The following is a 72,089-nucleotide window of genomic DNA, read 5'->3' on the forward strand; positions in this document are numbered from 1 at the left end:
AAATCTTGGAGTTTAGTCAATCAATAGAAGTAACTAGGGTTTAACTGTTCCCCATAGGTTCCTAACCTTATAATTCTAACCATAACAATTTTTTCCTTGTATCTTGCATGCAAAGTGATTAGTTATGTATTTCTAAATCCTTGGTCCGGCATCTAGAAAATTTCACTCTGTACCTTGGTCCTTCGAAGTGTGAAACCCGTACCTTTACCTCATATTAAGCATTGTATTCGATATTTGACTAAGTTTTTACCCCGTACCAATGAATACTAGCCTATTAGTTACTATACACTAAATCTATGTTTATAATTCTTTTCCTATTATCTACCTCCTTGGTCCGGCAAGTAGCATTAAGGCAAGTTCTAACGTTGGCTATCCGTTAAAAAGACTTCTAAGCGAAAGAAATATCAATTCATGCAACACACTATTCTAGAATTGTTATTTTAGTTAGATTTTACCTCATTATTCACTTATGGTTCCCACAACTCTAATTATACAGTTTAGCTACCCATAGTCATAATCAAAATATTCATATATGTAATCTACGAATTCATGCACTTACTTCAATGAGAAAGAATAAAATCCAGAGGTTCACTTGATTAATCAACGAAAGCACCAACAATTAATTCCAGAAAAAGTGTCTAAATTACTGAAATTAACCGAGGACTAAAGATTCTTTAAAAGTCTAACAATCAAAAAGTCTACTAACAAAAACTCTAACCCCCAAAACGAGGTTTTTACAACTATTTATAAAAAAACCTAATAAAAGAAGGACTCTAATTGCTCAAAATCTGTCAAAACACGTCCGAGTCGACGGACCTTGTGATGGGCCGTCATGGTCACGACAGGCCATCATGACCTCCGTCATCCTTCACTTTACAAATCCTTCTACTTTTTTCTTCATTAACCTCGACGAACAGGCATGACGGACCATTCCAAGAACGATGGTATGTCGAGGGTCTCCGTTCCATGACACTTAAAATTCTTTGAATTTAGGTATTGGGACTATCTCTGATCATCACGACGAACCAGAAGAACTGACCTTTGTGTCTATGATGGACCGTCATTATCTTCGTAATCCCACACATAGGCTAGACATTCTCAAATTCCTTCAACAGCTTTACTACGATGCCACCTATGTACCGTCACAAGCTCAATAGACCGTCACAAGCTCTGTAGGTGGTAACTTGTCTACATTTCTTGCTCAAAAAAACTTTCATGTTCATCTTTAGACAGATTTCCTACAAATAAAGAGAAACTTACATAAAATCAATATAAAAAGGATTTTGGACAAACACTAAACATAAGGAAAGCGCATTAAAAATACCGTGAAACCATGATACATCAAATGCAGAAAAAAAAGTATAAATAATGAATCAAGAGTATAATTTATAATGTGAAATACTTTATGATTAAATGATAAATGTATGTAATTGAAATATTCAAGCATAAATATTAGTCTATACACAACCACATAGTAATCACCTTCCTGCCCTTCACCTTATTTACTCAGATAATTCATAAGAAAATAAATAAAGAATGAAACAAAATATGATTACAATTCAACGAATACCTGAATACTAAAAGCCTAAATACCTTATTTTTATTAACTTGTTAAAGATAAGGGATGATAATGATATGAAACAGTTTGCACAACATGGTTTAATCAGTGTGGTCAATTACTAACTGACTTTATAGTTTGAGTTTCACTATAATTGGGCTAATAAAAGTCAATTGTATATCTATGTCATTTACTAAGTGAATTCGACCAGGATAGGTTATATTTATTGTGGTAGTAGGCAACCACTACTCTTGTAAATTGTATGTGTGTATTCTAGCAGAATTTTAAGTGTATCAAGCCTAGTATTGTACAATTCACTCCTATCTAAAGAGCATGTACTCGAATGTTTTTCATCATCAATATATCCTTAGTTTATCTTATTTTTAATGTAAGGCATGGTCTCAACGCATATCAGTTCTTTCTCTCTCTATGTATTGAATCGAAAATAAAAAATGACCATATGTTTCAAACTGTAGTGAGCTCCTCTACCAATAATTTGTAAACCTTCTTACTTGCTACTTCATTGTATCTTGTTCCATTAAACTTAAGCCTATAAACTATCTCATATGGTGTAAACAAATAATGCAATTGATTAAGGTTATGATACTAACCTATCTCTTCATAAAGAAAGAACCAACTAAAGTAGTTTTTCCACTCGAAAGACTGTTGAGAAAGTTGTGGATGTTAAGAAGGATGTCGAAGATAGTCGCCACATTGATGGCTGGGATGAGAAAGATCTGTTGCTAAGAAGTTTGATCTCATGCAATTTGAATAAAGAAAGAATGTACATGATTGTGGGATGCTCAACTGCTTGAAAGAAACTCATCTTCAAGCAATAAAAAATAAGAAGTCTAATCTTAACATCAACCACAAAGTGTTAGTCGAGGAACATAAAATATTGATGAATGCATTAAAGAATTCAAGAAATATATGATGGCCTTGTATCTATTCACAAACAAGTGAATGAATATGGTTAAATAATAATTTTTTCTAGACGTTTAGTACTCAGTACTTAAGATTGTCTTGATAGGTAAGGCACTGTATCTCACTCTTAATCAATTTGTTAATTCTCTTAGATGTTTTGATATAAGGGAGGATGAAGAAGTGGTACCACAACAGAATCATACCATGAAATTTTCTACATAAAGGGATAAGAGAAAAGAAACCTATTCATAAAAGAGGAACAACAACTTTAAATCCAGAGGAAGAAGCATCAAGCCTGCTCAAGAAGGAGTGGGTTTTTAGAACAACCAATATGGAATAGGTTCTCAGAACAATCAAGGTTTCTCAAAGTGAAACAAGTAAAGGAACATAATAAGTCATGTAAATTTGTGGTAGGAATAATCATATTTCTCCTAATTGTTTTCACATGTGGGACTACTAATATCAATCTGAAGATGAACTAGTATAAGATTGGTTGCTTTAAATCTACGCTACAGATGACACTTTGTATGTAGAATCAAGAGCAAGTAGTTATATGGCCCATAAATCATGTATTTTATATGAACTTAAACACTACAATAGACTAGATAAAGTCATTGTTGGGAATATATTACATTAAGACATACCACATGTTTGTAATACAAGTAGATTATGCATGAAATTACAAGAAGTCCTTGTAGTTCCTAAGATAACGAAGAATCTACTAGCAGTTAGTAAAATTTTCTTTAGCGTTTGAAGGTTATTGTCATGACTAGAATCTATACCTCAGACGAGACCGTCGTGGTTAACCTATTAGAGGTCATAGAAAAGCCTACATGCGTTATTCATACCTCACATAGATTAAGTTTAGCATCAAATTGAAACTTTTTGATCCTTAAAATACTTACTAAATACTCTAAACATTTCATAATTGTTCATACTTAATCCATCTAACATTAAAGAGATAAGCAGCTGAAAGAAATAGTTCATTAAGTATTAATTAATAATGGCCAAAATAACACCAATACAAAGTCCTGAGTAAAACAGGAAGAAACGCTAGTGGAACATTCTCCACTAGCTCAAGTATAAAACTACGCTAGAATGTAATACTGTAGCATGCTCGAAAAAATAAGGACCTACCAAACTCTGGATAAATGTTGATGTCCGGATAGCTGCATTAATGAACCTTTAGATCTATCGCCCACCTGTGCCTGCACCTAAAATAGTATAGATGTATTGGGTTAGTACAAACTTGTACTAAGTATGTGTATATGCAAGCACACACCAAGGACATACATGAAAAAGAACAACACTTTCGTAATGACATGATTTTTGGAAGTCATGTCAATAGACTTGCCAAATTGAGATTAGGAAAGTTAGTGACCTTTCCAAATTGAGTTAGGAAGGTTATCCCATGAGAGTAACATACATCATTATAAATATCGTACTGCACAGAACACATAACATCTTCATATAGAACATATCATAGCACAAAACATGTAACACATATCTCCTTTCATATCATTCATTCATATTCCATGAGACCTTAGAATCATGGACTTGACATTAATACTTTTCGACATGAGGGCTCAACACATAGGACCTCAACTAGGGAGTCTTCATTAGGAAACACATAGTATCCTTCATTCATTCGTACAACACCAGCTATACCTAGGGTATAATTTAAGACATTAATCGTGTTTGCTGTTAAATGATAAGTAATAAGCTAATTAAATTACCAGGGTCTAGCTCACCTCTTTATTATCCTAGCCTAACACCTTTGGTACAATTCATTTCATTATGTGTTTCATTTGATGCTGACCATATTCAATCATTGGGAACTTTAACTATAACCAACATAGATCATGTGAGATCATGAAATCAACTGTCTTCCCTACAAAAAAAAGAGATTGTATCACCTGCAAAAGTGACCAAAAAATATGCTAGCGTACATGGAAATTTATCCACGCCAGATCCCTATATTGGGAGTATAGGTTCAAAGACTAGGAAATGTATATAGACCCATACCCGGCAAGCCTGACAGTCTCATCTCATGAGAGTTACGTTAAACTTCGCCCTTCCAGAAAGAAGGCATCACAACTTATAGCTAGCCTATTGATTCTCAGTATAAAGTTTCATTACATTCAACTCGTATGTCATGGAAGATAGCTTCTTGTATGAGGACAACATACCTCATTATATGATTTCTCTTCTCATCATTAGTATTATGTGTGTTAAGCTCAATACTTTCATTAGAGTGTTCATACAGATTGGTCTCTTCATTATGTGATATACTAATTAATGAATACGTATTTGTAACATTTACTTAGGCTCATTTGAGATTGCTCTCATCATATACATTAGCCTCATATCATGTTGTCATAACATTCTTCATTATTAGCACCTTTGATTTTCATGGTTACTCACCTCTTAATACGTGAATGTTCATTTCATAATTTCGTAGTTTGTCTCATCATATGCCAATACACTTGGCCACATAGTGTTTCTTTCACTCATACATACCCTCCTAGCATTTATCATTTTATTACATACATCTTAAGTTAATTTATCTTGGAACATATGTTAGATTTATGTGTCTATACATACAATCCATGTGGCTTCATTCATAGTTCGCTAAGTGATACATACTTTCCTAAGATTATGTAGTAAAAGACCTATGTATCTTGTATATATGCCAAGATCTTGACTTTTGATCTAAGTAGACGGAATTATTCTTGGATATTTTACTCACGTATGACTTATGTATCAATAAGGAAGTTTGAGCAAGGGAATCCAAATCTTGAATCACTAGGATATAATTTATATTTTTCATTGATTTTATTTTTAATATTCCTAACATGAGAACTCTAAATTAAATCTCAAAATTTGAATTGAATGAGTAATTTCTATTTTAATTTTTCTCTTAGTTTACTGAAGGGTTGGGGTTTCGAATCCCACAACCCCTTTTTAATTTTTGTTAGTCTCTTGTTGCCCATTGTTACCTAAACAAAGAGGTTGTGGGTTCAAACCCCCACATCCTCTTTGATTTTTCCTTTAATTCTCGGTGGGATAGGGAGGTTGTGGGTTCGAACCCCCACAACCTCCCTATTTTTTTAATTTAATTTCGCAGATGCTTGAGAGGTTGTGGGTTAGAATCCCACGCCTCCCATTTATTTGATTAATTAATTTTCTCTTCATTCACCTCAAGTTCGCGAGTTCGAATCCTCTTAGCACCATTTGCCTTTCCTTATTTAGTGAAATCAGTAGCTTGGATCAAATCCCCTTAATCTCATTTCCCGTTTCTTTTTTGCGAAAGCCGTAGCTAGGATTGAATCCTCTTAGCGCCATTTCCCTTTTTTTTTCTTCGTAAAAGCAGTCTTTAACATGTGAGTTGTTGGGTTCAATTCCCATTGAGATCAGTTCTTTTTCTTTTACTCTAAAAACCCAGAATTTGACTTTCTTTGAAGCCTACACAAATCTTGAAAAAATTTAGTCATTCTTCAACTTATTATTAGACACATTTTTCATAAGTTTAGTTGGCTAAAAGATGGTCATTTAAATCAATGATATTTCATTGAAATGAACATCACATGATATACACATTTCACACATAAAATACACAAGAATTTCATGTCTTATACGACTTCAAACAGTTGCTAAGATACTTCCAACGTGCTCACACACACCAACTTTTTTGATCATACTTTGAATATAATTTTCGTAATTTCCCTCACATAACATGTTTACATTTAATATAAACACGTCATTCTTGCCTAAATCTAGCAGCACAACATACCCATCCTACGAATTCATTTGAGAGCTAGGGAAAAGGATATAAAAAAACAAGCTTAGTTTAGGAATGAATCTTTTGAATCGTAAGGGACCTCTTGGGAATGGGACTAAGAGAGATGAAACCCATACCTTTTGATGTTGTTCAACTGTGCAGCTGCTGCCTAGAGACTCCTCAAAACCACGCCCAAATTCTCCTTAACGTACACACCACTCGACGAACAACCTCCCTTTTCCTTGACGTTTTTGATTACCTTGATTTTCTTAAAATTTTTGTGTGTTTTTCAAGTGTGAAGAACAATTGTTATTAAATTGTTGTGGAACATTCAAGTTACTCAGAGCGTGAGAGAATGAGAGTTGAGAGCCGTGGAAAAGAGTTGGGAAACATGAGAGAGAGGGTTATGAGGATTACGAGACTAAATTCAAGACATAGTAAATATCGGTTTTAATTTAAATTAACAAAAAATCTGATTTATTTTAATTAATACGAGAAAGAATCATTTTACCCTTAATGAACAGATTTTAATTGATGATTAAATCATAAATGCATTGCTCCTAGGGGGCTCGAACCCGAGTGGCACCCCATTTGCGAAATAGGTCACTCTGGGTCGCCCCAATCCGAATTTCTCTTTTAATTAAATTAATTAATTAATTTATTATTCCTCAGGGTAATAAAAACATTACCCATGGCATTGAAAAGACCATTTTAATGCTGGATCCTTAAAATTTGAAATTTCCTCTTTTAATTTTGGTAAAGGCTCCTTCGATTAAATCTTCGTTTTCACGAGCCTTACATTATTTCTAAGCACAACTAACTCCCCAAGTTTGTTGACTTGTTTGTGGTAAGGGGGTTCTATGCGTATAAATCTGTGTTAAGCTTAGTTTAATCGCAATCATTCTTGACACCCTACGTGTTGATCCTATTCATATTTAGGGTTGTGACATTATCTCCCTCTAGGAACATTAGTCCCCGAATGACACTACCACTTCACATCGTAATGCCAGTCAGATCATAATAAAATCATTATGCACAGTCAACCAATATAAACAAAATACGGAGATATAAGGAAACATACGATTAAGAATAGGAAGTTTAACCTCAAGAGTTGAAAAGATGAGGGTAGTGGAATCTTATGTTGGCCTCAGCCTCCCACGTACCACCCTCAACAAGATGATTTCTCCACAATACCTTCAATGTGGAAATATCCCTGTTCCTGAACCGCATGAACTTTCTGTCTAAGATCTCAATAGGTACCTCATCATAAGACAAGTTTTAACCAACCCCCAAACCTTCAACTTGTAGGATTGATGATGGATCACCTAGGCACTTCTTCAACATAGAGACATGAAATACTGGATGAACTGAAGCTAGTTCAGCATGCAATGCTAACTCATAGGCAACCTCACCCACACAATGTAGGATCCCATATGGCCCAACATATCTCAGACTCAACTTCTCTTTTCTACTAAATCTCATCATCCCTTTCATAGGTGATATCTTCAAGTAAACCTGGTCACTTACATTAAACTCTAATGGTCATTTTCTGTTATCAGCATATGACTTCTACCGACTATAAGCAGTAGCCAACCTGTCCCTAATAACTCTGACCTTCTCTAAGGCCTCATGAATGATCTGTAGATCCAAAATAGATGAGTCTCCAACCTGAAACCACACAACTGGAGATCTACAACTCCTACCATAAAGTGCCTCAAACGGTGCCATCCCAATGCTGGAATGATAGCTATTATTATACGAGAATTCTATCAAAGGAATATGGTCATCACAGTTACCTCTGAAGTCAATCACACACGCTCTCAACATGTACTTTAATGTCTGAATGGTGCGCTCTTCCTTCCCATATGTTTGAGGAAGAAAGGCAGTGCTAAGCGTCACCTGCATGCCCATGCTCTTGTGGAAAGATCTCCTGAAATGTGAAGTAAACTGAGCTTCTCTATCTTAAATAATATACAAGGGAATCCCATGCCATCTCACAATATCATCAATATAGAGTCTCACATAATCCTCTTCTCGGTAAGTAGACTTTACAAGGATAAAGTGGACAGACTTAGTCAATCTGTCCACAATAACCCATATTGAGTCATGCTGCCTCCTACTCCTCGAAAGACCAACCACAAAGTTCATATTAATGGCCTCTCACTTTATAGTCGTAACCTCAATTACCTGAGTCAAACCACCAGGATTAAGATGCTCTGCCTTAACATGTTGACAATTAGAACAGTTGGCTACGTATTTTGCAATATCCTTCTTTATACCATACCACAAATAAATCTACTTAAGATCTTGATACATCTTAGTAGAAGTGGAGGTATGGAATATCTGGAGCCATGGGCGTCTGCAATAATCTTGGTCCGCAAATCATCCACATCTTGTACACAAAATCTGTCCTGATATCCAAGTATGCCATAATCTCCCACAAGAGAAAGACTCATTCATCTTCATCAGTACTTAATCTTTCAGCTCTATCAACATAGGATCTAGATGTTGAACTTTCTTGACTTCAATTACCAAGGATGATTAAGAACTAGGATTAACTGAAACATCCCCAGTAGTAGAGTCAACCAACCGCACACCCAGTCTGGACAGTCTGTGTACATCATTCACCAACTCCTTCTTCTCATCCTCAACGTGGGCTGTACTTCCCATTCTCATCCTGCTGAAAGCATCAGCTACAACATTAGCCTTACTTGTATGGTAGTGCAGATTCATGTCCTAATACTTCAATAGCTCCAACCATCTCCGCTGACGTAGATTCAACTCCCCCTAGGTGAACACGTATAGGAGACTTTCATGGTCTCTGAACACATCCACATGAAATCCATACAGATAGTGCCTCCACAACTTAAGCGCAAACACCACAGCTGCCAACTCCAGGTCATTAGTGGGCTAATTCTTTTCATGAACCTTGAGTTTTCTGGAAGCGTAGGTTGTTACCTTACAAGCCTGCATGAGAACACAACCCAAACAAACCCTAGATGCATCACAATAAACCATTTCATTTTCACCACACTTAGGCAACGTAAGCACCGGGGCTCAAGTGAGTCTACCCTTGAGCTTCTAAAAATTCTTCTCACAAGTCTCCGTCTATTCAAACTTGGCTTTCTTCTTCGTCAAAGCTGTCAGTGGGGTAGTAATGTAAGAAAATCACTCTACAAACCTGCGGTAGTAAACAACCAATCCCAGAAAGCTACGGATTTATGTGGGAGTAGGGGGCTTTGTCCAGCTCTTAACAACTTTAGTCTTCCTGGGGTTTTCCTCTACACCTTGATCGGACACAACAAGACCCAGGAAGGTTCCTGATCTCACCCTGAATTCACACTTGCTGAATTTGACATACAATTGACGTTGTCTAAGTAACTGCAAGGTTAGTCTCAAATGTTATTTCTGTTCTCCCTTGGTCTTAGATTAGATGAAAATGTCATCAATGAATACTATGAAGAAAGAGTCAAGTATTCGCGGAAGATCCTATTCATGAGATCCATAAATTCGGCAGGTGTATTCGTGAGAAAAAATAACATGACAAGAAACGCATACTGACCGTAGCGGGTACGAAAGGTTGTCTTTGTGATATCTCGATCCCTAACCCTAAGCTGATGATACCCCGAACGAAGATCAATCATAGAGAAGAAACTACACCGTGGAAGTTGATCGAAGAAGTCACCTATTCTTGGGAGTAAATACTTATTTTTGATACTGATTTTGTTGAGCTGCCGATAGTTATTACACATTTTAAGGGTCCCGTCTTTCTTTTTTACAATTAACTCTGGAGCGCCCGAAGGGGACATGCTCGGCTGAATGAAACCCTTATCAGTGAGATCTTTTAACTGCAACTTCAACTCTTTTAGTTATACTAGAGCCATTTGATAAGGAAGAGTAAAGAATTGTTTTGTATCGGGTTCTAAGTCGATGCCAAAGTCGATCTCTCTAAGGGGAGTAACTCTAGAAACCTATCAGGAAACACATCCTGGAACTCATTCACTACAGGCACTGAGTCTATGGAAGGAATGTCATGATCTAAATCATTAACACTCATAAGGTGACATAGTAACCCCTTGGACATAATTTCATTGGCCATAAGATTTCAAATCAAGGGTTGGGACGACTAGAATTGTACCCCTCCCAGACTAAATCTTCTTCATTAGGGAAGTGAAATTTAAAAACTCTACTACGACAATCGAATCAAGCATAACAACTGTGAAGCAAGTTCATGTTTATAATAATATCAAAATCATTCATGGGTAATTTAATAAAGTTTGCACACATAGGCTTACAAATTACAACTATTGGGTAATCCTTGTATACCTTATCAGTTCTTTCATGTTCTCCTAAAGGCCTACTAACCACTATAGGATCATGCAGAACTTCATGTAATACTTCAAAAGGAAGGGCAAGCAGAAGAGTTACATAGGAAAGCGTAGACCCTGGAACAAGTAAAGCATAAACAGAAACTGAAAATACTCGCAGCATACCTGTAACCACATTAGTGGACTTCTCTTGCTCTTCCCTGCCCTTCAGGGCATAGAATATGTTCCTCTTGGGAGGCTCGATCGTTTCCGCACCCTGTGGGTTAGGCCTAGGGTGAGCATTACCTCCAGCCTGACCTCTGTTCTATGGAAAGTCTATGACCATGTGTCATATCTTACCAGAATCGAAGCAGGTATTTGTGCTCTGTCTGCACTCTCCACTGTGAGCTTGTCCACACTTAGCACAATTCTTCTTAGGACGCTGCCTCTCACATCAATTGCCCTTGTTGAGTTCAGCACTGCCTCCTCTAGGTGTAACACCCGTCTAAGGATTAGAATTCCCAGAACTCTGCTGCCCCTTTTTGAACCTCGGCTGCTAACAGACGCCAAAGTTGTTTTTGTGGCCTCCATGGCTGGGACCTTCCTGATCTTGAGGCCTAGGACTCTTAACATCACGAACACATCTCTTTCTGTGGCTATCCTCTACTTGCTATTATATACTAGGGAAAGTAACATAACTTGATAGATTAACAACCTTCAGGAAATACTCCCTGACTATCATAAAGCCTTGTTTAAGGTTGATGAGCTCTTCAACCTTGGCCTCCCTCATCTCTCTAGGGAATAATCTCTCTAGAAATGCTCTATTGAACAACTCCTATGTGACTAACACTCCACCTAGACACGACTATCTTGCCACATCTTGCACCAAGCCCGTGCAACATACTTGTGCTGATAGCTATCTTAGCCTTATGAATATCAGTAGTCCCCATAGCCACTAGAATATTATGCACCTCATCTACCAATTCTTGAGGATCCTTAGATGTGTTAGCATCTGTGAATTTGGGAGGATTCATCCTCGTGAAATCTCTCAGACTGTCAGCCATGCTGGGAACATGTGGGTTCTCTCTCTGAACATCCTGACGATTGACTTTGGAAGTCATTGCATGAGGCTGCATCGTGATGGCTAGTGCCATCTGGGCTAGAGACGCCCTGACCTCAGCATCAATCAACCTAACTGGCTTAACTGGCATGACCCCTTCTTCAGCTGGAGCTTGGGCTGGATTCATATTACCCCGAGCAGATGCTCCCCTCTCCGCCGACCATTAGCTCTACTAGTGGTCATTCTATGAAAAACAACAAGGGTTGATGTTACACACGCTCATAAAACCCAAAAATTCATACATTACGAAAAGCACGATAAGATCAGAAGAAGGGAAATTTTCCTATGCATCATGTAGTCTCTAATCTAGGATAGTGGTGCACTTCACTAACATGACTTAGAAACTAATCAATGTGGTTGATGTGAACATATATTACTCGGAATTCAACCTAGCTCTCTGATACAGACTTTTTCACGACTGGAATATAGACCCCAGATGATACCCGCGTTGTTAACCTCTTAGATGTCGCAGACAAGCCTACATGCGTTATTCATACCTCCCCTAGATTAATTTTAGTGGAAAATTTGAAAATTTATGATCGTTAACATACTTGCTAAATATTCTTAATATTTCATAATCGTTCAGCATCAATCATCTAACATTGAAGAGATAAGCAATTGAAAGAAATAGTTCATTAAGTATTAGTTGTATAATGGCCAAAATGGCACCAATAAAAAGTCTGCACCAAAACAGGAAAGAAATACTACTGGAACATGGTCCACTAGCTAAACTCTAAAACTATGTTAGAATGTAAAACAGTAGCACCCTCGAAAGAATGAGAACCTACAAAACTCCAGATGAAAGTTGACGTCCGGATAGCTGCAACAATGAACCTGTAGCTCTATCCTCCACTTTTGCCTGCACCTAAAATATAATGGATGTATAGGGTTTGTACACACTTGTAATAAGTATGGGTATATGCAAGCCCACACCAAGTACATGCATGAGGAAGAACAACTCTTTCCTAACGACATGATTTTTGGAAGTCAAGTCACTAAACTTTGCAGATAGAGATTGGGAAAGTTAGTGAACTTTCCAAATTGAGTTAGGAAGGTCATACCATGAGAGTAACATGCATCATTATAAATATTGTATTGCACACAACACATAACATATTAATATATCACATATCATAGAACATAACATACAACACATAGATCCTTTCATATCATTATTCATTCATATGCCATGAGATCTTGGAATCATGGACTTGACATTAAGACTTTCCAAAATGAGGGATCAACATATGGGACCTCAACGAGGGAGTCTTCATTAGCAAAAACAGAGTCTCCTTCATTCATTCATACATATTTCATTTCATTTATAGGCCAGTGTGAACACCAGCTACACCTAGAGTATAGTTTAAGACATTAATCGGTTTTCTTGTGTAATGATCAGGAATAACCTAATGTCATTACCTGTGTCTAGCTCACATCCTTATTATCCTATCCTAACACATTTGGTATCATTCATTTGATTATGTGCTTCATTTGAGGCTGGGCTTATTCATTCATTGGGAACTTAAATTTAACCAACATAGATCATGTGAGCATCATGAAATTCAGTGTCTCCCCCACACTGAACAGTGGTGTTATCACCGGCTAAAGCGACCCAATACATGCTAGTATACATGGGAATTTAACCCCACTAGATCCCTATATTGGCAGTATAGGTTCAAAGAGTAGGAGATGTATGGAGACTCATACCCAGCAAGATGGACAGTCTTATATCATGATAGTTATGTGAAACTTCGCCCCTTCTCGAAAGAAGGCATCACTACTCATATCTAGCCTATCAGTGCTCAATGTAAAGTTCCATTACATTCAACTCATACATCATGGAAGTTGTCTTCTAGTATGAGGACAACATAGCTCATTAGATGATTTCTTATATCATCATTACTATTGAGTATGTTAAGCTTAATACATTCATTAGAGTGTTCATAGAGATTGCTTTCTTCATTATCTTACACTCTCATTGTGTGAGTACGTATTGGTAACATTTACTTAGGCTCATTAAAGATTGCTCTCATCATATAAATTAGCGTCTTATCATGATGTCACCACATTCTTCATTATTAGCACCTTTTCTTTTCATAGTTACTAACCTCTTATTACGTGAATGTTCATTTCATCATTTCATAGTTCATGTCATCATATGCCAATGCACTGGGATACTTAGTGTATCTTACACTCATACTTACACTCCTAGAGTTCATCATTTAATTACATACATCTTAGGTTAACTTAGTTTTTAACGTATGTTAGACTTATGTGTCTAAAAATACAAGCCATGGGGTTTCATTCATAGTTTGCTATGTCATTCTTACTTTCAAAGATTATGTAGTAGAAGACCTATGTATCTTGTGTATATGCCACGATCTTGACTTTTGATCTAAGTAGATGGAATTATTCCTGGATAATCTAATCACGTATTACTTGTGTATCAATACGGAAGTTTGAGCATGGAACCCAAATTTTGAATCACTTGGATATCATTTATATTTTACAATGATTTTATTTTTAATATTCCTAATATTACAAGTATAAATTAAATCTCATCATTTAAATTGAAGGAGTAATTTTCTATTTTAATTTTAGTCTTATTTAACCGAAGGGTTGGGGGTTTGAACCCCTACGGTCCCTTTTTAATTTTTGTTAGTCTCTTGTTGCCCATTTTTTCCTAAACCAAGAGGTTGTGGATTCAAACCCTCACAGCCTCTTTGATTTATTCTTTCATTCTCGCTAGGATAGGGACATTATGGGTTCGAACCCCCACAACCTCTTTTTTTTCCATTTAATTTCACTTATGTTTGGGAGGTTGTGGGTTTGAATCCCACAGCTCCCATTTATTTTATTAATTACATTTCTCTTGATTCACCTCCTGTTCGCAAGTTCGAATTCCCTTAGCACCATTTCCCTTTTCTTATTTCGTGAAATAAGTTGCTAGGATCGAATCCCCTTAGCCCCATTTCCCTTTTCTTTTTCGCGAAAGCAATAGCTAGGATCGAACATCTTTGGACCCATATCCCTTTTCTTTTTTCGCGAAAGTAGTAACTAGGATAGAATCCCCTTAGCTCCTTCACATATGTTTTTCTTTCTTTTTCAGCTTCTTTAATATGTGAGGTCTTGTTTTCAATATCTCTTTTTTTTATTTTACTTTAAAAACCCACAATTTGTCATTCTTGAAGAGTACACAAATTTGGAAAAATGTAGTCATTCTTCAACTCATTTTTAGACACATTTTTCATAAATTTTGTTTGCTAAAAGATGGTCATTACAATCCACTACATTTCATTGCAATGCACATCACATGGTATACACATTTCAAACATATAATACACGATAATTTCATATCTTATATGACTCTAAACAGTGGCTAAGGCACTGCCAACATGCTCACACACACCAACCTTTTCGATCACACTTTGAATATCATTATCGTAATTTCCCTCACATAAACATGCTCACATTGAATATAAACACATAATTCATGTCTAAATCTAGAAGCACAACATACCCATCTTACGAATTCTTTTGGTAGCTAGGGACAAGAACATAAAAAAGGAAACAACTTTAGTTTCAGAATGAATCTTTTGAATCGTAAGAGACTTCTTGGGCAAGGGACCTAGAGAGAATAAACCTATACGTCTTGATGTTGTTCAAGTGTGTAGCTGCTTCCAAGAAACATCTCTACACCAAGCCCAAATTTTCCTCAACGTACACGCCTCTCGACGAACAACCTCCCTTTGCCTTGACGTATTTGATTACCTTGCTTTTCTTAAAACTTTTCGTGTATTTTTCAATTGTGAAGAACAATTGTTATTAAACTATTCTTGAGCTTTCTTGTTAGTCAGAGCGTAAGAGAATGAGAGTTGAGATACGTGGAAGAGAGTTGAGAAACGTGACGGAGAGAGTTATTAGGATTAGGAGACTAAATTAAAAACATAGTCAAAAAAGGATTTAATTAAATTAATACAAAATCTTATTTATTCTTATTAATATGTAAAACGACCATTTTAACCCTAATTAATAGATTTTAATTGATGCTTAAATCATAAACTCATCGCTCCTAGTGGGGCTCGAACCAGAGTGGCACCCCATTTGCAATGTAGGTCACACCGGGTCACCCGAGTCTTAACTGCTCTTTTAATTAAATTAATTAATTAATTTATTAATTCCTCAGAGTAATTACAATATTACCCTTGTCCTTGAAAAGATCATTTTACCCCTACACCCTTAAAAAATAAAAGTTTCTCTTTTAATTCCGGTAAAGGTTCCTTCGATTAAATATTCGTTTTCACGATCCTTAAGTGGTTGGTTCCAACCTTTCAAAGCTCAACTAACTCCCAAAGTTTGTTTACTTGGTCGTGGTAACGGTTCTGAGGTCTGGTTCTACACGTATCATTTTGTATGAACCTTGGTTTAGTCGCAACCATTCTTGACACCATAAGTCTTGATCCTATTCATTTTTAGAGTTGTTACAATTTTGACACGGGGTATACTTGGTTTTGTCCAATAAAAAGGAAAATTGTACTTTTTAAGGTATCTGTAAAATTTCAAAAAATGGTATCAAAACATTTTTCTAATGTAATTAAGGTATTTCAATGTGATATATGTGGTAGGTTCATTAACATAAGCTTTATTAATCCTGCAGATTATGATTGTACAGTAAGGAATATTTCATGTCCTAAAAAACCTTCACAAAATAAAGTTTTAAAAAGAGAACATAGGCATATTGTTGATATTGGGTTAACGATGTTATTTAATGCTAACATTCATTTATTTCTACGGGTTGAAGCATTTCTCACTATAACTTTTCTCTGTGGTATAATCTTTAAGGACCCAACATACATATTCTACTCTAGTGAGAGAAGCAACGCCTAAAGCTAGAGGTCAGTCGTGCAAGGGTGGTACATATTCTAGCAATGGGACTACAATTTAGCATAGTAGGGGTAGAGGTACCACTTAGACTTAAAAGGAAGATATGTTCATTGTTATGTGTTTCTAGGAAGGTCATAGGTTGAGAGTTTTGATGTAGTCATTACAGATATCATCTAGTTTTCCATCAACGTATATTTGTATTATTTCATCAGAGGTCTACATTATCTTATGTTTAGGTATGGTAGAGTTTAATATCTTCTTGGGTTTGAATTGAATCTTTCCTCATCATGTTATTCTTTACTATTATGATAATATTGTGAACTTGCGATGCATGGTCTTTCAAGGTTTGAGTTTTGGAGTTTTGTGGGGATGGTAAGCTACTACAGATGGCTTGTTCAGAGTTTTTCTCATATCTCATCCCCATTGCCAATATTGACACAATGGAGTGTTAACTTTCAGTGGTTCAATGAATGTGAGAAATTCTTTCAAACTCTCAAGACTTTTTTGACTCAACTCTTATGTTGTTTCTAACTAAAGATGGTGTGGACTCTATTATTTATTATTGATTCTTCAGGAGTTGTCTTGGGCCAAAAACGGTAAGATGATTGCCTATGCTTCAAGAAAGTTAAAGACCCATTAGAAGGACTATCTTATTCATGATTTGGAGTGAGAGGTGATTGTTTTTTTTAAGTTATGGCCTCACTATTTGAATGAATTGGATTTTCAGGTCTTCATTGACCATTAAAGTCTACGGTACATCTTCATTCAAATATATCTGAACTCGGGGAAGCTTAGTTGGCTAGAGTTGTTGAAGGACTACGACATGAATATCATTTATCATCTGAGAAAGGCCAATATGTTGACCTATGTTTTGAGTAGGAAAACTTCAGCATAGGGATTTTTGTCATAATCTTTGCTAAAGAGAGACGATTAGTTGGAGGGTTAGCTACCAATCTTTTTCTCCTTGTAGATTTTTGAGGAAAGTGGTGGTTTGATTATTCATTGTGGCTTGATATTACTTTGTTGAGCATATTTATGAGGGTTAGTTTAATGAATATAATTTATGCCTTATTCAAGACAAGTTGTTGAGGGAACTCCAAGGAGATATTGCTTCATTCTTATGGTGTATTGAAACAGATAGGATTCGTTTAACCATGGTGGGTAAGTTGGTTAGGTTGATTCTAGAAGGGGATCACTGTTCTCTATATTCTATCCATGGACATATGTATCACAATCTAAGTCAACATTATTGGTGGTATGGCATGAAGAATGATATTTAAGAGTTTGTGTCTAGGCATATGACTTGTCAAAAGGTCGATTGTGAGAAGTAGTGGCACACAGGTGTTTCTCAGAGAAGGATCATTCCTATTTTAAAGTTGAAACAGATCACCATAGACTTTGTTGTGGTATTACCTACTTTTTTGGGTAGTTATGACACTATTATCGTAGACGTTAAAAGGCTGACCAAATTTTCCTAGTTCATTACAGTTTGGTTGAAGTAAACGGAAGAGATATTATCATAGCTTTGTATAACTCAAATTAATCGTATTCATGGGTTACCTATTTCTATTGTATTTAAATGAAATGGACTATTACTATCACTTCTAGAGAGATTTGGTGCATTATCAAGACTAGCATTTGCCCATACAAAATAACAATAGTTATCACACTAATATTTCGATAGATCCATTCAAGGCATTATATGTTACGTAGTATACACCTCTAATTTGTTCATTTTATTTAAATGTGATGACTGTTTAAGTACATACTTACTTATAGAGACCATGGGGTAAATATGTTTTACTCATGATAGGATACTTATGGCTCAAACTTGAGTAAAATATTACGTTGATACGAGAGTTTGAGCCTTGATTTTATTGTTGGTGATTATGTTTTGCTCCAAGTGTCACCCATGAAGGGTCTGATCAGCTTCGGAAAGAAGGCATGCTTAGCCCTAGATTGATTGTTCCTTTTTAGATTCTTATTCAAGTTGAAGAGATGGCCTATAATTTGGCTTTGTCGCCGAGCTTATTAATTGTGCATTATGTGTTTCGTGTCTCCATGCTTTTGGAAGTATGTGTTGCATCAGATTCATATGTTTTCGCTTGATTTTGTGGTGTAGGGTCTAGAAATTTCATTTGAGAATGACCCTATTCTATTCTAGATAGGAAGGTTTGAAAGCGTATAAGCAAGGATATTACTTTAGTTACTGTGTAATGGAAGCAACGTTTAGTTGTAGAGGTGACTTGAGAGACCGAAGTTGACATGTATGCAACAGATCTCCAACTTTTCATGGCTTTGTATCTCAAACTTTTTTAGGCTTCATGTTAGTATTTAAATTTATGTTTAAGTATGAATATTTTTTCATAATGTATAATGGAAACACACAAAAATCATTTCTAGAATTTTTTTAAATTTACCATTTTATACTCTCTCAGTAGTTGCTCCAAGTGATTTCTAATCGGTTTGTAAGTATGGTTTTGAAGTTCAATAAAAAGTAGTGGTAATTAAAAAATTTTATGTTTTGAAAGGCTTAAGTTTATTAAAACTGATTTTCAGAGTCATTTGGCATTTCAAATCTCAAAATGGTTTTCTGTCTTCCATGAGCTCTAGAATGTGGAATTTGGTCTAAAAGAAATGCAAGTTTCTTATTTAGAGGTATTTTGTGGATACGAGGTCTTAAGTAGGAAATTTGGGTAATTTGAAACTTTTAATTGACTTTGGTAGAAATTTGAAGTTTGAATGCATCGATCAAATTTTTTAAAGTTTTATTGGATTTGGAATTTTACTTTAAACCTAGGAGAGGTATTGGTTTAATTTTTAGAGGTCCCGAGGTTAGGTTAGTATTTTTGAGAACTGAGTTAGTTTATTGCAACTTTCAAAGATTTTGAGTCAAAGGGACCTCATATTAATATGTTGATGGTTTCATTCAGACTAGAACATTGAGTTTACATGGTTAACATATTTAGTTAAGGTATACTGGGTTCTGGATATATCTTGATGGTCCTTTCGAAGGGATTTAATTGGCTGAAATTGTTGATTTATGGGGTATGCATCACCTCGTGTACATGTAGGGACTTTTCGTTCGCGATGGTCCCATTAGCTAAGATGGGTTCATTTTGTAAGGGCTCGAGCCATCAGATTCTAGCATCAGCAATGACCAGCTCACGTTTGCGAGAGGTAACTTAGGGAGATTGTGTTCGTGATCAAGACTTCACATATGCGATGCTCATTTTAGTGAACTTCATCTCGCATATGTGAACCCTGATAGTATGTTTTCAAACATGGTGTTTAAACCCTATATTTCTATCTTCAAACTTTGAAAACTTGGTATTGGCGATTTAAAAAGAGGTTTCAAAGATTCATTGATTGGGTAATGATTTCAAACTCTATAACTCATCTATCCATTATTTAAATATGATCTATATGATCAAATCAAGGTTTTTAGAAAATTTTGGGGTTCTTCAAGAGCCTGAGATTTTTGATAAATTAGTGATTAAGGGTTGATTATAGATATATTTTGAAAATGTGGTTTCACCAATTATATCCAAATGCTTTGGACAATGTATTTCTGTAATATTTTCAATATAAAACTTTTTCTCAAAATATCATTTTTGATTGATGATGTCGTTTCCAAATTACTCAATATATGTGTTGTTAGTTTCATAATATTATTGTGATTAATTTATTGACTAGATTGTGTGTATTTGCATACTATTCAAAAAGAGTGAAAGTTCAAGTCCCACAGTGATTTGTTGATTGAATAAGGCAAGTAAACTTCTGAGCATTTGTTAAGCTTGTAGAATCACGGGTTCTCCTTGTTGTATATGTTAGGGACTAATAAGAATTGGTGATAGGTTGAATTTCTCAAATTAATTTATCTTACTGATAACAAAGGGGACGATGAAAAGGAAATGTGATGGTAATTGTTATGTGGTATATTATGAAAGAGTTGAATGGTGATATTCATTCGGCTATTGATGAAATGCCATAATGGTGGTGTTGTGATTGTTAATTGTTGTGGATTTGTCATCTTTATCTTATTGTGTGGACATTCATATTTGCATTGGTTCTAGAACATGTTACAATGTTTATATTATTGGTATACAGAAGTCTCTTCTTGTGGGTGATATTGATATTGAGGTTCGATTGATGAATGACATTGATGTCGAGGTTTCTTTCAGTGGGTACATGGACATAGTGAATCCTTATAGGATCTGGTATGATATTCAACAAATATTATCATTGGACATAGTGAATTTTTATAGGCTCTGGTCTGATATTCAACGAATATTATCATTGGACAAACATGCATCACTCTATATGAAAGTGCATCACACATTATTATGATTACTAATTACATGTAATTTGAAACTCATGATTATGGAGTACAAATTGTTGGGAATTTAAGTTAATGAACATGTTACTTCATTGTGATTGACCTATAATTGTTCAAGCATTGTTATTAAATAATTTAATACTTGATATTGTGAATTGCTAGGTTGGGGATGATATCTGTGGAGGATGTAGTTTGTAGAGGTCTTGTTGGGATAAAAATGGAAATCACATTCTATTTGTTTTACTCTGTTAATGCGTAGATTTATGAGTATTGTGTTGTTTGGTACTTAAACCTTTACACTAGAGTAGACTATAAACCGGGTTCTGCGTGATTCTTCTTTTTGTCTACTTCGTTCGAGGATTTCCTATGGAGACTTAATAGGTAGTGGACTTTAACTTCAGCAGTCCCTCTTGTTCCTTATTTATATTATTGTTCTGTTTTCGAAACGAAGACAATGGGACTTATAATTATTTGAATTATGTTGTAATACATTAATGGAATGTACACATGTCAACTAGATTTCAGGGGTGTTTATGAGATTTGTTGAGTTATCTGCACTGATGTTATAGTTAAAATTTCACAATTATATTGTTATAGGTTGAATTTTTGTTGACTTTTCTTTGTGGGTTAGACGAGTGTCATCACAACAATTTTTTGGTCATGACATTAACCCTAGTATTTGATAATTGATTTTTAGGAAGATTTGACCTGCTTTCCCAAAATAACTGATATGGTGTTGTTGATTTCAAATTCTTATTATGATTGCATATAAATAGATTATGCTAATTTAGAGACTTGCCGAAAAAAGAAGACTGAATTACCGAGTGATTATGTTTATTTCCTTAGGCAAGTAGACTTCATAACTTTTTGATAAGTATATTAACCTTTTATGTCATTGTGTGATTGGAGTAATGAAAATTGGTGAAGCGTTTCATATATGTATTGTGTATATTACTTAATGATGAATCACTCTTGTCATAACATCTTGGGGTAAAAGTGAGAATCTTGTTTGTTTGTATGATTTCATTATATTGTAGGTAATTGGATGAATATGATTATTAAATTGATCATATGTAGGGATTAATTGTTATTGCATATTGTTGTTAGACTTATCATTTTCGTACTTGATCATTGCAGATATATGTTGCATTGGTTTTGTACCACTGCTATGATGAAACTTTATGAGGATGAAATGAAATAAGAAATTCCCATGTCCATGGCAAATTCATTGAGTGGAAATATAGAATGGGCAACACATATGTCACGCCCCGAGGCTACGCCCTGAATACAGATGTGGACACGGAACCTAGGATGACGAGTGACCTTTAGCAAACCCTACAAGCATATTATAAGCAAACTAAAGTAAATCCAATCAATAAATACTAAGTGGAAGCTAATCATATGATAATCTCATATGAAGGGAAAATACCTATATAATTTCTTGAATAAACAATTTGATAAAATTTTATTAACAACTAAAGATGAAACTCAAAACTAAGACTAAAATTATTTATGATTAAAATAAACCTACAAATGACTAGAAGTGTTAGGACATGTCCCAACTAAGTCTAGTAACATTGAAACTACGACTAAAATCATAAGGAAATATGTGTTCTGTCTTCGAGAAATGAGAACTCGCTAGTGATGTTGTTGAACTGGAGATCATGAACCAATCTATGCATGATCTAGAAGTTGAGGACCTGAACCTACATCACGAGAAGATGTAGAGCAGAGTACTAAACTGATAACATGGTAAATGCAATAGAATCCAATTGAAATGTGGGAGCGATTATTGACCAACATAAAACTGCATGACCTAAATGTGGAGTCTCATGTATACGCCACATAGACAAGAACCAATATACCCTTCCAGAGGAATAAAGGCATGACAAGCGTGATCACAAAAACTTTTCCCATAGAAGGGAATAACAACCTATAGGGCACATAGTTTTGGGACATACAGGTGACTAACCTAGTCCATTCAGTATTAAGTCTTCTTCCAACTTATTATATAATTAAGCAATTTATAATTGAAATACTTAAAATTATGGATAGCTCAAATACTGACATGCTAATAGAAAATGCAACATTAATGTACTGATAATGAAACATTTTTAATTGAGCATGCATAATTGTTTGATCTAACCAAGCATGTGCAATTTATGAACTAAAATAACTACATAACTAGGGTTTATACTAAGACATGTTGAAGATCATGATATACTAATTAGGAATAGTAAAGAAACTAATTCATGTTAATTTTCTCGAATTCTAGAAACACTAGGTCTAGTTAATAATAACGTAATTAAGAATTTTATTTAATTATAGGGATCTAATGGGCGAATGCAACCCACTACTGAAATTCCATATCCCTGGTGATGAATTCCATAAAAAAAACCGATTTTAGGGATCAAACAGATGGAAAATCGATGTGTTCTTGGTAAGGGTTTGGTTGCCTCTTACTCCTCCTTGCATTCTAAGTTTTAGTAATTTGGTTGCATACTCCACTTATGTTTCTAGGCTAACACTAACCAAAACTTCATAGATTACGTGTTAAACAACATAGTTTTGGGGTCCAACACAAAGCGAAAAAACCAACTGACCCTTGACTTAATTAGGGGGGTGTCACCAACAGAGCAGACACACAGACTTTCAATTGAACAATGGTCCATATGGTGGACCATTATTCGGTGACTCGACTTTAATTTTAGGTATCGATCCATCGACAAGGACCACGGCCTGTGGCCTGGCCTACGATTCGTAGGTCCTGTCGAGGGTCAACAATTTGAAAAAAATTAGATTATTTCTGGAAGGGATACAAGTGTCCATCCACGGACCACCAGCATGGACCGTAGGTCACCATAGAGTCTTTAGGTGGTTCCCAACGGTGGCACCTATAGCTTTTAAATTTTTCATGTTCTTTGTCTATGATACTAAAAATCATCATCCAGTGAACCCAAACTATTTAAAATGGACGGAAAGAGTTGAACCCTACCACAAAAAAAAAAGTAAAACTGACTTGAACTTAACTAAGTTCTAAGAACAAATAAATATGCTAAAATGCAAGTACAAAACTTATGTAACATGATATTAACACTAAATTTATGCATGAATGACTAATAAATTAAAGAGGAACTACTGCCTCAAGCTTTAGTGTAAACGGAAGGAAAGAGGTGAGGATATTTGGCCTTCATGACATCGTCTTCTTCCTAAGTAAATGAAGCGACTTTTTTGCTTCTTAATCTTTGAAAATGACGATAAATAATCTAAACTTGCACATCCTCACGAGTGAGACTATCTTTTATAGCCAAACTTTCTCATGTTCGATGGACAATGGATCACCTACACATTTTTTCAGCAACGAAATGTGAAAAATTGGATGCACTACTGCCAATTCTGTTGGAAACTCTAACTCATAAGCCACCTGTCCAATCCTTTTTGGAATATTGTAAGGGCCTATATATTTAGGATTAAGCTTCAATTTCATAAAAAACCTCATCACCCTATTTATAGCTGATACATTTAGGAAAACTCAATCATCAACTTGGAACTCTAATTATCTTCTCTTTACGTCTACATAAGACTTCGGGAGACTCTAAGTTTTCTTAATATATCTATAATGTGTTGCACTTTCTGCATAGCATCATTAAATTAATCAATCCCCATCATGTTTTATTCACCTATTCAACAACCTTAGAAACACATAAGCGACCATCTCCCCCCGGGAGAAACCTTTTTTTCATGCCGATGAACTACACCTTCCAACTGAAGCAGCTAAGGATCACTATCTTTTTTTTTCCTCAACCTCTGCTACCAATGAATATTTTGATCTTCCTGGGTTATTGCACCACCATCTAGCATATTTTTAATACAACTCCTAAGCGAGCAAGACTATGAAAATCTTTTGTTGATTCATTTCTTTCTTCCTCAACATATACTACACTACCTATATATATCATGTGTTTTTGTCTTAAAGTAAGCGAAAAATCGACCTAAAGACACTGAGTTAGTGCCCTTCCATTCTAGATTGGCTCGTTTGGAAACTAAAACTGAATGATCCTATTTCTACAATCGACTGAGCAATAATAGGACGGTAACTAAGCAATGCCTAGATTGATATCGAAATCTACAATTTTTAACATTACAAGGATTGATGTGTTTTTTAGAGACACTCCGAAAGGATAATTTTTCTATATCCGTCTACCTATAACTGGGTCACTAAATGGAGTAGAGACTGATAAGGGTTCTAAAATTTTTATTAGGCTGCCACCTAAGTTTATATCTAGTATAGGGAGTTATGTTGAAAGTTATGTTGATCATTTGGTAGTAAAGTCGAGGAGGAGGGGTGATAATTTGAAAGACTTAAGGATGGTTTTTGAGTTACTCCGAAGATATCAATTAAGGATGAATCCGTGAAAATGTGCCTACGGAGTTACTTCCTGCAAGTTCCTTGGATTTATTGTAAGACATCGAATTTAAATTGATCAAGCCAAAGTCGATGAAATATCAAAGATGCCTGCACCTCGAGATATTCATGAGTTAAAAAGTCTCCAAGGAAAGTTAGCCTACTTCAGAAGGTTCATCTCAAATGTAGCGGGAAGATGTCAACCATTCAGTCATCTCATGAAGAAAGGTGCTACTTTTAATTGGGACTAAACATGTAGCGAAGCCTTTAAAAGTATCAAATCCTATCTAGCGAAACCTCCGGTTTTGGCAGCCCCTATACCTGGAAAACCATTGATACTCTACATCGCAGCACAAGAAAGGTCTGTAGGAGCCTTGTTAGCTCAAGAGAATAGTGAAGGCAAAGAAAATGCACTTTATTACTGAAGTAGAATGATGACGCCAAATAAGCTAAATTATTCGCCAATTGAAAAGTTATGCTTGGCACTGGTCTTCTCAATTCAAAAGATGAACCATTATTTGCAAGCTCATGTTGTCCGCCTTATTTCTAGAGCAAATCCCATCAAGTTTGTTATGTCAAAACCTATCCTTAGTTACCGAATAGCAAGATGGTACCTCCAATTCATACAATTTGAGATTGTGTACATCCCTCAAAAATCCGTGAAGGGACAAGCCCTAGCGGATTTCTTAGAAGACCATCCTATACAAAATGATTGGGAGTTAACTGATGAGTTTCATGATAAAGATGCGATGTTAAGTGAAGTTCAACCTCCTTGGAAAATGTACTTTGATGGGGCTTCACAACGCAGCAGAGCTGGTGCTGGCGTGGTGTTCATCACTTCACAAGAAGAGATTCTACCATTCTCTTTTGCTCTAAAACAATGTTGCTCCAATAATGTCGCTGAATATCAATCACTGATAATTGGACTTGAAATGGCCTTTGACATGAAACAATTACGTTTACAGGTCTTTGGTGACTCTCAATTGGTGATTAATAAACTCTTAGGAAGTTATGAGGTAAAAAAACCCTGAATTGTGACCTTATCATGATTATGCTCAAAAGTTGATAAGATGGCTTGGGGATGTAACCCTTCAACAAGTGCGTCGAACAGAGAATAAGAAAATTTGTGCATTGGCTACTCTAGCTTCAACGCTAACCCTTCCTGATCAAACGCAAAAAACTGTATGTCAAAAATTGATAGTACCACCGTCAAATGAGGAAGAATATATTGAAAATAAGCTTGATCATTTCGTCGCCATTGTTGAAGCTACAAAGGAAGATTGGATACAACCCATCATTGACTACCTATGTTACGAGATAATTCCAGAAAATCCAAGAAGAAGAACTGACATACGTCGTCGTGCACCTTGTTTCCTTTACTAAAAAGGATACATTATATAGAAGATCATTTGAGGGTATGTTATTACGATGTTTGGGAGAGGAAGAAGCGATTCAAGCTTGCAAGAAGCACACTCAGGAGTATGTGGATCACATCAATCTGGACCAAAACTTCATTTTCACATAAAGAGGATGGGGTATTACATGCCAACTTTTATGAAAGATTGATTATATTATGCCAGGAAATGCGATTCTTGTCAATTTCATGTGAATTTCATTCATTAGCCACCCGAAGTATTTTAACCAACCATCGCAGCTTGGTCATTTGATGCTTGGGGACTAGATATTGTAGGACCATTACAAAAGTCTTCTGGTGGACACCTGTATATCTTTGCTGCAACTGATTACTTTTCAAAATGGGCTGAAGTTGTCGCTCTTAAAGAGGTGAAGAAAGAGAATGTTTCAAATTTTATCCGAGTAAATATTATCTATCGCTTTGGCATCCCTCGATATATAATAACAGACAATGGCAAACCATTTGATAACAAGTTAATGAACAACATTTGTGATCTTTTTTACTTTAAGCAGCGTAAGTCTTCTATATAACATGCTGCCCTAATGGTCTTGCTGAAGCATTCAATAAGACTCTATGCAACCTGCTCAAGAAAGTTGTCTCCAAATCTAAACGGGATTGGCATGAAAGAATGGAAGAAGCTTTGTGGGCATATAGTAAAACACATCGCACACCAACTCAAGCAACACTATATTCACTTGCTTTTGGAGTTGAAGCAGTCCTGCCACTCGAGTGTCAAATACCCTCCTTAAGACTTGCTATTCAAGAAGGGCTCAGTTTGGAAGAAAATACTCGATTGCGTCTTGTTGAGTTATAAGAACTTGATGAAAACAGGTTAGAAGCCCAACAAAACCTTAAATGTTATCAAGCTCGTCTATCTCGTGCCTTTAATAAGAAGGTTCTCTTGAGGTGCTTTCAAGTGGGAGATCAAGTTCTCGCGGTAAGAAGACCAATCATTACTTCGCACAAGTCTGGGGGCAAATTTACCTCAAAGTGGGATGGACCATATGTCGTACAAGAAGCATATTCAAATGGTGCTTACAATCTTGCTGATGCTGATGGCTTAAGGATCGGTCCTATTAATGCCAAATTTCTAAAGATATACTATCCTTGAAGGAAGATGATGCTCCTTAAGGTACGAGCCTAAACTGCATGTTACTCCTGGACTGCAAGAGTATCAACTATGTACGACACAACCACACACAAAAAAAAGAATAATCATTCAAATCCCCAGAACTATGTTGTGACTTGAACTTCATTATTGATGTACGTAGGCGCTTAGAACCATATTCTATGTTCAGTTGAATGAGTGTCAAAAAAAAGGTTCCCACTTGATCTATTGCATGAATGTCAAAGCGATATATATTTTATTTATATCTTTTGTCTCATCAAACTTAAGACTTGCACGAACTATTGATGGGTCTATGGAAGGGTCAAACCATTATAAAATATGAATCTCTTATTCGTACGGTGGAAGTCATTAAATTAGATCAAGTATGCAAATTGTTGTCTTTATATTCTTCTAGTTTATTATTTGAAGTATCCAAATTCTCTAAGCATACAGGTTGAAGTATTCAAATACTCTATGTATGAAGGTAAGACTTCAAGTATATAAGTAGAAGTCTCCAAATGCGTATGAAATTGAATTCCATGCCTAAAGATGGGTGAGGTTTTTCCCTTTGCACCTTAAGCTAGCTTTGTTGCGGATTATCCCTCAATAGATCTTTGAATTTCTATGTTTCAAGGTGGACAAACTTGTCCCTTTGCATCATAAGCTGGGACTTTTCACGGATGTATACTTAAAAGAATCTTTTAAATTTTCATTTCTTAAGGTGGACAATATTTGTCCCTTTGCACCTTAAGTTGACTTTCTTACTATTGTACATTTAAAAGGATCTTTAAATTTTTCATGCCTTAAGGTGGACGATATTTGTCCCTTTGAACCTTAATCTACCTTTGTTGCGAATTTATCCTTCAACGAATCTTTAAATTTATATGCCTTTGGGTGGAAAAACTTGTCCCTTTGCAATTTAAGCTATAGTTCCGACGAATTTATCTTTAAAAGAATCTTTAAATGTCCATGCCTTAAGGTGGACAATATTTGTCCCTTTGCACCTTGAACTGGTCTTTTCACGGGTTTATCCTGTCTCAAGTTGGTTAAGCATTAAGGACCTTGTAACACCTTGAAGTCTTAAAATGGGGTTCTGTCATTTCCATGAGCTCTAGAATGTGCAATTTGGTCTTGAAGAGTTGTGAGTTTCTAGATTAACGGTATTTTGTGGATTAGAGGTTTTAAGTAGGAAGTTTGTGTAATTTGAAACTTTTAGTTGACTTTGGTAGAAATTTGAAGTATGAATTTTTAGATCATATTTTTGACAGTTTTATTGGATTCGGAATATGATATTCACCCAATGAGAGGTATTGGTTGAATTTTTAGAGGTTCCGAGGTCAGGTTAGTATTTTTTAGCACTAAGTTATTTTATTAAAACTTTCAAAGATTTTTGGTCAAAGGGACCTCAGATTCATATGTTTATGGTTTCATTGTTAGTGGAACATTGAGTTTAGATGGTTAGCATATTAAGTTAGTGTATGTGAGGTTCTAGATAAATCTTGATGGTCCTTTCGAAGGGATTTAATCGGCTGAAATTGTTAATTTTTGGTGTTTGCATCACCTCGTGTTCATGAAGGGCCTTTTTTTCCGCGATAGTCCCGTTAGCTAAAATCGACTCCTGTTTACAAGGTCTCGAGCCTTCAAATCTTAGAATTAGCAACGACCGACTTGTGTTTGCGAGATCTCACTCAGGGGGGTTGGTTTCATGATCAAGACTTCATATATACAATGCTCGCATTCACGAACTTGATCTCGCATATGTGAACCCTGATAGTATGTTTTCAAACATCGTGTTTAATCCCTATTTTTCTATCATCAAACTTTTAATATAGGGTATTGGCATTTTTAATGGATGTTTCAATGACTCGTTGATTGGGTAACAATTTCTAACTCTGTAACTCATATATCCATTACTTAAATATGATTTATATGATCAAATAAAGGTTTTTAGAAAATTTGGGGGTTCTTCAAGAACCCAAAATTTTTGATAAAGTGGTGATAAAGGGTTGATTATAGATCCATTTTAAGAATGTGTTTTCACCAATTATTTCCAAATGCTTTGGGTAATAAATTTATGTAATATTTTCATATTAAACCTTATTCTCAGAATCGGGTTTTTGATAGATGATATCATTCCAAATTACTTGGCATATGTGTTGTTAGTTTAAGAATCTTATTGTGATTACTTTATTGAATAGATTGTGTTGATTCACATACTATGCAGAAATAGGGGAAGTTAAAGTCCCAGATTGATGTGTTGACTGAATAACGCAAGTAATCTTCTGAGCCTTTGTTAAGATTGTAAAAACACGTGTTCTCCTTGTTGTATATGTTGGAGAGTAGTGTGAAATGGTTATTGTTTAAATTTCACAAATTAATTAATCTTATTTATAGAAAAGGGGATGATTAAAAGTCAATATGATGGTAGTTGTTATGTGGTATATTTTGAAAGACTTGAACATTGATATTAATTCGGCTATTGATCAAATGACATAATTGTGGTGTGTGACTGTGAACTATTCTGGATTTGCCATCTTTCGATTATTGTGTGAACATGCATATTTACATTGGTTCTAAAAGATGTGACAATGTTAATATTATTATTATATAGAGGTCTCTTTTTGTGGGTGATTTTGATATTGAGGTTTCGATTTCTGAATGGGATTGATGTCGAGGTTTCTTTCAGTGGGTACATGGACCTAGTGAATTTCATATGGGCTCTGGTCTGATATTCAAGGGATATTATCATAGGACAGACATTCATCACTCTATATGACAGTGCATTGCACATTATTATGATTATTGATTCGTTGTAGTTTGAGACTTATGATTCAGGAGTACAAATTGTTGGGAACTTTTGTTAATGAACATGCTACTTCATTGTCATTGACCTATAATTGATGAAGCATTGTTATTTAATATTGTGTTACTTGAAATAGTGAATTTGTAGGTTGGGGCTGATCTTTGTGGAGGTTGTAGTTTGTGGAAGGTTTGGTTGATATTAAAATAGAAATCACTTTCTATTGTTTTACATTGTTTTATGTTTAGCTTTCTAAGTACCGTGTTGTTTGTGACTTACACATCTATATTTGAGAAGGCTATGAGCCTGGATCTGCGAGATTCTTCTTCTTTTCTACTTCGTCCGAGGCTTTCCTTTGGAGACTTAATAGGTAGTTGAGTTTCACATCAGAAGGCCCTCTTGTTTCTTATTTATATTATTGTTCTATTTTTGAAACGAACACAATGGGACTCACAATTATTTATATTATGATGTAATACATTAGTGGATTGTACACGTGACAACTAGATTTTAGGGGTGTTTATGAGATTTTTTTAGTTATGTGCATTTATGTTATAGTTTAATTTTCACATTTATAGACAAGTGTCATCACACCTATTTTTTGGTCTTGACATTAATCCTAGTATTTGAGAACGGATTTTTAGGTAGATTTCACCTCATTTTAAAAAATAACAGATATGGGTGTTGTTGATTTCAAATTCTTATTATGATCGCATATCTAAATTGATTATGTTGATTTAGAGATTTGTTGAACAAGGAAGACCCAATTGTCGGAGTGATTATTTGATTTCCTTAGGCAAGTAGACTTCTTAACTTTTTGATAAGTATATTGACCTTTTATGTCATTGTGTGATTGGCGTAATGAGAATTGGTGAAGCGTTTTATGCATGTATTGTGTATATTATTTAATGATGAATTAGTCTTGTCATAGCAACTTGGGGTAAAAGTGAGACTCTTGTTTGTTTGTATGATTTCATTATATTGTAGATAATTGGATGAATATGATGATTCAATTCATCATATGTAGTGATTATTTGTTATAACATACTGGTGTTAGAATTATCATCTTCTTACTTGATCATTGCACATATATGTTGCATTGGTTTTGTGCCACTTTTATGAGGCAACTTTATAAGGATGAAAGGAAATAAGAAATTCACACGTCCATGGCAAATTCATTGAGTGGAAATAGAGAACGGTCCACACATCTGTCATGCCCCGAGGCTACCCCCTGAACGTGGAGGTGGACATGGAATCACGGATAACGAGCGACCCAAGAAAACCCTACAAGCATATTATAAGCAAACTAAAGTAAATTTAAGCAATAAATACTATGCTGAATCTAATCATGAGATAATCTAAAATGATGGGAAAGTACCTATATACTATCTGAATAAACAATTTAAGAAAATTTAAATAACAAATAAAGATGAAACACAAAACTAAGATTGAAACTATTTATGTCTTAAATAAACCTCTTACTGACTAGAAGTGTTGGGACATGCCCCAGCTAAGTCTAGGAACACTGAAACTATGAGTAAAATCTAAAGAAAACTTGTTTGGCATCATCGAGAACTGATGACTCTCCACTAATGTTGTTGAACTGGAAATCAAGAACCAATCTATGCATGATCTAGAAGCTCAGGACCTTAACCTACATCACAAGAAGATTTAGCGCAGAGTATGCGCTAGTACTTTAAAGTCATTGAGCATGCAGTATAGAGTAAATCTAAATAATAACCATAACTGAAGTAAAGTATATATTGAGCAATGATATGATATAATCATGATACTATACTAAAAAATGGAATAACTGAATGCAATGACCAAGTTCATAACATACTGAGAATGAATACCAAACTGATAAAATGGTCAATTCAATAGAATCTAATTTAACTGTGGGAGATATTAATGACCAACATAAAACAACATGACCTAAATGTGGAGTCAGATGTATACGCCAAATCGAGAAGACCCAATATACCCTGCCAGAGGTATAAAGGCATGACTAGCGTGATCACAAATTTTTTTCCTATAGAATGTACTTAAAATCTACGGGGCACTTAGTGTTTGGACATATGGGTGACTAACCTAATACACTTGGTATTAAGTATTCTTCAAAATGATTATGTAACTTTGCAATTTATAACCTAAATGCTGAAAATTCTGGGTAGCTCAAATACTGACATGCTAACAAAAAATGCAACATTAATGTACTGATAATGAAAAATTTATAATTGAGCATCTAGAATTGTTTGATCTAACCTAGCATGTGCAATTTATGAACTAGAAAAACTACATAACTAGGGTTTATACTAAAACATGTTAAAGATAATGATGTTCTAATTAGGAATAGTAAAGTAACTAATGCATGATAATTTGTTGAAATTCAAGAAACCCTAGGTCTAGTTAAATATAATGGAATAAGAATTTGATTGAATTATAGGGACCTAATGGGCAAAGGGAACCCACTAGTGAAATCCCATATACCTGGTGATGAATTCCCCAAAATAATCGATTTAGGGCTCAAACTAATCGAAAATCTATGTGTTCTTACGAAGGGTTTGGTCTCCTCTTTCTCGTCCTTATGTTCTAAAGTTTTATGAATTTCGGTGAATGATATGACTTGGGTAAGCTTCACTTATGTTTCTAGTATAACACTAACTAAAACCTCGTAGTTTACCGGTTAAACGATGTAGTTTAGAGGTCCAACACATAATGTAAAAAACAAACAACCCTTGACTTAACTATGGTCACGGGTCACCAACGGACACGACCAACAGATTTTCGATTGAAAAATGGTCCATACTGGTAAACCATTATTTAATGACTAGGACTGAAATTTGGGGTATCGATCCACAGACCATGACCGTGGTCTGTGGTCTGGCCTACAATTCATAGGTCCGGTCGTGGGTCAACACTTTTAAAAATATTTGGATTATTTCTAGGAGGGCTACGAGTTACCATCCACAGACCACTAGCACAGACCGTAGGTAACCTCACAGTCTGTAGGTGGTTCCCATCGGTGACACCTATAGCTTTAGAAATATACATGTAGTTTGTCTAGGACATTGGTGTTACAGTATCTCTCTAGTGAAAACTTAACTATTGAAAATGGAGGGAAAGAGTTGAACCCTACCACAAAAAGAATTACTAAAACTAAATTGTAACTTAACTAAGTTGTAAGAATTATGTTGAAAATGCAAGTACAAACTAAAGGAACATGATACTCTCACTGAATTTATGCATGAATGACTGAAAAATTGAAGAAGAACTATTGCTTCAAGATGGAGTTTATTCCGAAGGAAAGAGATAAGGATACTTGGCCTTCATGGCTTCATCTGCTTCCAAAGTAAATGAAGCGATTTTTTTGTTTCTCAATAATTGAACTCAATAATAAAGAATCTAAATTGGGACAGCCTCATGAATGAGACTATCTTTTACAGCAAAACTTTCTCAAGTACGACGGACAACAGATCACCTACACACTTTCTCTGCAACGAAATGTAAATCGGATGCACTACTACTAGTTCTGCTGGAAACTCTAACTCATAAGACACCTTTCTAATCCTTTTTGGAATATTGTAAGGGCCTATATATTTAAGAATAAGCTTTCTTTTCTTGAAAAACCTCATCATCCACTACACAGGTGATAATTTCAGGAAAATTCAATCATCATCTTGGAACTCTAATTATCTTTTCTTTACATCTGCATAGGACTTATGAAGACTCTAAGTTTTCTTAATATATCTCTAGTGCATTGCACTTCCTCCATAGCATCATTGGCTGAAATAAAGCCCTATCAAAGTTGCTTCACCTACTCATCCACCTTAGGAATACATAAGCGACCATCTCTCCCCGGGATAAACCTCTTCTTCATGCCGATGAACTACAACTTCCAACTGAAGCAGTTTAGCATCACTATCTTATTTTTTCTTCCTCCACTACTAATGAATATTGTGACCTTCAAGGGTTATTGCACCACCATCTGGAATGTTTGTAAGACAATTCCTAAGCGAGGAAAAGGATGAACATCTTTTGCTAATTTATTTCTTTCTTCATTCACATATACTACAGTACCATATATATCATCTACTGGTCTTAAGGTAAGAGATAAATTGACCTACACACACTGAGTTACTGCCCTTCCATTCTAGATTGGCTTGTTTTGTAAATAAAACTAAACGATCCTATATCTACAATCAACTAAGGGATAATAGGATGGTTACCAATCAATACCTAGATTTATATCAAATTCTACCATTTCTTACTTTAAAAGGCTTAAGTTTTTTTTTAGAGAGAGTTCGATAGGGTAATTTATGTATGCCCGTCTAGCTATAACTGGATCTCTAAATGGAGTAGAGACTAATAAGGGTTCTACAATATTTTTTGGGCTAACACCTAAGTTTATTGCTATGTAGGGAGTTACAAAAGAAAAAGTTGTCCATGGATCTGACAACACATAAATATCTAAAAGAAAGACTCGTAAATTACTAATGACCACATTAGGAGAATCTTTCTGGTACTGGAGAGCATGGATAGCATGGAAGTTTTATTGGCATTGACTGCCACCTGTACCATATGACACACCCTAATGATTTGGGCGACCTACTGGTGTAGACTAAGCCCTATTATTTTTTCCTTCTTGACCCTTCTTGGTAAAAGGGCAATTCCTCACCCTATAACCAGGCTTATTACACCCAAAACATCATTCCCTGCCTACAATACACTCGCCTGGATGGTTCTTACCTCACTTTGAACATGTTGCGTAGGTCTTAGTTACTAAAACATTTCCTTGAGACTTAGAGCCCAGTGCCCTAATATTCTGATCTTTTAAAAATTGTAAGTGATTTCCACAACCGGAGTTCTGCTGAGAGCACTCATAATTCCCTGTTCCAGAATTCGTGTTGACCCTAAATATTTCATAAACCTTTCTCCCTCAACCTACTGATTATTCTGATAAGTCATACTTTGAGCCAAAAGTTGGATAGCATTTAGAAGCTATGCAATTAAAACCTCATGGTCTCGAACTCGAGGAACTGCTATAGTGTTACATTCATTAGCATTCTGTGAGTAAGCTCTATAAAAAGGCATGATCAGAACCACATAACATAGTGTTTGAAATAAGAAGGTGGATCTTACCTCACGCATGATAAGAGTAGCAAGAAAGTGAAGTTTTCCTTAAACACCTCATACCCTACTTCCCATTAGATGTGGTGCCTTTTACACCTATGAAAATGACTCTACTTAGTACGGTTTTTCAAACATCCTAGGTTACTCAAACCTAACGTTTTGATATCGACGCGGGCACTAGAGCTAATATCACGAGTGTCCCCAAGCTAACTTTATTGGCATTTCATAAGCAAACTAAAGTAAACTTAAACAATAAATATTATCCGTAAGATAATTAAGACATAATCTAAAATGATGGGGAAATATACATATATTGTCTGAAAAAACAATTTGAGGAGAGTTTAATAAAAATTGAAAAAGAAATTTAAAACTAAAACTGAAACTATCCATGTCTGAAATAGGCCGTCAACTAACTAGAACTGTTGCGACATGCCCCATCTAAGTCTACAAAAACATAAACCAAAGACTAACATCAAAAGAAAACATGTCTAACAACCTTGATAAAGGAGGACTCATCGCTGATGTTGCTGAACTACAGATTGGGAACCCATCTATGCATGATCAAGAAGTTGAGGACCTAAGCTTACATCACGAAAAAATGTTGCACAGAGTCTGCGTCAGTAATTTAAAGGTACTGAGCATGCAAGATAGAGTAAAGTTGATTAATAATCATAATTGAACCAAAGCATATATATGGAGTAATGATATGATAGAAGCACGATATGAAACTGAGAATAGTGAATATAAAATTAGTGAATGCAATGAAAATGTTCATAACATGTTGATACTAAATACTAAACTAATAACATGGTCAATGCAATAGAATCTAACTAAACTGTGGGAACTACTAATTACCTACATAAAACTACATGACTTAAATGTGGAGTCTGACGCCACATCGAGAGGACCCAATATATCCTGCCAGAGGTATAAAGGAATGACTAGTGTGATCTCAAAAATATTTACCATAGAACGACATATAACCTACGGGACACGTAGTTTTGTGACCTACGGTTATATAATTTAGAAATTTATAATTGAAATGCTGAAAAATCTAGATGATGAAATACTTACATGCTAACTGAAAACACAACATTAACATTTTGATAATAAAACCATTATAACTGGGGCATGTATAATTGTTTGATCTAACCTAGCATGGGTAATTCATGAACTTAATGAACTACATAGCTAGGGTTCTGAAGTTATGATGGAGTTTATAATGAGACATGTTAAATATCTTTATTTACTAATTCAGAATAGTTTAGTAACTAATTCCTAATAATTTGTTGAAGTCAAGAAACCCCATGTATGGTTGGTAATAATTGAATCAAGTATCTTACTCAATTTAGGGACCTAATGGGCGAAAGAAACCTACTAGTGAAATCTCACATACTTGTTGATAAATTCTACTTAAAATCTTTCGATTTCAGGGCTAAAACTGATGGATACTCATTGCGTTATTAGGAAGTGTTTAGTCGCCTTTTCACCTCTTTGTGTCCTATATTTTATTAATTTTGGTGAATGATCTAACTTGAGTAAGTTTGACTTATGCTTATAGGATAAAATTGACATAAACTATGTAGTTTAAGGTTTAAATAATGTCACTTAGATGTCTAACGCATAGGGAAAAACCAAAAGACCCCTGACTTAACTTTTAATGGGGTCACCAACGGTCTTTTCTTGTCGACAATCATTCGGCGACTGAGAGTGAAATTTTGGTTATCGATCCACGAACAAGGAAAATGGTATGTGGCATGGTTTACGTCCCGTAGGTACGTCCGTGAGTCGATACTTTGATAAATTCTTAGACTCCTTCTAAGGAGGGTTACAGGTCACCATCCATGGATCACCTACATAAACCGTGGTTCACCTTACGCTTCATGGTGGTGGCCGTCGGTGTGACATGTAGCTTTTGAAATCTGCAATTTGTTCTATCTAGGATACGAGGTGTTACAACATCCATGTAATATTCATTGAAATAAAATATGAATCGACTCATATGCCCGTAACAGCAGCATGGAATAAAGAGTTCCTCATCAGTTCAAGATTGAGAGACAAAAAATGTTCATCATTAAGACAAACATGCATCACTCTATATAACATTGCACTTCATTTAATTCTTGTCTGTTGCGATTTATGATATAGTATTGTGGCTATTGTATTATAAGACACAATGGTGGCTTTGATTATTCATGTTCAGGTGCAAAATTTTATGTCCTTTATGAGCTTAGTGGTATGGAGTGAACATTGTTAGATTGGGCTAATTGTTTCTTCCAGGTTAACGGTTCCATTGGAGTGGATGCGTACTTTTGTTCAATTTATTTTTCTTAGAGTTAGTTGTTTGCTTGCTAAGAACTATGTTTTTTGGTGCTCGCCCTTTTTTTCTACATTTGTGTAGGTTACTAATCTGAATCACTTTGATTACTTTTTTTTCCTCTATGTGTGAGGCTACAGTTGGAGATTTTATGAGCTAGTTGCTTGTCATTTCAGGGGACACCTCCTACTCTTGTAGTATGTTTTTGTTCTATTATAGAAACAAAGACATTCAGACTAGTATTTCTTACTTAGAGGCATGTACAAGTGACTACAAGGTTTTGGAGTTATAATAGAGTTATGTTGTGTTGTTGAGATTATGTTAATTTTTTTTTCTGATTTACTTTAAAATTTATCGCTTTATTTTAATTTTAGGTTGACTTTTTTTGGTGGGATAAAACAAGTATCATGACGTCTATTATGGATCGTGCCTCTCAATCTTTCCACTTTGAAATTAACAAAAAATTGATGAAAATAAAATGTTGGAAGTTGAAATTCTTACCAAAACGGAAAGCAGCCATTAAAGAAAAGTTATTACAACATATGAATACACCAATAATTACTTATTTGTATAGTTACCTTATATCTTTGGCCATAACTGATGTTATAGTGTGTTCTGAAATTAGCATATTAGAAGAAGAATAAAGCTGAAAAAGAGAGATTTTGAATAATTAATTTGTAATTAAGAAAATGGTTTCAATTTTAGAGTCAAATTATAACAATTCATATTTAGGATGTATATTTCATTATATTTTTGAATATCTAAATCTTTTGTTTAAAATATTGAATTATTTTAATCTAATTTAACTTTAAAAATTAGTTAAATTGACTTTTGAAAAACGTAATATGACAAATAAAATTGTACGGAGGAAGTTATGAATATACTATTGAACTTCCAAAGGGAAATAATATATATTAGCAATAAATTCAAAAGGACCGTGGAAGTTAACCCCCATTAATTTTTTAATTCCTAAATATATAATTATATTTACATTTCACATCACCCATAATGTAGTGTTAGAGCTCATTTGTTTCCATTAAGATTAAGGGGTCTGAATTTTAAAACACATCTAATATTATGATTTGAATTAAGGTTTGAGTGTTTTGATCTGAGTATATATCTGAATATTAAGATGTGATCACTAAATCTGAAAACAAAATAATAATGTTCTTTGTTTTTAATATTTCAATGTGAAAGTGAAATTGAACATTATATTAATAAATATTATAACAATTTTCATTTTAACAAAATATATCACTTTAGATTAAAAATAATAATTTAAAATATTTCAACAATCGTGATTTGGAGTACTATTTTTTCATACAAAAAACCTTGATAAATAACAATACACCAAAAATGTTATTGCAACCATTGTTCTTGACACACGTCAATAAATGAATATTATTAATATAAAAAAGTTGTTGAAAGAATTTTTGAAAAACTTACCAGTTCAAGAGAGAAAATGGTTTTTGAGTGAGAATAGATAGAAAGAAAATTTCTAGTTATGAGATAAAAAGGCACATCCAAAGTAGAGAAGCGATAAGAAATTGCTATGGCTGCCTGATTATACACAAACACGTGATTTCTTGTTGCTCAAAATCAAGATCTAACATAATCTTCCTTATCCAAAGAGCTTGAATAACAGATCTAACAGCAGCTATAAATTCAGCTTTGACAGTTGACTATGCCACGATACCTTGCTTTTTGAGCACCATGAAAAGCATCCTGAACTAAAGCTAAAACAATAACTTGAAGTGATTTTTCATGTAATCATCTAACCAAGCCCAATCACTATCATAACACCCTTTCAACTTGAACTTTTGACTTTTCGCGAACCTGATACCATAGTCCAAATTCCCTTGACATGACTTATTATTCTTTTTGTAGCTTTCATGTGCATGTCGCTTGCACAATTCAGAAATATAGAAAAGACACTTACTGCTTTCTAAAGGTCGGGTCTCATGGCAGTGATATACACCAGACATCCAACCATACTTCCATAACTTGCCTCGTCAACCTTGCCACTACTATAATCTTTAATCAATTTATCTTTCTGATACATTGAAGTGTTCATAGGTTTGCCATCTTCTATATTGAACTTCTTTAGTGTGGATTTTACAAATCTACATTCTAAGAAAGTAAGACATTTCTCCCAAGTCTTTCAATTCGAAAACATTCTTCATCTCAACCTTAAATTCATGTAACATTTCAAGGTTTCTTACTGTTACAAGAATATCGTCAACATAAAGTGATATAACCACATTACAAGAATCTCTTTTTTATCAAATATAATTGATTTGCGCAGGCTTTTCTCAAAATCAAAGCGTTACAAGTTATTGTAAATTCGATTGTTCCAAGCCCTTGTAGCTTGTTTTAAACAACAAAGGGCTTTCTTCAGTCGATAAACTTTGTCGTCGATATCCCATTACATAAAAACCTTGAGGTTGCTTTACATTTCTTTTCTCACATAGAAAACAATTTAACAAGCTGACTTGACATCTAATTAGAAGATTTTCCAACCTTTTTTAGCAGCAATAACTAGTAACCGCCTTGCAGTATCAAGCCTAGCAACTGGATCAAAGTTTCCTGAATAATCAACTCCAAATATTTATGAGTGACATTTCACAATAAGTCTTTCATTGAGCTTGTGCGATAAACCCACTTAACACCAATGATCTTCCTATGTTGTGATTTTTACAAAATCTACCATGCCTCACTCTTCTCAATCATTGCAAACGCCTCCTACATTGTATCTTTTTACTTGGTATATGAAATTGCTTCTTCAAATCCAGAAGGCTCTAAATAGTCGCATTGCATATCTGGTATATGTCAAAAAGCGACCATGTCCCTCTCTCTAGTTGATCATCAATGTTCTCATCTGAATCTATTAGATTTCTTGTGATATTCTGCCGGTAACTTCTTCACAGTCCCATTTCTCATTCTACATAAAATAAATACATCTATGCTTACCGTAATTTTTCCTGTATGAGGTTTTAAAATGCTGTTAGCTTTAAAGATTGTACTATGATCAATAGAGACTGCATATTCAGCGTTCTTATCTAACTTGTCCCTCTTAACCTGCAGAATATGAGATATACACAAACAACCAAAGATAATAAATTTTCTAAGGAGGGCATATACCTGTGCCATGCCTCAAAAATGTTTTTTCATTCGCGCCTTTTGTTGGCAACATGTTTAACAAAAAAAAACAGTCTTTGTTAGATACTTTTTCCCATAACTTTTCTTGTACGCCCTTATCATATAATAAGCATCTCGGCATGTCCATTATTGATAAGTTATTCCTTTCACTTACACCATTTTGTTGTGGAGTATATATAAGGGTGAATTGATTCTCAATTCCTGAATTTTCACAAAACTTTTTAAATCAATCATATGTGTACTCGGTACCATTCTCTGATCTAATTTTGAATGTAGAAACCACATTAATTTTATACCAAAGCATTAAATATCGAGAACACTTCTGTTACTTTATATTGGAACTTGAGAATATAAATACAACACAATCATTTCATATCATTAATGAATGGTATAAAATATTTACTTCCGTTAAGAGAGAAGTCCTATGTGGTCTACAAAAATCAGTATGGACTAATTGAAGCTTTACTGATGCTCTAAGGTCTTTCTTGGAAGAAGGCATCCTACTTTACTTTCCCAATTAACATGTTCTGCGAGCTGCGTGTTCATCCTCCATAAGTGGTAGTCCTCGAACGATATCTTTCTTCAGCATGTAGAAGAGTGTCCTATGGTGGAAATTTCCTAGTCTATTGTTCCATATATTTGTTGTCATCTCTGGGCTCGGATAGGCAACCAATTTTTCCTCCATTGAATCAAAGGAAAAGATTTGTCCTCTCATTTTAACATGACAGATTTTTTGTCCCTTTGGATCAAAGATGACACACTTCATGTCCTCAAACGTAAGGTTATTATAATTAACCAAATGTTCCCCTATGCTCAACAAATTTTTATCAAGTTCAGGAACATGATATACATATTAGATTAACTTTGTACCTGATCAGATTTAAATAGCTACTGTAACTTTCCCTTTCGCTGGAAGGTAATCCCCATTATCAATTCTTTCTTTAGAGATTACAGATCTATCTAATCTCTGAAAACTTCTCATACTGAGTCATATGATTTGTGCAACCACTATCAATTAACTAGCTTTCACTTGGAATTCTACTTGCAAAATAAGTGGCCACAAATAATTGATATTCTTCTTCTTCATTTGCAATTTGAACTCCATTTAATTGTTGCGGTCTTTGTTCTTCACAAATAATCTCAGCGTGACCAACTTTATGAAACTTTTTACATCTCATATCAGGTTTTTTCCAACATTTGAAGTGTGGATGATTCCTATTCCCACATTGGTGACATGATGGATATTTTCCACCTTTGTTGTCATTGCTAGAATATCTATCAGTTGCAGTAGCTTATGCTGACGTACCATAGATCTTCTTCAAGTTATGTTTTATACCTTTGTCTCCAGCATTGAATTGATGCCTTGCTTACAGAACTCATTCAATAATCCCCTTGTTCTTTATCATTCTTCTTTGTTCCTGATCTTGCAATGAGTTTAAATGTTCCACCAAAGTAATGTTTGACAGATCTTTTATATATTCCATTGTAGCGATTGTTTCTTCAATGTTTTCAGGTAAAGTAAAAAGGATTTTCTGCACAATCCTTGTATCGAAAAATGTCAGCTCCAAGTAACATTATCTTATCGGCCTCACTAATAAGTTTATTTGAGTACTCTTTAATTGTCTCAGATTGCTTAATTTTTTGCATTTCAAATTACCTCGCCGGGTTTGATACCTTTATGCCTCAAATTCTTTCATCTCCATAATATACCTTTTTATGAAAGTCCCATATTTCCTTAGCCTATTTATGTGTCATGATTCTGGAAAAAATAGTAGGAAATACAATAGCATACTACGGCGGAACCAGAATTTTCAATAAAGCGATTCAAATGCTAAAAAAATAGAAACAAAAAGTAGCCAAAGGGATTTGACGTATAATATATATACCTAAAAAATTATTTTAATCATGTATAAATTATATAATTTTCCACCGAAGGGGTTTGGATGTACCCCTCATTGTAACGTTGTTTCGCCATTAGCGACATAGAGGAATTCCTTCGCCTTCGGCATCCTGGTTTTTTTCTCTATGTCAGTTTTATTCTGAGCCATTGTAGGATTTCCTGGTAAAGGAATGACTTCATAATCCTCTTCTACTGCTTCCTAGAGATCACATGAATCCAGGCTTTCACCCTAACAACTCAAACCTGATAGTATTATCCATCAAAAGATCACGAAGTCCTGTGCCGCCATTATGAAACCTCACTTTGTAGAAGCCCTAAAATGAATGAGCATAAATTCTCGTGGCTATGCTGGAATGGTTTCCTTATTATTCAATGAGATGCCAAGAGGAAAAGAAATGGTATGATGTATTCATAACTTTCTTGTCTACAACTAAAACAATGGTTGCTTGCTTTTCTAAAGAACTATTTATTGAAATGATGCTTTGTTGTATGTTTATACTTCACTCTCATTGTCTATACATCCAAACATTCTAAACAAGAAAGAAGTATCAACATTATTCAAAGCATCATATCAATGAACACTTTTAGAAAAGCAACCAAACATTATTTTAGTTGTAGACAATATAGTTATGAATACATCATACTATTCCAGCATAGTCACCAGAATTTAAGCTCATTGACTTTAGGGCATCTGCTAAGAAAGATTGCACAATGATAGCACAATCTTTTAGGACTTTGTGATCTTTTGATGGAGAAACTATCAGGTTTTGGCTATTAGGATGGAAGACTACATTGGATGCATGTGATCCCTGGGAGGCAGTAGAGGATGATTATGAAGTTCATCCTTTACTTGTCAATCCTACAATGGATCTGAAAACCAGACAATGACATAATAACCAGGAAGTCGAAGGTGAAGGCATGCCTCTATGCCGCCAGTGGTGGAGCCACCTTACAATGAAGGCACTCATTGGAACCCCCTTCGGCAGAAACTTTATATGATTTATACATGGTTAAAATTATTTTTATGTATATATAGTAGATGTCGAACTCCTATGGCTACTTTGTGTGTCTATCTTTTTAGATTTTGAATACGCTTATTAACAATTCTGATTCCGCCATTGTTTATCGCAGTATATCCTACTATATTTTCCCAAATCATGACACTTAAATCACCTAAGGAAATATAGGGCTTTCTGAAAGCTGCATATTATGATAATGAAAGAATTTGAGGCATCAAGGTCTTAAACCTTATGAGGGTTATAATGAAGATTACCTTCCATCCAAAGGAAATGACACAATAGCTAACGACATCTCAGATACAAAGTTAATGTAACATGTACTTTATATTGTTGAACATGAACACAATTTGTGGAGCGTAGCGCAAATTTTGGAGAATGGTTTGAGAATATGTTTGAGACAATAAGTGTATGATCTTTGATCCAAAGGGCCAACAAATATAACAAGTTAAAATAAGAGAAAAGAGCTTTTCCTTTGATTCAGTGGAGGAATAATTGGTTGCCTATCCGAGCAAAGAGATGATAACTAATATATGGAACAAGAGACTCGACATTTTTATCATAGGTCACTTTGTACATGTTAAAGAAATATATGGTTCGAGGACTACAACTTATGGAGGATGAACACACAGCTTGCATCACATGTCAATTGTGAAAGCGAAGTAGGATGCCTTTTGCCAAGGCAACATAGAGAGAATCAGTGAAGCTTCAATTAGTCCATAGTGATTTTTGTTTTGTTGACCACATATGACTACTCTCTTAACGGAAGTAAAATTTTATAGAATTCATTTACGATTTGACACAATTGTGTTGGATATATTTTCTCAAGTTCAAACATTAAGTACTTGAAGTGTCCTCGAATTCAAAGCTTTGGTAGAAAATAAAAGTGGTTGCATGATTCAAATGCTTAGATCAGGTAATGGTACCATCGATTTAGAAAAATTTAGTGAAAATGTAAGAATTAAGCATCAAATCACTTTTCAATATACTCCACATAGAAATAGTGTAAGTGAATGGAAGAAAAGATCGAGAATGGAGATGTTGAGAGACTTATTATATGAGAAGGTCCTGGTGCAGAAGCTGCTAACACTACTATTTTTTTTGCTGATTAGGTTTCCTAAAAAATCCGTGAAGGAAAAGACACCTTTTGAGGCATGGCACGGGTATAAGCCGTCCTAAAAAAACTTAATAATCTTTTGTTATTTGTGTTTGTCTCATATTCCATGGGTTAGGAGGGACAAGGTAGATAAGAAAGTTGTATTTGGAGTCTTTGTTATTTCTAGTACAATCTCCAAAGCTTACACAATTTTTTAGTCTCAAACAGAAAAAAATATAGTAAGAAGAAATGTATTTTTTATGGAGAATGAGCAATGTTACTGGGAAGAATTTGAAAAGAAGCACGAGAAATCTGCTAGATTCAGATGAGAATATTGATGATCAACCTGTGAGAGGGACAAGGTCGCTCTCTTACATATACCAGAGATGCAATGTGGCCATTTTCGGGCGTTTTGGATTTGAAGAAGATGTTTCATATCACAACTGGAAAGCAGCAATGGAGGAGGAGCTTCCAATGATTTAGAAGAGCGAGACATGGCATCTTATCGAAAAACTACAACATAAAAATATTATTGGTGTGAAATGGTTTTATCACACGAAATTGAATGATGATGGATCTATTAACAAGCTCAAGGAAAGACTTGTTGTGAAAGGTCACTCACAAATTTTTGGAGTTGGTTATTAAGAAACATTTTCTCCAGTTTCTAGGCTTAATAATATAAGATTGTTACTAGCTATTGCTACTCAAAAAGGTTGCAAAAATTTTTCAAATAGATGTCAAGTACGCTTTTTTAAATAATTTTCTACATGAGAAAATTTATGTGGAGAAAGCTCGAGGTTTTTCTGTAAAGTGACATGACAACAAAGTGTATGGTTTAAAACAAGCTTCAAGGTCTTGGTATAGTCGAATTGGTTATAATTTTAAAGTGTTAGGATTTCATATAATCATATGTGAATCGACTCTCTATTTGTTAAGAAAAGAGATTACACTATTGTGGTTATATGTATAACTTTATGTTGATGATCTTCTTGTAACAGGAAACAAACTTGAAATGACAGATGAATTCAAGGAAGAGATGAAGAAAGTGTTCGAAATGACGTACTTGGGAGAAATGTCTTACTTTCTTTGAATGCATATTTGTGAAAATAAATATATAGGGAGATAATGAAGAATTTAAAAATGGAAAATTGCAAACACTCCAATGAATCAAAAAAAGAAGCTCATTAAAGATGATCGCAGTGACAAGGTTGACGAAGCAAGTTACAGAAGTATAGTTGGATGTCTCATATGTATCTACCCCACGAGACTAGACGTTAAGCAAGCAGTAAGTGTGTTGTCTATATTTCAAAGTTGTACAAGTGAAATGCACATGAAACAAGCCAAAAGAGTAAAAAGGTATGTCAAGGGAACTTTGGACTATGGTTTTAGGTTCGGTTATATTAGAAATTAAAATTGCAAAGGTTTTCTAAAAATGATTGGGTTGGGCCAGATGATGACATGAAAGGCACTTTAGCTTATTGTTTTATACTTGGTTCAAGATGTTTTTCATGGTTGTCGAAGAAGCAAGGTACATGACAGAAATTCACGCTAGATGATGCTGTAGGGTAAAATAATGTTGATGAAATGCACACGAGAATAAATTGCTTATTTTTAGTTGTTTTCATTTTTCTAGTCAATTAAAACTCTATTAGCTACTATTAAGGATTAGTTTCTCAATTTCAGCAAGCAGTAACTTAGTGTTAGCAGATATTTTAGGATTAATTTATATTATATTAGTTCAGCTAAGATGTATTTATTGCGTCTCAAATTAATCAATGAAAACCACTTTTCCTTTTTATTCTTTAAACAACTCTTATTATCCTCTGTTAAACCCTAACAACATGTGTTATGCCTACCATAATATCATGTGTATATTTACATATTTCTCCACACAGTACATTTTGTGTGCTGATGCATACTTTTACCAACATTATTTCATAATATAGGGTCTGATACTCTTTCTCCTCCTGCTCATGGCTAACTTTGATTGCTAATAGCTATTGGATTGGAGAGTCCTAATACTCCGAGGGCAAACCCATGAAGACCATTTAATGCTTTTATTCTTTACTCTTGAGACTTTTTACGTGGTGTATCGGTTATGCCCCAACCATTCCTATGTTGTTTTAAAAGGGCATGTCACAACATAATTATGATTCTCCCCTTATGTTCAAATTCTATTTTATGATTTAAGATGACTTACTTAAACCCTCTTATTTTACATTCTATTGTGTTGCATATAATTCAAGTTTCTTGTGTAGTGCCTCTCGGGTCCTATATACTAAGTGACATCTAGGGTTTACTATGGATCGTGACATTATTAAGCATCATGTTGTGAAATCTAACAAATTGTATCTCTGTCATTGGAACACAAAATTAGCAATTATATAACTACCTCAAAAGATTTTGCAAAATCCAAAGTTGAAGCTTTACTTCCATTCATCTCCCAAAAGAAAAGGCTTTCTGAAATCATCAAAGCTACTAAAAATTGCCTCAATATGGAAATTCAAACTCATTCACATCATGGGCCTTGATACCTACCCATTTAGTGTCTTGGACATAAACTATATTTATCTTCCTCTTTTTTAGAGTGATCATATGTTCCATGACCCTATACGTTCATCTTAGGAAATTTCATTACCAAGTTACCACTACTTCCCCTTGCCCATGGTCTCAACTGAAGTAATGACCTTAGTCTACCATCATTCACCAAAGCCACTAGGGAGATGTAAAGCTTAATAAGATGTAAAAGATATAGAAATCTACTATAACTACATGAACAAGTGTAGAGTCTATGACTTGTTTACTAGAAAAGCAAGAAATCTTATAATGAATAAACAAAAGAAATTATCCCTAGAATATGTGGAATCCCAATATACTAACACAAGACAACTCACAAGATTTATACAAAATTTCATACTATGGAGCAAGAGACAGTGAGATATGCAATAGTATAATAACACAAGAGATCACCAATTAGTCAAGAAAGATATTTGAAATAAATCAAATATCAGAGAAAATTTGAACATAGGGGTAATGAAAACGAGTCTTAATACTAGTAGAAAATAAATAATAGAGTTTAAGAAACAAAATTATGAATAGTTGCTGATCAAATGTAAAAATAAATGAAAATTGGAAAGGTAAATATTGGGTCGACAATATTATGTAAGAAATGAAAATACTGCAACAGCTCAATAAAAGCCTTTTTAGTGTAGAAAATGTTGAAGAAACAAGAAACCTGATACTCCTTGTTGCCAGAAGTCACCAGAGGTTTTCCGAAAGTCTCTAAGAGCCAATATTCTAGTTTTATTAGAACCTTGTTTTGGCTCGAAAGATTACCTTCAAATAGAGTTGAAATAGAAATAAAAGATAGTAAAGAATAAGGAAAGGGAAGCCCAAACAGTGTGGGTCACAAGAGATACAATGAAGGTTATTGAAAGAAGAATTCAAGTTGTAAATTTAGTTATAGTTACTAACAAAAGATGTGATTCTTTAACACTTCTATGTATATTCATCTCTGTAATATTGCATTCAGATATTTTTCAAAGAACTTCTTTCTATGATTACAAGTCTATGTGTAAGAGGCATAAATTTTTCACTTGTCAATTCTTATTCTTCTAGAACAACACTGTTAAAGTTGAGTTTTCTTTACTCATATCCTTACATGTATTTTTATTTTTAGATGCATAGTAGCTAAAACAAAGTAAATATACCTCCATAAAGGAAATAATGAAAAAAATTTCTGAAAAACACGTTTATGAAAAAACACAATTACAAATAACTCACATATTTTCCTTACAATTAAAACTATAGATCAAGGATATTAAAATGAATTATCCTCTATATACAAAAAAAAAATATCTCAATTTATATAAAATTTTTTGCAGAGTTATGAATACTTACCTTTTATACAGGCTCAAGGTTCTACCATCCATAATCTCACAAAATATAGATACTAATTATCGTGAGATGGAACACACTAAATAACTTATCTTGACTACTGAATTCTTTCAATAATATCAGTGTTGCAAATAAGGGCACCAAAATTTGAATACAATGTAACATCAAATACAAACTTTTCTTAGTATTAATGTTATATTTATAACTCATAATCCATATGCAATTTTTTTGCTATTTTAATTTTATATTTAAGTGTACTATCGAGTAGTGAAGTACGTAACCTAGTATCAATTGAATCATGAAAATTCTCTTCTCTCCATTGATAAATTAGTGCATACACATGTATGTACAAAGAATTACAAATTGTTCATATTTTCAAAAATAAATCAAACTAAAGCCTTTTTCATTAATCGGGAAGTTAGCATTAAGGGTTAAAACATCATTTATATACATTTTAATATTAGATGTACTTTGAAAATGGAAATCGCATATTACCACAAATTTCATCTTTAATCATTCAACCAATGATGTTTCAACCAGACACACAACGCATATAAATTAATCATATATTTTAAGAAAAAGTAATTATTTAGCAAATTTTAAGGAGCACCTAACTAAAGAGAGAATAATTTTGAACTTGGAGAAAGCATACACACCATTAATCCGATATAAACATAGAATATTTAAAAAAATATATAGCACATGCAAAAAAAACCTTTAGAAAGTACAAGTAAACCAAAGAAAAATGTCATAAAACACAGATACGGAGTAGCAGAGAACAGAGAAACAAAAAAATAAAAAGACATCCTGATATCTTATGTTATTACATACATAATAAAAAGAATACATCAACAATAAAAAACTCTAAAGAAATTTCAAATTTCATAACACCATCTTGACAGGCATCATTTGACTTTATAAATAGTCATCATCATCGTAAAAAGAAAATCAAGATGATCTATTATAGAAACTCTAAAACCCATTTAGGTGATCGATACATAAATGAGATGACTTAGATGAGACATTTGTACATGGAATAACTAAAGATGCATGGTATCAAAGATAATAGATATGGGAAGAAATTACTTTGGGAGATTGAATCGAAACTGAAAATGTGAAGAGGAAAGAAACATCAAGAGGGTTCCACAGATCAATACAGAGAAAGATAGATAAACTGCAGTATGTTTTGTTCAAATATATACTTGCATTCTTTTGGGCTAGGTATCTTTTGGGCCTAATCACTATTTTACCCTTCTTTAATTGTGGACTGGAATTGGGCCCATTTTTTGTATTCTTTTGTTGTTTTCTTTGATCAATAATTTTAGGGAAATTTTTCAAAATAACAATATTTTAGCCTTTAGTGGAGCAACATTTTTATTATTTATTTAAAAGGTCATTATTTTAGTTTGGTAATGAATTATATTTGTATTTATTGTTAATTTGAAAAGAACACAAATAATTAATAAGAGAAATTACGAAACAAAAAAAATTCAAACAAGATAAAAAAAGATTTTAATTTGATAAAATACAATTAATTAATCACAGAATAGAGAAAATAAAGAAAATAATATTTCAAATAAGGTAATTTTTGAATTTAAACCAACAAAGTTACGATACCATAATTACTAATTATCACTTTAATGAATTTAAGTAGGCCTAATTTTTTTCCCACTATTGTTAAGTCTTTTATTTTTTATTTCTGTGATTAAAATTTTCCAATTTCTTTCCTACTATACGTGTTTGGTTCCATATTTCTCCTTTATTCCTCAAATTTGCAATATTAATTTTTAACACTTCATTAGGAATACTCAATCTATATCGAATTCAAGTCGATTGATTTAAAATTTCGCTGGCAGTGAAGAAGATTGTAGGATGAAAAAACAAAAAAGAAATACAAAAATTTTCAGCAAACTAAGTAAGATTGAAATACAAATTGAGTAAAAAAATCTAAAATTTGTTAGCACACATTTAAAATTGATATTAAATAAATAAAGAAATATTAAAACTTGTTAGCATAGAATGTGAAAATGAAATACAAAAGGATATTGAAATACAAAGTGAACAAAAAAAATACAAAACTTGTTGACATAAAAGTGAGAATGAAATATAAAATGAAATTGAAACAGAAAGTGAGCATAAAATAATTGAAAACATGTTGGCATATAATGTGAGAATAAAATGTAAAGTTAGTTTTTAATACAAATTGATATTGAAACACAAAGCGAGCACAAAAAATACAAATTTTTTTGTTATATAGTTAACATGAATACAAAATTAAAAAATACAAAATTGTATGAAGCCTTATTTAGAATAGCATACAAAATTATGTAAAATTATTTCTCTATTGTCCTATAATATAATACAAAATTAAACATATAAAAAATTTGAAATGAATAACACCTACAAAATGAATACATGTTACACCTAAAAAAACTCAATTTTTAGCAAGATACTTCATGAATTTTGTAATGAATACAAAATGCAAAAGACTATAAAAACAATAAAGAATACAATTTGATAATTTAAATAAAAAATGCAACATGTGTAATGATCTATTTGGTCATTTAAGTCTAGAGATTTCTATTTCATAAAAGACTCTTTCGATAGATCTTAGATTAACATTTGGACTATTTGTAACTCTAATCATATAAGTAACGGGGTAATTTAAAAAATTAATATAGTTGGTGGTTAAATAAAACAACATTAAAATTAATAATGTGTAACTTTTACTATTTTATAATTGATTACTTTAATAATTAGGGTTAAAAAAGAAGAAGAAGAAATAATCGGTTAAACAGAAAGAAGATGGAAAAGCAAGCGACAGAACAAATGTTGTGGCTTCTACAGAAGCAGACGATCATAGATGGAAAATATTCAGAGGCATTGAGGAAAGAAAAAGTATTGGATAAGTAGCTTGTTTGACTTCGGTTCTTCGGTGGAGGTAGGTTATGGTTTATGCTATTTGATAGTAAACTCTTAATAGTGATTGATATGCATTGGATGATATTGTGAAATTTTCTATGTACTTGATTGTGTGATTGTGTGTCTTGGTCGTGTGTTTTGTGATTGGTCTGAAATCCCAAGACCGTAAAATGTATAATCTTAGACCATCTCTGCTGAAGTAATGCCTTGAATAAAGAAGGCTCGATTAAATATTATTAACGAAAGAAAAAGTGGTGATATTAAATGATAAATTAATGATATTATTGGATCCGAGTGTTACATTCTGACACAGTATTCTTTGATCGGGGTGTCACAATCTGACATGATATTTTTTATCGGAGTGACATGTTCAGACACAATATTCTTGGATCAGAGTGTCACGTTGCGACACGGTATTCTTGGATCAGAGTTTCACATTGCGACACGATAATATTAAACGAAAAATTATGTTGAATTAATGGAAGACACTCAATCTCAAAGAACTCAACTCCCAAAATGGTTAGGTTTGGAGGCATGAGTCTTCATGGGTGATCTTGAGACCGTTGACTTAATTGTTGCTTAATTTATTGTTATTGATACTTGTTCATGTTGTTTGTTGCTTATCACATGTTAAGTGCTATAGTTGAGTTCATACTATTTTTCTATGTATATTAGTTACTATTTTGGGTTGACCGATGATTCTTACTTAGTACATGTTGCCTCGTACTGAGCCCTACTTGTTTTCTTTTTTGTTTTCCTTTTATGAAATGCAGCGAGTGTACCTATGACTTTTGATTTCCCTCAGCTCTAGTCAGCCTCGCACATCTTAAGTTCTAGGTTGAGCTATCCATTCAAGCTCGTGTCGGGTTCTCTCGGTCATGACATGATGTCCTATACTTTCGGACACTTACCATTTTATTCTTTTATTTTGGTGTATTTGATATTCTTAGACTTAGTATTGGATATTAGATGTCTTAGATGTGATGACTTTCATGTTTTGGGAAATGATATTTACTAACATTTCAGTTTTCGCGTTATGCATGTATTTTGTAATTTAAGGTTGAATTCATTGGTTCTCCCACCTAGGTAGTTATGTTTGGGTGCCACTCACAACTCGTTTGGGGTTATGACAAACTTTGTATCAGAGCATTACGGTCAGGGATCTCATCACACAAGGACAAGTCTAGTAGAGTCTTGAAAAATGGTTTGGGGACGCCTTTACCTTTCTTTAAAAGTCTATAACACTTTAGGAAAACTCAATTCTTTCTTTGTTTCGTGCCATTACGTGAATCCAATTGGTATCTAGGTGATACAAACTGGTATCTTTATTTCTTCGCTTTATTTGATATATGGTGAGTATTAGAGTATTAGAAGTTGAAATGACAACACCAAAGAGAAAAAAAAGTGTTCTTGGAACTTGGTACTGTAATGATTAGGTAATGAACACCATTACATATTGATATACAATTAATAAAGTTATCATAACATATATGAGTTTCTCAGCAAATGATGAAGGTACATTGAGGCATTTGAGGGCAGAATCTTTATCATGGCTTTATAGATTAAGTTTATAAAACAAAAAAAAGGGTCCGATACAAATATTCAAAAAAAATTATGTTTTACTTAGTTAAAGTTATGATGTGTGTTATTTTTGTCGTTGACCTGATCTAAGAATGAATTTAATAATATTTTTGATGTATTCAATGGATAGAAGTATGTTGGCTATTGGTTGTACGATATTCTTGTTAGGTAAGATGTGTCCCTGTGAGGAAATTTGAAGGTATTGTAATTGTGTTATGTAGAAATAAATACGTCAATTGTCAAGTGTGAATACTCACTGTTTAAGGAGTTATTGCGGTATGACATGTTTAGATAATGAGATTTGGTGTTACTTTCACTAGTTTATTACTATGGGCGTTTGGATTGGGCATTGTTTTAAAGAAGTTTCTAGTTGTGGAACTTAAATACGGTATTAATGTTTCAGGTTGTGAAATGTATCTTGAGGGTTCTGAATATGGGCTGATGATTTTATCTCAAGCTTTAAAGGGTATATTGATACTAGAATGACAAACTTATAGGGAAATAAAGTCTTATTGAGTATACATGGGTGAACTAATTTAAATATTTTAGTAAGAAAATGCTTAGAAAATTGAGTTATTCCTTTAAATTTGATTGGTATGCCTGAGTTTAAGGTGTAATGTCTAGAAAAAGGTTCACATTTTGATGATGAAAAGGTCAAGCTAAGCATTATGGTAAAAAGAGAAAGTGATATATGACCTATATGATTTATGTTTGTTGTACTAGTATAGAAAATTCTGATTTTGAATCAGTTTTAGTGGCAATAAAGTCTTGAAAGTGTTTCACCAGCTCTGATATCGAATTTAGTATTTACTTAAGAGTTAAAAACTAGGCCTAATCCTACTTGAAAAAGGATTGAAATTATTCTCTTTATTTGGTTTCTAATTCTATTAGGAAAAGAATTGAAATTGTAATCCTATATTAGTAGTTGATTTTGACTTTGTAAGGAAAAACACAATTGTATAAATAGAGGATGGTCTAAAGAGAAAAATTGAATTGCTCATTCGTATTCTCTACGAAGAACATTAGGACATAAGAGAGGTTTTGAAAGAGATTTCAACAAGAGAAAAGAGAGAGGAGAAAAAAAATTAATTTGCTACATACCTTTTCTTCGACCAGTAACCTTCAGATTCTGTTTCTAAATTAAATAATAGTTGGATCGGGATAAAATTTGAACTATGTGTTAATGACATCTAGGGGATTTATTTGAATGGTAGATATTGAATTCATATATCTGCAAGATCATTTTTTTTATTCCGAACAACAGCTGTGTTTGGGTGGTGCCTGCATTAAAATTGTAGAGGCATTGGATTTATTGTGTGTATTATGAGGTGTTTTAATATAATATTTATTTTGACGAGTCTTAATTTATGACAATGGAGGTGATTACAGTTCGTAATGATTATAAGGGATTGGTGATGGATTGTGATTTAGATGAAATTATATAATAAGGATTGTCAGTTAGATGAGTTCTGTACGGTACTAACGATTTGCGAGCATCTAATGTTGTTGTTGTATAGAAAGTTTTCGGAGATGTTGGAACACTACTCGAATTTAATTTAAAAGAGTTATATTCTTAATAAAAAAATAAATACAAAAAATTTGTGGAATATAATGCAATCTTTAGGAAAAGGTACGAACAAGAATATTTTCTCTAATTGCAAGGGATAAAGAGGTATCTTTTGGAGCTCTAGAATTGGGTTTTGAGACATGTGGTTTCATATATTTTAAGATGGTTATGGTTTTAGTGTCACATGTTTATCAAATTTTTTAAAGGGATTTCTGTAATGTTTTGGCTTAGAGGCTAAGATAATAATGTCAAGGACTTTTGACCAAAGAATAAGATTGGTAACTGAGTCAGGAAAAAGGGATGGAAGTCTGATATATTCAAAATTCGAGATATTTAGAATTTTGAACCATGAGAAAAACTTGAGAAAAATGAATGAATAAGAACTCTCGTATGAATCCTCAGGGTGTTGCTGAAAGTTGTATTGATTTTTGCTTACGAATGTAGATATGACTATGAGATGTGAACTAGTTTGATACAGACTTACTAGAAGGTTATCATTGACTTTTATAAAGATTGAATTTTGACTTAGGTGATAAACAGCGGGGTATGGAAATTTTAGAATGTTATGTGGGATTAGATTGTTTAAATTGAGATAGATAAGAAAAGAATAATGCACGAGGTGAGATATAATTCTATATGGTTATTAAAATTTAGAGTTGAATTAATACTACTCAATTGATTGGACTACATAGAGGGTTATGATGTGTTACATAGATATTTAATGGTTAATAGAGGTTATGAGCTTATAGTATACACAATATTTTCAGTTTCAAAGAATTTTCCTAAGTATTGACATTAAGTATGTGATTGTGTTGAGTGGTAGCTAAAGCATAGTATGTGGAAGTGGTGGGAAGTTTAATTTGAGTGTTATTTAATAGTTTTATCTCGATGAAAAGATACATTTACATTTTAAATTAGTGTTATTATCCTTGTCTGAAACTCGTATTTGTCATGAAATTTTTAAATAGAAAGAGAGATAAGTATAGTTTGAATATGTATTTGAGAGAAATACTTTGATACTAATTATACGTTGAGAGTAAGGTAGATGATCGATGTGATTATGATTTTTTTTGTATTTAAGTGGTTTTACATGTATCACTTTGCCTTTGAAAATTTATAAGGGAGCTACCATGAAAATTTATAGTTTTTCGATAGACTTAAGATTTATCTCATCATCGGTATTATGTTTTGGCTATGTGTAGTGGAACGTGAGAATCATTGTATTTTTATCATTCTTAAAGTTTGGTTGCAATAGCTACCATTCTAGGATTTTGATAGTGTTGTTAGTGATTTTATATGCTTTGGTGTGTCGCTCGATGAGGGGGGGGGGTACTAGATTATTTTCATAATTGGATCAGATGGATGTGTCAAGGTCCTTGATAACATGTGCATATGTGTGTGCAATTAGTTTGATGAATGTGGAGAATACATTTTGTTGTTAGTTGCGTTTACATAAAATTATAGCTATCACTTTAATATGGATATAACCCTATTTGATTCATAGTATAAAAGGAGATGTAGCTCTCGCACTGATAAGTTTTAATCATTTGAGGTAAAATCTTGAGAGACTGAGCATGACATGAACAAAGGATATTCACACATTGTTGTTGGTTGTGGTGGCCTTTCTTACATTTGTAATCTTTTGATTGTTCGAGGACGAACGATTAGTGAATTTGTATCTAATGTAACGACCAATTTACTCATTTGAGTACTATAGATTTCTATTTCGTTAAATACTCTTTCGATAGATCCTAGATTTACATTTTGGACTATTTGTAACTATAATCATATATGTAAGGGGGTAATTTTAAAAATTAATATAGTTGGTGGTTAAATAAAACAACATTAAAATTAATAGTGAGTCACTCATACCATTTTATAATTGATTACCTAAATAATTATGGTTAAAAAGAAGAAGAAATAATTGGTTAAAAAGAAAGAAGACGGAAAAGTAGGCGAGAGAACAAATGTTGCGGCTTCTACACAAGAAGACGATCTTAGATGGAAAACGTTCAGAGGCATTGAGGAAAGAAAAAGTATTGGAGAAGTAGCTTGCTTGACTTCGGTTCTTCGGTGGAGGTAGGTTATGTTTTGTGCTATTTGATAGTTAACTTTTAATAGTGATTTCTATTCATTGGATGATATTGTGAAATTTTCTATGTACTTGATTGTGTGATTGTGTGGCTTGGTCGTGTGTTTTGTGATTGGTCTGAAATCCCAAGACCGTGGATTGTATCATCTTAAACCATCTCTACTGAAGTAATGCCTTCAATAAAGAAGGCACGATGAAATATTATTAACGAAAGAAAAAGTGGTGATATTAAATGATCAATTAATGATATTTTTGGATCCGAGTTTCACGTTCCGACACGGTATTATTGGATTGGGGTGTCACATTCTGACATGATATATTTTGATCGGAGTGTAACGTTGCGACACGATATTCTTGGATCGGAGTGTCATGTTCCGACACGATAATATTAAACGAAAAATATGTTGAATTAATGGAAGATTCTCAATCTAAAAGAACTCAACTCCCAAAATGGTTTGGTTTTGATGCATGAGTCCTCATGTGTTATCTTAATACCGTTGACTCAATTGGTGCTTACATTATTGTTATTGATACTTTTTCATGTTGTTTGATGCTTATCACATATTAAGTGCTAATGTTGAGTTCATACTATTATTCTTTGTATATTAGTTACTATTTTGGGTTGATCGATGATACTTGCTCAGTACATGTTGCCTCTAACTGAGCCCTACTTGTTTTATTTTTTGTTTTCCTTTTATAAAATGCAGCGAGAGTACCTATGACTTCTGATTTCCCTCAGCTCTAGCCGACCTCCCACATATCAAGTTCCAGGGTGAGCTATCCATTCAAGCTCGTGTTGGGTTCTCTCGGTCATGACATGATGTCCTCTACTTTCGGACACATACCATTTTATTCTTTTATTTTGGTGTATTGGATATTCTTCGACTAAGTGTTGGATATTAGATGTCTTTGATGTGATGACTTCTAGGTTTTGGGAAATTGTATTTAGTAAAATTTTAGTTTCCGCGTTATGCTTGTATTTTGTACTTTAAGGTTGAATTCATTGGTTCTCCCACCTAGGTAGTTATGTGTAGGTGTCACTCACGACTCGTTTTGGGTCGTGACAACATGTCATAATGTTATTTTTCATCACTTTGATCATTAACAATTCCATCAACTTCTTCAGCCCGATCTTTCATTTTTTTTGGAACGGTTGTATTTATTAGGCAGGTGGGTAGGATCATGTTGAAATTCAAAATTTTCCTCTTCAAAAATGGATTCTACAACATAATCGACGATTTGAAACAGAAAATAAAAATAAATCTCGGTAAATAAATGAAATTACCTTTGTCAATAAACAAATCTCGTGAATTAAACTAGAGATTTGTTGAACAATTTGGAAGAACCTTAAAGAAAGAGGAGTTATATGAAAACGTGAAAGGTGGGAGAAGAGAACATGAAATATTGAGAAAGAAGGTTAATGAGTAGTGGTTTAATTATATTTTTCATTTTTTATAGTTTATTGGTTTTAGAATTTTGTCTAATGTAGGAATGTAATAATAAATAAAAGAAAATTTAAATTATAAAATCTGTATACAAAATATTTTCTAATATATTCTCATTCTGATATTTTGAATAAATATTTTAAAATGTTGTTGTTTTAACTAATAATGTTATGTATTATGATTTGAATTTTTTCTTCATTTTTATACACATATAGTTGGTCCATAATCCAAATTTAGTTTAAAAATCATCTCAAATTGATATCACGAGACAATTATAATAAATTCTATATACCAAATATTCTCTTTTCAAGAGTACATTAAACGCACATTACAAATCCCACAATATTTATGGACTGAATTTGTGTCTAACCATCAGTACACAACAATTTTTATGGTTGTTTCAGTAGAAAGACTGTTGAGAAAGTTGTGGATGTTAAAAAGGATGTAGAAAATAGTGACAACATTGATGTATAAGATGAGAAAGATCTGTTGCTAAGGAGTTGGATCTCATGCAATTTAAAAAAAGAAAGAATGTACATGATTGTGGGCTTCACAACTGCTAGGAAGAAACTCATTTTCAAGCAATAAAAAATAAGGAGTCTCATGTTAACATTAACCAAAAATTGTTAGTCGAGGAACATAAATGATTGATGCCTGCATTAAACAATTCAAAGGCATATATGGCCTTGTATCCATTCACAAACATGTGGACGAAGATGGTTAAATAATCAATTTTTCTAGACGTTTAAGACTCAAGTACTTAAGATTGTCATGATAGGTAATGCACTGTATCTCGCTCTTACTCAATTTCTTAACTCATAGAGGTTTTGATATGAGGGAGGATGAAGAAGATGTGCTACAACAGAATCCTAACATGACATTTTCTACTTTAAGGGATAAGGAAAAAAAACTACTCAGAAAAGAGGAACAAGAACTTCAAATCGAGAGGAAGAAGCTTCAAGTCTGCTCTAGAAGAGGTGGGTTTTAGAACAACCAATATGAAATAGGTTCTCAGAACAATCAAAGTTTCTTAAACGGAAACAAGAAAAGGTACATAGTAAGTCATGTAAATTTTTGGTAGGAATAATCATATTTCTCTTAAATGTTTTCACATGTGGGACTGCTTTATCAATCTACAGATGAAGTATCACAAGATTGGTTGCTTTAAATCTACGCCACATATGACACTTTGTATGTTGACTCAAGAGCAAGTAGTCATATGGCATATAAATCTTGTATTTTATCTGAACTCCAACACTACAGTAGACTAGATAAAGTCATTGATGGGAATATAACACATTTAAACATACCACATGTTGGGAATACAAATAGATTATGCTTAAAATTACACGAAGTCCTTGCAGTTCCTAAGATAACTAAGAATTTACTCGCTGTTAGTAAAAATTTTCTTTAGAGTTTGTAGATTATGACACGGGGTATACTTGGTGTTGTCCACTAAAATGGAAATTTAAACTTTTTAAAATATCTAAAAATTTCAAAAATGGTAGAAAAATAGTTTTCTAAAGAAATTAAGATATTTTTATGTGATATAAATGGTAGGTTCATTAACATACATTTTATTAAGCCTGCTGATTATTATGGTATTGTAAGGAATATTTCATGTCCTACCAAACCTGCACAAAATAGAGTTTAAAAAGAAAATGTAGGCATATTTTTTATATTGGATTAAGTATGGTATTTCATGCTAAGATTGCTTCATTTCTACGGATTGAAGCATTTCACTGTAAATTTTCTCATTTATATATTCTTTCAGGACCTAACATACATATTCTACTCTAGTGAGAGAACCAACGCCTACAACTAGGGGTCAGTTACGCAAGGGTGGTACAAATTCTAGCAATGGGACCAAAGTTTAGTAGAGGAGGGGTAGAGGTACCACTTAGAATTAACGGGTAAATGAGGTCATTTATATGCGTTTCTAGGAAGGCCATAGGTTGAGAGTTTAATGTAGTTATTTCATATGTCATCGAGTGTTCCGTAAACATATATTTGTATTATTTCATCTGAGGTCTACATTCTCTTATGTGTAGATATGGTAGAGTTTTATATCATCTTGGGTATGGATTGGATATTTCCTTATCATATTATTATTGACTATTGTTATAATTTTGTGAACTTGCGATGCATGGTGTTTCAAGATTTGACTTTTGGAGTTTTGTGGGGTTGGCAAGCTACTACAGATTGTTTGTTCAGAGTTTCTCTCATATCTCATCCTCATTTCCCATATTGACACGATAGAGTATTTACTTTCAGTAGTTTTGTGACTGTGAGAAATTCTTTCAAAATCTCAAATCTTAGTTTACTTCGAATCCTACGTTGATTCTACCTAAAGATGGTGTGGACTCTATTAGTTATTGGTGAAGCTTAAGGGGTTGGCTTGGGTGGTAATTTAATTCAAAAATTTAAGATGATTGCCTATGCTTCAAGAAAGTTGAAGACCTATGAGAAGAACTATCTTTTTCATGATTTGGAGTGAGCTGTCATGGTTTTTTTTATTAAGTTATGCTGTCACTATTTATATGGGGTGAGTTGTCAGGTTTTCATCGACCATTAAATTCTTCAATACATCTTCATTCAAATATATCTAAACTTTGGGAAACATAGTTTGCTAGAGTTTTTGAAAGACCACCACTTGAATGTATTTTATCATCTGAGAAAGGCCAATATGTTGACCCATCTTTTGAGTAAGAAAACATTATCATGGTGAGTTTTGTCACAATTTGTGTGAAAAGGAGATGATTAGCTAGAGAATGCGACACGTTAGCCATCAATCTTTCCTGCTTGTAGATTTCTTAGGAGAGTGGTGGTTTGATTATTTTCATCGAAGCCAGATATTTATATGTTGAGCATATTTGAGAGGGTTAGTTTAATGACGGGAAGTTATGTCTTATTCAAGACAAGTTGTTGAGGGAAATAAAAGGAGATTGTGCTTGATTCTGATGGTGTATTGAGGATTAGAGGTGGGATTCGTTTTACCATGGTGGGTTAGTTGGTTAGGTTGATTCAAGAAGAGGCTCACTATTCTCGATATTCTATCCATCGAAATATGTATCACAATCTAAGTCAACATAATTGGTGGTGTGGCATGAAGAGTGATATTTAAGAGTTTGTTCCTAGGCATTTGATATGTCAAAAGGTCGATTGTGAGCACTAGTGGCGCACAGCTGTTTCTCAAAGGATACTCATTCCTATTTTTAATTACGAACGGATCACCATGGACTTTGTTGTGGCATAACCTACTATTGTGGGTAGTTATGACACTATTTTGGTAGACATTAAAAGGCTGACCAAATAGGCCTATTTCATTCCAGTTTGGTTGAAGTACATGGCAGAGATATTATCTAATCTTTGTATCCCTTAAATTGAAATACAAGGCGGAGATACTCAGTTAGATATGAGTAGATCTATTCACCCTCATCTAGACGAAAAAATATGAGAGGATTATTCAGGTGTTAGAGGACATGCTTCAAGTGTGTGTAATTAATTTTGGTGCTTATTGGGACTTGCACTTGCCCATAGAAAATAAAAATAGTTATGACTATAGTATTTAGATGGATCCATTTGAGTCATTCTATGGTAGGTAGTTTAGACCGCTAATTTGTTGATTTAAATGAAATGTGATGACTCTTTAAATACATACTTACAAAAGAGTTACGTTGATACGAGATTTTGACTCTTGAGTTTATTGAGGGTGATCATATTTGGCTCCGAGTGTAAACAATGAAGGTTCTTATCAGGTTCGGAAAGAAGGCATGCTTAGCCCTAGATTCGTTGGTCCCTTTGAGATTTTGAGTCGTGTTGAAGAGATGGCCTATAATTTGGCCTTGTCACCGTGCTTATCAGTTATGCATTATGTGTTTTCTGTCTTCGTGCTTTTGGAAGTATGTGTTGCATCAGATTGATATGCTTTTGCTCGATTTGGTGGTATAGGGTCTGGAAATTTCATTTGAGAATGAGACTATTTCTATTCTAATTATTTAAGTTTGGAAGCGTAGAATCTAGGCATAGCATCTCCAACATGAGAGACCGAAGTCGACATATATGGCACATATGTCCAAATTTTTAAGGCATCATATATCTAATTTTTTGAGGCTTGAGGTAAGCTCTTTTACTTTATGTTTATGTATGAATATGTTTTTACTAATGAATAATGTAATCACCCAAAAATCATTTCTAGAATTTTTTTTAAAAATTACCATTTTACCCTCTCTCAATAGTTGCTCCGAGTGATTTTTAATTGGTTTGTATGTATGGTTTTGAATTTTAGTAAAAGTTAGTGATATTTAAAATTTTTGAAGTTTTGAAAGGCTTAAGTTTATTAAAAGTGATTTTTAGAGTTATTTGGCATTTCAAGTCTAAAAATGGGGTTTCGTCATTTCCATGAGCTCTAGAACAATTAATTTGGTCTAGAAGAGTTGTCAGTTTCTAATTGAGAGGTATTTTATGGATTTGAGGTCTTAAGTAGGAAGTTTGGGTAATTTGAAACTTTTAGTTTACTTTGGTAGAAATTTTAACTTTGAATGCTTAGATCAAATTTTGACAGTTTTATTGTACTCAGAATATGATTTTCAGCCTAGAGAGGTATTGGTTTATTTTTTAGAGGTCTCGAGGTCAGGTTAGTATTCTTTAGCACTGAGTTAGTTTTTGTAACCTTAAAGATTTTGGGTCAAAGGGACCTCAGATTCATATGTTTATGGTTTCATTGATACTGGAACATTGAGTTTAGATGGTTAGCATATTTAGTTAGTGTATACGGGGTTCTTGATAAATCTTGATTGTCGTTTCGAAGGGATTTAATTGGCTGAAATTGTTGATTTATAGTGTTTGTATCACCTCATGTTCACGAAGGGTCTTTTTCTTTTGTGATGGTCCCGTTAGCTAAGATCGGCTCATGTTTTGAAGGGCTCGAGCCTGGAGATCCTACAATTATCAAAGACCGGCTTGCGTTTGCGTGAGGTCACTAGGGGGGTCACGTTGGTGACCAAGACTTCACATATGTGATGCTCGCATTCGCTAACATGATCTTTCATATGTCAACCCGTATTATATGTTTTCAAACATGGTGTTTCAACCTTTTTTTTCTATCTTTAAACTTTGAAAACTTGGTATTGGTGATTTTAAAGGAGGTTTTAAAGATTCATTGATTGGGTAATAGTTTCTTACTCTGTAACTCATCTATCCATTATTTAAATATGATTTTTATGATCAAATAAATGTTTTTTTTGAAAATATAGGGGTTCTTGAAGAACCCATGATTTTTGATAAATTGGTGATCAATTGTTAATTACAGATCCATTTTGAAAATTTGTTTTCACCAATTCTCTCCAAATGCTTTGAGTACTGTATTAGGCAAGTAAAATTTTGAGACTTTGTTAAGATTGTAGAATCACGTGTTCTCATTATGGTATATGTTGGGGAGTAGTGAGAATTGGTGATAGGTTGAATTTCTCAAATTAATTAATCTTATTGATAACAAAGGGGCTGATTAAAAGGCAATGAGATGGTAGTAGTTATGTGGTATATTTTGAAATACTTGAATGGTGATATTAATTTGGCTATTGATGAAATGCCATAATGGTGGTGGTGTGATATTCAATTGTTGTGGATTTTTCATCTTTAGATTATTGTGTGAACATGCATATTTTTATTGGTTCTAAAATATGTGACAATATTTATATTATGACTATGAAGAGGTCTCTTCTGGTGGGTGATATTGATATTATGGTTTTGATTGATGAATTACATTGATGTCGAGGTTTCTTTCAGTAGGTACTTGGATCAAGTGAATTCCTATGGGCTCTGGTCTAATATTCAAAAAATATTATCATAGGACAGACATGCATCACTCGATATGACAATGCATCGCACATTATTATAATTATGACTCAATATAGTTTGAGACTCATGATTAAGAGTAAAAATTGATGATAATTCGGTTAATGAACATGATACTTCATTTTGATTGGAATATAATTGTTGAAGCATGTTATTAAGTAATTTGTTACATTAAATTGTGAATTGCTAGGTTGGGGCTGATCTCTTTGGCGTTTGTAGTTTGTGGAGTTTTGGTTGGGATTAAAACAGAAAGCACATTCTATTGTTTTACATTGTTTAATGCGTACCGTTCTAAGACCGTGTTTTTTGGTACTTACGCCTCTACATGTGAGTAGCCTATGAGCCCGGATCTGCGAGATTTTTCTTCTTGTCTACTTCGTCCGAGGATTTCCTATGGAGACTTAATAGGCAGTTGCCTTTATCTTCAACAGGTGCTCTTGTTTCTTATTTATATTATTGTTCTATTTTCGAAACAAAGACAATGGGACTTGTAATTATTTGAATTATGTTTTAATATATTAGTGGATTGTACACGTGATAACTAAATTTTAGGGGTGTTGATGAGATTGTTTGAGTTATCTACATTTATATTAGAGTTTAATTTTCACATTTATATTGCTATATGTGGACTTTTTGTTGACTTCTGTTGGTAGGATAGACTAGTGTCATCACACTTATTTTTTGGTCTTGACATTAATCCTAGTATTTGAGAATGTATTTTTAGGTAGATTTAACCTCATTTCCAAAAATAACTGATATGGGTGTTGTTGATTTCAAATTCTTATCATGATTGCATATCTAAATAGATAATGTTGATTTAGAGACTTGTCAAAATAGGGAAGACCCAATTACCGGAGTGATTGTTTTATTTCCTAAGGCAAGTAGACTTTTTAACTTTTTGGTAAGCATATTAACCTTTTATGTAATTGTGTGATTGGAGTAATGTGAATTGGTAAAGCATTTCATATATGTCTTGTGTATATTATTAAATGTTGAATCACTCTTGTCATAACAACTTGGGGTAATATTGTAGGTAATTGGATGAATATGATGATTCAATTGATCGTATGTAATGATTAATTGTTATTCCATCTTTTGGAATTATCATCTTCGTACTTCTTCATTGCACATGTATGTTTCATTATTTTTGTACCACTGCTATGATGAAACTTTATGAGGATTAAAGGAAATATGAAATTCACACGTCCATGTTGAATTAATTGAGTTGATATAGAGAATGGTCACATATCTGTCATGACCCGAGGCTACCTCCTAAACGCAGACGTTGACACAGAACCTAGGATAGCGAGTGACCCCAAGATAACCCTACAAGCATATCATAAGCAAACTAAAGGAAATTGAAGTAACAAATACTATGCGGAAGATAATCATGAGATAATATAAAATGATGGGAAATACCTATATACTATCTGAGTAAACAATTTGAGAAAATTTTAATAAAAACTAAAGATTAAACACAAAACTAAGACTGAAACTATTTATGTCTAAAATAAATCTCTAACTGACTAGATGTGTTTTAACATGACCCATATATGTCTAGGAACACTGAAACTATAACTAAAATAAAAAAAAACTTGTTCCGCGTCTTCGAGAAATTAGGACTCGCCTTTGATGTTGTTGAACCGAAGATCACGAAACAATCTATGCATGATCTAGAAGTTGAGGACCTGAACCTACATCACGAGAAGATGTAGAGTACAGTATGCGCTAGTACTTGAAAGGTACTGAGCATGCAGGATAGAGTAAATTTAAATAATAACCATAACTAATGTAAAGTATATATTGAGCAATGATATGATATAAGCATGATACTATACTAAAACATTGAATAATTGAATGCAATTACAAATGTTGATAACATATTGAGAATGAATACTAAACTATTAACATGGTCAATGCAATCAAATCTAATTGAACTGTGGGAGCTATTACTGACCAACTAAATGTGGAGTCTGATGTATACGCCACATCGAGAGGACCCTATATTCCCTGGCTGATGTATAAAAGCATGACTAGCATGATCAAAAAAATGTTTCCCGTAGAAGGGACTTACAACCTATGGGGCACGTAGTTTTGGGACATACGGGTGACAAACCCTAGTCCACTCGGTATTATGTCTTCTTCAAACTGATTATGTAATTTAGAAATTTATAAATGAAATGCTAAAAAATCTTCATATCTCAAATACTGACATGCAAACAAAAAATACTACATTAATGTACTGATAATGAAACATTTATAATTCAGCATGGATAATTGTTTGATCTAACCTACCATGTGCAATTGATGAACTAAAAGAGCAACATAACTAGGGTTTATACTAAAACATGTTGAAGATAATGATATACTACTTAGGAATAGTAAAGTAACTAATTCATGATAATTTGTTGAGATTCTAGAAACGCTATGTCTAGTTAATAATAACGGAATTAATAATTTTATTGAATTATAGGTACCTAATGTGCGAAGGGAACCCACTTGTGAAATTCCATATACCTTGTGCTGAATTCCACAAATAAAATCAATTTTGGGGCTCAAACTGATGAAAAATCCATGTGTTCTTGAGAAGGGTTTGGTTTCCTCTTTCTCCTCCTTGTGCTCTATGTTTTATGAATTTTGGCGAATGATATAACTTGGTAAGCTCCACTTGTATTTCTAGACTAACACTAGCCAAAACTTCATAACTTATGGGTTAAAGAAATAGTTTAGAGGTCCAACACATAGGAAAAAAAAACAAATGACCCTTGAGTTAACTATGGTCAGGGTTACCAACGGACCACACCAACGTACTTTTGATCGATCAATGGTCCATACTAGTCGACAATCGTTCGGTTACTGGGACTGAAATTTTGGGTATCGATCCACAGACCAGGACCACGACTTGTGGCGTGACCTACAGTTCGTAGGTCTGGATGTGGGTCAGCAGTTAGAAAATTTTTGGATTGTTTCTGGGAGGGCTACAAGTGACCATACCAAGTACCACCAGCACGGACCGTAGGTCACCTCACACTATGTAGGTGGTTCCCATCGGTGGCACCTATAGATTTAGAAATCTGCATGTGGTTTGTTTAGGATACGGGTGTTACATTATCTCTCCCTTGGTAAAAATCATCGTCGAGTGAAGACTAAACTATTTAAAATGGAGGGAAAGAGTTGAACCCTACCAAAAAAAAAATAGTAAAACTAACTTGAAACATAATTAAGTTCTAAGAATAAACAAATATGTTGAAAATGCAAGTACAAACTGAAAGAGCATGGTACTAATACTGAATTTAAGCATGAACGACTGGAATGTTTAAGAGGAACTTTCCTCAAGATGGAGTTAATTAGAAGGAAAGAGGTGAGGATACTTGGCCCTCATGGTTTCATCTGCTTCCCAAGTAAATGAAGTGACATTAAAGTTTCTCAATCTTTGCACCCGACAATAAAGAATTTAAACTGGCACATCCTGATGAGTGAGACTTTCTTTTATAGCCAAACTTTCTCAAGTACGATGGACAATGGATCACCTACAAACTTTTTCAACAACGAAATGTGAATATATGGATGCACTACTGCTAGTTCTGCTGGAAACTCTAACTCATAAGCCACCTTTCAAATCCTTTTTAGAATATTGTAAGGACCTATATATTTTGGATTAAGCTTCCCTTTCTTGAAAAATCTCATCACCCCTTTCAAAGGTTATACTTTCAGGAAAACTCAATCGTTAACTTGGAACTCTAATTATCTTCTCTTTACGTCTGCATAAAACATCTAGAGTCTCTAAGTTTTCGTAATAAATCTCTAATGCATTGAACTTCCTCCATAGCATCATTAACTGAATAAAGCCCTATCAAGGTTTATTCACCTACTCATACATCTTAGGAACACATAAGAGACCATCTCCCCTAGTCATAAACCTCTTCTTTAGGCCGATTAACTACACCCTCCAATTAAAGTAGTTTAGGAGCACTATCTTGTTTTTCTTTAACCTCTGCTATCAATGAAGATTTTGATCTTCTTAGGTTATTGCACCACCATCTGGCATGTTCGTAAGACAAATCCTAAGAGAGCAAGATGATGAAAATATTTTGCTTATTCATTTTGTTTCTTAATATGTACTATACTACCCATATATATCATCTTTCTGGTCTTAAGGTAATAGATAAATCGACCTATAGAAACTGAGTTACTGCAGTTCCATTCTAGATTTGCTCGTTTGGACACTAAAATTGAATGATCCTATTTCTACAATAAACTAAGGCATAAAAGGAAGGTAACTAATCAATGCCTAGATTGATATCAATATCTACCATTTCTAACTTTACAAGGCTTGAGGTGTTTTTCAGAGAGACTCTAACAAGGTAATTTATGTATACCCGTCTAGCTATAACTGGGTCTCAAAATGGAGTAGAGACTGATAAGGGTTCAAAAATATTTTTTGGGCCAACACCTAAGTTTATTGCTATATAGGAAGTTACAAAATAAAAAGTAGTCCATGGATCTGACAACACATAAATATCTAAAATAAAGACTTGTAACGTACTAGTGACCACATTTGGAGAATCTTTTTGGTCTTGGCGAGCGTGGATAGCATGCATCTTGTTCTAGCGGTGACTACCACCTTACCATATTACACACAATACTAATTTGGGCAACCTACTGGTGTTCATGAATCTGTAGACTTAGCACTATTATTTACCTTATTGACCCTTCTGGGAAAAAGGGCAATTTTCACCCTATAACCAGACAAAATACACCCAAAGAATCATTCCTTTTTGCCTACAATACACTCGCTTAGATGGTTCGTACCACACTTAGTTGAGACATAGAGACTAGTGCCCTAATATTCCAATCTTTTCAAAATTATAAGTGATTTCCACCACACAATTTTTGCTGAGAGCACTCATAGTTCCCTTCCATCTTTCTTGTTGACCCTAAATATTTACCTAAGATTATCTACCTCAACCTGCTAATTCTTCTGATAAGTCATACTCCGAGCCAAAATTTGGATAGCATTTAGAAGCTGTTCATTTGAAACATCATGATCTCAGATTGGAGGGACTGCGTTAGTATTACGTGCATTACCATTCTGTGGGTAAGTTCTATGAGGAGGCATATTCTAAACCACATAACATATTGTTTGAAATGAGAAGTTGGATCTTACCTCACCCATGATAAGAATAGCAAGAAAGTGAAGTTATCCTTGGATACGCCATATCCTTTTTCTCATTAGATGCGGTGCACTTCATGCCTATGAAAATGACTCTACTTAGTGCGGATTTGAAAACATCCTAGGACACTCAAACCTAATGTCTTGATACCGACGCGGGCATGTGATTTAAGATCACGAGTTTCCCCAAGCTAACTTTGTTGGCATATCATAAGCAAACTAAAGTAAACTCATATCATAAGCAAACTAAAGTAAACTAAAACAATAAATATTGTCTGTAATCTAATCATGAGATATTCTTAAATAATAAGGAAATATATATATACTATATGAAAAAACTATCTGCGGAGAGTTAAATAAAAATTGAAGATGAAACTCAAAACCAAGACTGAAACTAAAGACTAATATCAAAATAAATCATGTCTAACGTCCGTAATAAATGAGGACTCACCGATAATGTTGCTAAACTAGATAGCAGGAACCGGTCTATGCATGATCTAGAAGTTGAGGACCTGCACTATAACACCCCATAGCAAAAATACACCAAAAATCAGTTTTTTTAAGAAAATCTGTAGGTGCAACAACCGGGCATCGACGGTCCATCCTGCACTACTATCGATGGGACCAGAAACTCCAAAAAATTCAGCCAAGAAAAATTGGCTAAGTCTTGATCGTTAGACGAAGCGACGGTCCGTAGGTCAGAGATGGTCCGTAGGCCGTCACCGTCGATCGAGACCTTCATTCACCCACTCTCTAACAAGAGATACAGATGACCAACACGGTCCGTAGGTGGAAAATTTATAGATAGTAAAGGAGAAATGTAGTTGGATCAATTAAATGAATTAGATATCTTATTACCTACCCATATATATATAATTGAATTAGATTTCCATAGCCACCGACATTGTTAATATTAGACATCCGAGAAAAAATTTATGCCCATTTTAGTAAAGGCATGTTGAACAAACCCAATTGACGGAACCAATAACGAGGCATCAGTCAGACAACTGACCGTCACTCTTGGCCATCTTTTGGTCTGATAGTAACTTTCACAAGGGTCTTTTGGACCTTTCCCACTTCGTTTAAACCCTAAGTTACGTTTTTGACGCTAAATCATCATATTTTAATAAGTTTAAGCCTAAAAACATAATTAAAAACTTGTCTAAGTCAAATCATTAAATGAAAACATAGAAAATTAGAAGTAAGACAGGATAAAAAACTCAAGAACCCTAGTGCAAGAACGCCACAAGTTCCAGCATTTCCAACCCCAAAACTCAAGTATTTTTTCGTGGATTTCATCACAAGGTATGTGGGATTTCACTAGTGGGATAAGTTCACCCATTAGGTCCCTAGTTTTCAGTTAGATTCTTAACTCTCATATTAGATCTAGGGTTTCTAGAACCTCAACAGAACTTATTAGTTTTATGTTCCAAATAAGATTACAATGTTAATACTCAAAGTATCTCATGAATATCAGAACCCTAGCATTGTGTTTCTTTAGTTCTTGAATTGCACATGCTAGTTCAGATATTTAAGATACTTCAAATATACATGCCTCAGTCATAATTGCATAATTAGCAGATTAATTGTTGCATTCTCAGTTTCCATGTTCAGATTCGAGCTATCCAGTATTTATAGAAAACTCAGTCATAATCAGTTAATTACGTAACTCACAGGAGTAGCCTAATGTCGAGTTAGACTAGAGATCAGCGTACCCAATTAGTCCCAGAACTACTAAATAGGTAGGGTGTAAGTCCCCTCTGTGGGCAATCAGTTTAGTGATCACGCCAGCATAACATTATACCTTTGGCAGGGTATATTAGGTCTTCCCGATGGGGAGTACATATCGGACTCCACATTTAGCTCATGTGGTTTTATTATCGGTTATTAGTAGCTCCCACATATTAAGAAAAGTCTCTGCATTGATAATTTATCTATTTATTTAGTGTTCAGTTTAAGCATGTTATAAATTGATCATTGCATCCAGTTAGCTCATAATTCAGTTTATTATGTCAGATTATTATACTTGCTATTATGCTTGTTCAGTGATGTTCTGTTCCTGCTTTACTCTATCCTACATGTTCAGTACCTTTCATGTTCTGACACATACGTGTGCTACATCTTCTCATGATGTAGGTTCAGTCCTCACAATAAACATTACGCATAGATCAATTTTCAATCTCCAGTTCAGTACATTCAGTGGGGAGTCCTTATTCTCTAACGATATCAGTTTTGAGTTTCATTTCAGTGTTTAGTCATTTAGTTTCAGTTTTTGCTAAATTTAGATAGGGATCG

The sequence above is a fragment of the Solanum lycopersicum genome, chromosome 12, assembly GCF_036512215.1.
Source record: "Solanum lycopersicum chromosome 12, SLM_r2.1".
NCBI lineage: Eukaryota > Viridiplantae > Streptophyta > Magnoliopsida > Solanales > Solanaceae > Solanum > Solanum lycopersicum.